The following is a 52410-nucleotide window of genomic DNA, read 5'->3' as shown; positions in this document are numbered from 1 at the left end:
CCTTGGCATGTGGGATCTTCCCAGACCAGGAATCAAACCGGCATACCCTTCATTGCAAGGCAAGTTCTTAACCACTGGACCACCAGGGAAGCCCCAAGTTGAGTGTCTCAAAAAATTAAATTAGGTCTTTGGATACTCAGTTTAACTGGTGATCAGTTTTGTAGTGTATTTCTTTAAGTTAGTGAAATATGAGACAAGATAACTAGGAATATTAAAATTTTTTATTAAAATGAGGTTTCAAAGCAGTTCTTGGGTTCATCCACTTCTGAAAATAATAATGTCCAGAGCAGGGGAAAAGTATGAGTTTACAAGTACTAAAATGACAAATTACTGTGACTGCCTTGCTGTTCCAATCTTGCCAAAGTTAAGTGTTTGTTTTTTTGTTTGTTTGTTTTAAATTTCTGAAAGGCAGGAGGAATAATAGAATAAGCAAACACCAAGTGCCTAACTCTCTGGGTCATCTTTGGCTCCAAAGGCAATAGAATCAAATCAGATTTAGAAGGAATAACTTTCATGCTCTTTTTTTAAGCTACATAGATCAGTTGTTTACAGTGTAAAGTGCAGGTTACAAAGGAAATACAGTGTATTTAGAAGTTTTAAGATTGACATTGAGTTGAAGTAAAAGATACTTGAAGATTCCTGCCAAAAGATGTGGCCAGGTGTCTTAATCCATCAGGGCTACTCTAACAAAATATCATCGTCTGGGTTGCTTATAAATAACAAAAATTTCTTTCTGACAAATCTGGAAGTGGGTGAGAGTCTGCTTCCTCGTTCTGTCTTCTTACTGTGTCCTCACATGGTGGAAGGTGTGAGGGAGCTCTAGGGGCTGCTTTTATGAGGGTGCTAGACCCCTTTATGAGGGCTATGCCGAGTCCTCACTTCCAAACACCATGATGCTGGGAACTAGGTTCAACGTATGAATTTTGAAAGGACACAAACATTCAGTCTGTATCGGTTCACTTCAGTTGCTCAGTCGTGTCTGACTCTGTGACCCCAAAGACTGCAGCATGCCAGGCCTCCTTGTCCATCACCAACTCCCAGAGTTTACTCCAACTCATGTCCATTGAGTCAGTGATGCCATCCAACCATGTCATCCTCTGTCATCTGCTTCTCCCACCTTCAGTCTTTCCCAGCATCAGGGTCTTTTCAAATGAGTCAGTTTTTTGCATCAGGTGACCAAAGTATTGGAGTTTTCAGCTTCAGCATTAGTCCTTCCAATGAATATTCAGGGCTGATTTCTTTTAGGATGGACTGGTTGGATGTCCTTGCAGTCCAAGGGACTCTCAATCTCCAACACCACAGTTCAAAAGCATCAGTTCGGCTCTCAGCTTTCTTTATAGTCCAACTCTCACATCCATACATGACCACTGGAAAAACCATAGCCTTGACTAGATGGACATTTGTCGGCAATGTCTCTGCTTTTTAATATGCTCTCTAGGTTGGTCATAAGTTTTCTTCCAGGATCAAGCATCTTTTAATTTCATGGCTGCTCACCATCTGCAGTAATTTTGGAGCCCAAAATATTAGTCTCTCACTGTTTCCAGTTTCCCCATCTATTTACCATGAAGTGATGGGACCAGATGCCATGATCTTCGTTTTTTGAATGTTGAGTTTTAAGCCAAGTTTTTCACTCTCCTCTTTCACTTTCATCAAGAGGCTTTTGAGTTCCTCTTCACTTTCTGCCATAAGGGTGGTGTCATCTGCATATCTGAGGTTATTGATATTTCTCCCGGCAATCTTGATTCCTGCTTGTGCTTCATCCAGCCCAGCGTTTCTCATGATGTTCTCTGCATATAAGTTAAAGAAGCAGGGTGACAATATACAGCCTTGATGTACTCCTTTCCCTATTTGGAACCAGTCTATTGTTCCATGTCCAGTTCTAACTGTTGCTTCCTGACCTGCATACAGATTTCTCATGAGGTGGGTAAGGTGGTCTGGTATTCCCATCCTTTGAAGAATTTTCCACAGTTTATTGTAATCCATACAGTGAAAGGATTTGACATAGTCAATAAAGCAGAAGTAGATGTTTTTTTAGAACTCACTAGCTTTTTTGATATCCAATGGATGTTGGCAATTTGATCTCTGGTTCCTCTGCCTTTTCTAAATCCAGCCTGAACATCTGGAAGTTCACAGTTCACGTACTGTTGAAGCCTGGCTTGGAGAATTTTGAGCATTACTTTATTAGCGTGTGCTGCTGCTGCTGCTAAGTCGCTTCAGTCATGTCCGACTCTGTGCGACTCCATAGACGGCAGCCCACCAGGCTCCTCCGTCCCTAGGATTCTCCAGGCAAGAACACGAGTGGGTTGCCATTTCCTTCTCCAATGCATGAAAGTGAAAAGTGAAAGGGAAGTCGCTCAGTTGTGTCCGACTCTTCGCAACCCCATGGACCACAGCCTACCAGGCTCCGCCATCCATGGGATTTTCCAGGCAAGAGTACTGGAGTGGGGTGCTCTTCTCCTACTAGCGTGTGAGATGAAGGCAATTGTGCGGTAGTTTGAGCATTCTTTGGTATTGCCTTTCTTTGAGTGAAAACTGACCTTTTCCAGTCCTGTGGCCACTGCTGAGTTTTCCAAATTTGCTGGCATATTGAGTGCAGCACTTTCACGGCATCATCTTTTTGGATTTGAAATAGCTCAATTGGAATTTCATCACCTCCATAAACTTTGTTTATAGTGATGCTTCCTAAGGCCCACTTGACTTTGCATTCCAGAATGTCTGGCTCTAGGTGAGTGATCACACCATCGTGATTATCTGGGTCATGAAGATCTTTTTTGTATAGTTCTGTGTATTCTTGCCACCCTTCTTAATATCTTCTGCTTTTAGGTCCATACCATTTCTATCCTTTATTGTGTCCATCTTTGCATGAGATGTTTCCTTGGTATCTCTAATTTTCTTGAAGCGATCTCTCAGTTCAGTTCAGTCGCTCAGTCATGTCCGACTCTTGGCAACCCCATGGACCACAGCACTCCAGGCCTCCCTGTCCATCACCAACTCCTAGAGTCTACTCATACTCATCTCCATTGAGTTGGTGATGCCATCCAGCCATCACATCCTCTATCATCCCCTTCTCTTCCTGCCTTCAGTCTTTCTCAGCATCAGGGTCTTTTCAAATGAGTCAGCTCTTTGCATCAGGTGGTCAAAGTATTGGAGTTTCAGCTTCACCATCAGTCCTTCCAATGAACACCCAGGACTGATCTCCTTTAAGATGGACTGTTTGGATCTCGTTGCAGTCCAAGGGACGCTCAAGGGTCTTCTCCAACACCACAGTTCAAAACCATCAATCCTTCGGCGCTCAGCTTTCTTTACAGTCCAACTCTCACATCCATACATGACTTCTGGAAAAGCCATAGCCTTGATGAGACGGACCTTTGTTGGTGAAGTAATGTCTCTGCTTTTTAATATGCTGTCTAGGTTGGTCATAACTTTCCATCCAAGGAGTAAGCGTCTTTTAATTTCATGGCTGCAATCACCATCTCCAGTTATTTTGGAGCCCAGAAAAATAAAGTCTGACACTGTTTCCACTGTTTCCCCATCTATTTCCCATTAAGTGATGGGACCGGATGCCATGATCTTAGTTTTTTGAATGTTGAGCTTTAAGCCAACTTTTTCACTCTCTGCTTTCACTTTCATCAAGAAGGCTCTTCAGTTCTTCACTTTCTGCCATGAGGGTGGTGCCATCTGCATATCTGAGGTTATTGATATTTCTCCCGGGTATCTTGATTCCAGCTTGTGCTTCATCTAGCCCAGCGTTTCTCATGATGGACTCTTCATATAAGTTAAATAAGCAGGGTGACAATATACAGCCTTGATGTACTGCTTTTCCTATTTGGAACCAGTCTGTTATTCCATGTCCAGTTCTAACTGTTGCTTCCTGACCTGCATACAGATTTCTCAAGAGGCAGAACAGGCAATCTTGATGGGAATCAGGTATTCCCATCTCTTTCAGAATTTTCCGCAGTTTATTGTGATCCACACAGTCAAAGGCTTTGGCATAGTCAATAAAGCAGAAATAGATGTTTTTCTGGAACTCTCTTGCTTTTTCGATAATCTGGCGGATACTGGCAATTTGATCTCTGGTTCCTTTGCCTTTTCTAAATCCAGCCTGAACATCTGGAAGTTCATGGTTCACATACAGTTGAAGCTTGCTTGGAGAATTTTGAGCATTATTTTACTAGCATGTGAGATGAATTCAGTTGTGCAGTAGTTTGAACATTCTTTGGCATTGCCTTTCTTTGAGATTGGAATGAAAACTGACCTTTCCCAGTCCTGTGGCCACTGCTGAGTTTTCCAAATTTGCTGGCATATTGAGTGCAGCACTTTCACGGCATCATCTTTTTGGATTTGAAATAGCTCAATTGGAATTTCATCACCTCCAGTAGCTTTTCATAGTGATGCTTCCTAAGGCCCACTTGACTTCACATTTCAGGATGTCTGGCTCTAGGTGAGTGATCACACCATCGTGATTCTCTGGGTCATGAAGCTCTTTTTTGTACAGTTTTTCTGTGTATTCTTGCCACCTCGTCTTAATATCTTCTGCTTCTGTTAGGTCCACACCGTTTTTGTTCTTTATTGAGCCCATCTTTGCATGAATGTCCCCTTGGTATCTCTAATTTTCTTGACGAGATCTCTAGTCTTTCCCATTCTGTTGTTTTCCTCTATTTCTTTGCACTGATCACTGAGGAAGGCTTTCTTATCGCTCCTTGCTATTCTTTGGAACTCTGCACTCAAATGGGTATATCTTTCCTTTTCTCCTTTGCCTTTAGCTTCTCTTCTTTTCACAGCTGTTCGTAAGGCCTCCTCAGACAACCATTTTGCTTTTTTGCATTTTTTTTCTTGGAGATGGTCTTGACCTCTGCCTCCTGTACAATGTCACTGAACCTCCATCTATAGTTCTTCAAACATTCTGTCTATCAGATCTAATCCCTTGAATGTATTTCTCACTTTAGCACATAGTGAAAAAAAGTCAGAAAACAAGGAACATATGTTGATGCAGGTTTCCCCCAAAACGCAATTCCTGTTATGGCCACTAGAGGGTTTCAAAGATCAGAATATTGGAAAACTAAGGAATTAGAAATCGTAGAACATACCTGGAAAATATGTTCACTCCCTTAAAAGTTGCGAATTGTAGGGACTTCCCTGGTGGTCCAGTCACCTTCCAATGCAGGAGACACGGGTTCGATTCCTTGTCGTGGGACTGAGATACCATATGCCACAGGGTAAATAAACCTATACCCTGCAACTAGTTGCAAATATAATCACCTGTATTGCTGCTCTTTGCTTTTATATTGCCAAACTCCTTGAATTAACCCTTGTTAGCTCCTTGCCATCAGACTTATTCCTACCTTACCCCTGAGTTCTGTCAGGAACTATTGGCTGCAAATGAATCATGTCTCAAGAATTTGTTTGTAGGTCAAATGTTCACAAACGAAAATTTGCATGTTTTCCCACAGAGGTAATAAGTGCTTATTGGTGCTGAGATTATCCCACGAAAACCTTACATGGAAGAACTGGGTATTAATTAAAACAAAAATGAATTTTTTAAAAGTAATGTCAATATAAGAAAACAGAATGAGAATTCTTTTTGTAAGTTTGAATGCTAACTTTTTTTTTTTTTAAGCAGACTTAAGTAATGGAAAAAGAAAATAATTTTAAGGAGATTCCTAAATGCTTTTGGTTATTTTTCTGCACTTTAGATACTGGTTCTGTGTTCCATACACATAAACTTATCTTCTCTTCCTCAATTAAATTATTACTATTCTCAAATTCTACCACAGTTGAGGTCACTGAGTGTTTATCAATGAAACAAAGAGAAGGAAAGAAAGGAGATTTTTCCTAAGATCACTAAGCAAAAACTGGATGCAGGAGGGAATGAGAAAAAGACCATTTCAGAGAAAAAGACATGAGATGGACAGAGAAAGAGAGAAAAGGGGAAGTGAAGCAAAGAGACCCTGGAATTGGACCGGAGCCATCACAATCAGGGTGCCATCTCGGGTTGGTTTTTTTGTTTTTTTTTTTGTTTTTTTTGAGCTGGGGAGGGATGGCACCCTTGGAAAAGGAAATCAGTGTGTAACCCAGAAATAGTTGCAAATGAGGCACTATGTGACTTGGGAATGCCTCCCCAATTCTCTTAGGAACTAAGTTCCCTTTAGAAGAAAATTCAGCTGCATTTTTGAAGTCTTAAAAGCTCTGGCAAAGCAGAGCTGTTCACATTCACATTCTCAGGCAAAATTACTTCTGGGCAGTTTGGTTTATTTGTTTATGTTCAGTTGAAACTAAACAGGTCAAATCCTAAAACTGTGATATCACCAGAGAGACATTTTTATTGTGTCCAGTCTGCTTTGCTTTTGTGTCCCTTGCCCTCTTCTTTCCAGCAGGGGTGAATAGTACCCTCTTAAGGAGTTTAGAATCCTGGGCTTGTCCCTCCTCTTCCAAGCCCACAGTCATATAATGGAGACAATTCAGGCATACTTATTGGTTGAAAAAAATACCTTTGGACAACAAAACTCAAGCATGCGTTGGCATTTAAACACTGGCAATGAAAGACTTGAGAATTTCGTGTTTGATAATATTGACCAGAGCAGAGAAGTGATTACCCTTAGACATAGAAGTGGGTGGGTGTGGGGGGGTGGGGAGTGCAAAATGAAAATAAGGAGTTCTTGTTCAAAAAATAAGAATTTCGAAGTGGTAATAGCAAAGCATTAAACCAAGTGTGTGGGGTCTTTACATGCTGGACCCTGTACACCTGCACAGGTTGTGCAGCCATGATGCCAGCCCTGCATAGAAGCTGTAAGAAACCGAATTCCCTCTGACCTAAAAGAAGTGACTTTACTTTGTTTCTGGACATCCCCCTCTTGCCTGGAGGAGAAAGAGGTGGTGGCTGACTCTAACAAGACTGCTGCAGAGGAAGGGAAGATTTTAGTTTAGATGAGTTTTGGGTTCACAGCAAAATTCAGGTTATCTTCCACCACAGTAGTACACTTATTACAATTGGTGAATGCCTTGACACATAATCACTCAAAGTCCATAATTTACATTAAGTTTCACTCTTGGTGTTGAACATTCTATGGGTTTGGTCACAGGTGCAATAACATGTATCCACCATTATAGAATCATACAGAACAGTTTCTCTGATTGGAAAATCCTCTGTGCTCCACCTATTCATCCCACTCTCTCCCTGGCAGCCACTGATCTTACTGTCTCCATAGTTTTGCCCTTTCCAGAATGTTATATAGTTGGAATCATACTGTATGCCGCCTTTTCAGACTGGCTTCTTGCACTTCATAATAATGCATTTAAGGTTTCTCCTTTTCCTTATGCCTGCCACCCCCACCCCACTTCCATGTATGTCTAGGAGGCTTTGGGGGATGTCTGATGTATGGTCAGTAAATGAATTCACTCTTATCAAGTGTTGCCACTGCCTCCACTTGCCCCATAAGTCTTCTGATGAGTGCTACCTTTGCTGAAGACCCCAACCCCTGCTGGCACCTGTTGCTGCTCCACCAGGCCCTGAGGTTGCTTTCAACATTTGTGCATATTTAGCATATCACAATCCTAAGATGCTAGAGCGTCATCATACTATACATAGTAACCCTGGTGAGATGGAGAATATCTCTCCTTTTTATATTATATTCTTTTGGGAGAGAGTTGTTAAAAACTGTCTGAGCCACCAGTGCTTCTGGGGTTCCAATGTAGTGCTGCATTCTTAGACTTTTAGACCTATTAACTTATTTTTGAATCGAGTTAGGCTGGCTTGGGGATGCAATCTGAGTGACAGTATTCCTAAGCTGGAGTTGGAACCATCTTTCCTCCAGAGACCTGTGCTCTGTTGCTGCCTGGGCTCTATGTTGTTTGGCTCATTCTCTCTCTCTCTCTTTTTTTAAATTTATTTATTTTTGGCTGTGCTGGGTCTTCCTTCCTGCACTAGTTTTTCTCTAGTTGCAGAGAGCGGGAGCTACTCTCTAGCTGTGGTGCTACGGCTTCTCACTGCAGTACCATCTCTTGTTGTGGAGCATGGGCTCTAGAGCACAGGCTCAGTAGTTGTGGCACATGGGCTTAGTTGCTGCACAGCATGTGGATCTTTCTGAATCAGGGATCAAACCTGTGTCTTCTGCATTGGCAGGCAGATTCTTCCACTGAGCAACCAGGGAAGCCCTGGTTCATTCTCTTGAAATGCTTTATTTCCCAGGATTCACTCCATGTCCCCCCCACCCCCACTTACAATCCACATGTGTTTACTTGCCAACCACACCCCACATGTCTGAGCCCTAGCAGTGAAAAATGAGATTTTCCATTAGCCTACTTTTGCACATCTTATTGTTTCCACTTGAAATATTTTTGTATCCTATAGCGATCCTCTTTTAAGAAGTCTTTCCTCAAGAACCCACAAGTCTAGTTATTCCTTGTGCCCTGTTCTTTTTAAAAATATTTATCTATTTGGCTGCATCGGGTCTTAGTTGCTGCACGTGAGATATTTTGTTGCAGCGCTTGGAATTAGTTGCCCTGTAGCATGTGGGATCTTAGTTCTCTGACCAGGAATCGAGTTTGTGTCCCCTACATTGCAAGGATGAAGATGAGATGGTTGGATAGCATCAGCGATTCAATGGACATGAACTTGGGCAAACTCTGGGAGATAGTGAGGGACAGGAAGGCCTGGCATGCTGCAGTCCATGGGGTCACAAAGAGTTGGACATGACTTAACAACTGAACAACAACAACATTGCAAGGGGGATTCTCAACCATTGAACCACCAGGGAAGTTCCCCTTGAGCCCTGTTTCTGTGCTTTGTCAAAGTGGTTTATAATGACTGTCTGCATCTTCATGTTGTATGTGACTTCCTACCTTTAGACACTTCTTTCTTCAGGCATGCACACGGTTACTACGTCAGTCTTCCTTTGGCAGCTTTGATAATGCTGCCAATCTTCAATAGCTCCCATTTTTTTATAGGAAAAAAAATTAAACTGCTTAGCCTGGCATTCAAGAACTTCCACAATCCCCCCCACCTACATTTCCATTCTGGTTTCCCATTCATCCCCTAATGAAGCCCTCTCCAGCACGGTAGTCATGCAACCACCCCGCTCCTGGCTTTTATTTACATTCTCTTTTCTTCCTCACTATTTAAAATCTTTACCATCCATGACATACACACATTCAAACATTATTTGCTGTGTCAGTAATGAATTAATAAATAAAAAATAATAAAGACCCAGGCACTCAATAGGTAGTAGTTGATATTATTTGTTCTCATTTTATTCTCACTGTTATTATTTCAAGAAGTCCATAGTTACCTGGACTACAAGGACTGATGACAGTTCTTGCCCTTGCCAATCTCGGCTAAAAACAGAAGAGTCTGACATAGTAATAACTGATTACAATGATGCATAATGACTAGGTAGGAGGTCAGAGCTGAGTGCCTCAGGGGCATAGTGCAGCAAGGGTTAAGGGCAAACGTCACTGAACAGTGAATTGGCCTTGAAGGGTAAATAGAAAGTTTTTTATTTTTCTTTGTAAAAGTTTTGCACATTTCATTTTAGATTTATTCTAGGAAGTATTTGTAAAAGATACCTCTTTAAAATTTTTGTTGCTGTTTAGTCGCTAAGTTGTGACCCTTTTGTGACCCCCATGGACTGTAGCCCAGCAGTATTCCCTGTCTATGTGATTTCCCAGGGAAGATTGCTGGAGTGCGTTGCTATTTCCTTTTCCAACGGGTCTTCTTGACCCAGGACTGAACTCACATCTCCTGCATTGGCTGGTGGATCCTTACCACTGAGCCACCAGGGAATTTTTTTTTTAATTACATTTTAAAATTGTTGATGAAAGATTGTGCCCTGCCCTCTTCCTGTCTCACTAAGATATATGACTTGTTTTAGTCAGAGTGAACTGAAGTAACTATTCAGAAATGTTTTCAGACTTTCACTACATTCTTAGAAAACAATTTTTGATCATGTGTTTCATTCAAACTGTTGGATATGAGAAACTGTTGTTCAGTCACTAGGTCGTGTCTGACTGTTTGCAACCCCTGAATTGAGGCACACCAGGCTTCCTTGTCCTTCACTATCTCCCAGAGTTTTTTCAAACTCATGTCCATTGAGTCAGTGATACCATCCAACCATCTCATCCTCTGTCACCTCCTTCTCCTCTTGCCCTCAATCTTTCCCAGCATCAGGGTCTTTTCCTGTGAGTTGGCTCTTTGCATCAGGTGGCCAAAGTATTAAAGCTTCATCTTCAACATCAGTCCTTCCAATGAATATTCAGGGCAGATTTCCTTTAGTGTTGACTGGTTTGATCTCCTTGCAGTCCAAGAGACTCTCAAGACTCTTTTCCAACACCACAGTTCAAAAGCTTCAATTCTTTGGCACTCAGCCTTCTTTATGGTCCAACTCTCACATCCATACATGTTCAGTTTAGTTCAGGCGCTCAGTCGTGTCCGACTCTTTGCAACCCCATGAACCACAGCACGCCAGGCCTCCCTGTCCATCACTAACTCCGGAGGTCCACCCAAACCCATGTCCATTGAGTCAGTGATGCCATCCAATCATCTCATCCTCTGTCATTCCCTTCTCCTCCTGCCCTCAATCTTTCCCAGCATCAGGGTCTTTTCAAATGAGTCAGCTCTTTGCATCAGGTGGTCAAAGTATTGGAGTTTCAGCTTCAACATCAGCCCCTCCAATGAACACCCAGGACTGAGCTCCTTTAGGATGGACTGGTTGGATCTCCTTGCAGTCCAAGGGACTCTCAAGAGTCTTCTCCAACACCACAGTTCAAAAGCATCAATCCTTCGGCGCTCAGCTTTCTTTATAGTCCAACTCTCACATCCATTCATGACTACTGGACAAACCATAGCCTTGACTAGACAGACCTTTGTTGGCAAAATAATGTCTCTGCTTTTTAATGTGCTGTCCTGGTTGGTTATAATTTTCCTGCCAAGGAGTAAGCATCTTTTAATTTCATGGCTGCAGTCACCATCCACAGTGATTTTGGAGCCCAGAAACATCCATACATGACTATTGGGAAAAACCATAGCTTGGATTATATGGACCTTTTTTAGGCAAAGTAATATCTCTGTTTTTTAATATGTCATCTAGGTTTGTCATAGCTTTCCTTCCAAGGAGCAGGAGTCTTCTAATTTCATGACTGCAGTCACCCATGGTGATTTTGGAGCCCAAGAAAAGAAAATCATTGTTTCCACTTTTTCCCCGTCTATTTGCCATAAAGTGGTGGGACCGGATGCCTTGATCTTAGTTTTTTTAATGTTGAGTTTTAAGGCAGCTTTTTCACTCTCACCCTTATCAAGAGGTTCTTTAGGTTCCTCTTTGCTTTCTGCCATTCAAGTGGTATAATTTGCCTATCTGAGATTGTTGGTTGGAAATCTTGATTCCAGCTTGTGAGTCATCTAGCCCCGCATTTTGCATTATGCACTCTGCATAGAAGTCAAATAAGCAGGATGATAATACATAGCCTTGACATACTCCTTTCTCAATTTTGAATCAGTCCATTGTTCCATGTCTGGTTCTAACTGTTGTTTCTTTTCCTGCATACTGGCTTCTCAGGAGACAGGTAAGGTGGCCTGGTATTCCCATCTCTTTAAGAATTTTCTGTACTCTATTGTGATCCACACAGTCAAAGGCTTTAGCATAGGTAATGAAGCAGATTTTTTTTGGAATTCCCTTGCTTTTTCTACAATCCAACAGATGTTGCCAATTTGATCTCTGGTTCCTCTGAGTTTTCTAAATCCAGCTTGGACATCTGACTCATGGGCATACACATTTATTGAGAACTAGAACTCATAGCTGATGCATTTCATTAATTATGATATCTGGGCTAAATGATTCAAAATTACTAAAATTTATTAATTCTGAGGCTTTATTTTTCAAAAATATGGCCAAATTTTCCATTGGCATTCCCAATACTCTTCTCCAAATCATCTGAAGTCTAGATACTATAATAATTTTCCTAAAACCCTCTTTCTGAGACTCTCCTTGATTTCCTGCAGTGTGTGCTGCATTGAATAATAAACTAAACTTTACAAATTCCTGGTGTAATCTTGACCTTAAGGTTTTCTCTGACGGGACCTAAAACAGATATCAACCAATGGGAATGGATTATTTTTTACTTTGCTTTTGATTTTAGTCCTTTTTGTGTCCCCAGTTTCTTGGTTGCAGAAAGTAGGCTTCATTTAGCCTCTTTGACATTCCCTGAGTTCCAAAGAGCAGATTCAAAAGGTTGCTGTCAGGGAAGTTAGAGAATGCAGAAACCAGAGAAGTGCAGTCAAGAAATGGTGCAGGGTGGTGGTCCAGTGGTTAAGAATCCACCTTGCAATGCAGAGAACTATGATCCCACATGCCTTAGGCCAGCTATACTAGAATGCCACAACTGCCGAGCTGTTGTGTGACGAGTCCTTGAGATGCATTGAAAGGTCCTACACGACGCAGTGAAGATCCCAAGTGCCAACACTAAGACCGGATGCAGCCAAGAAAAAAAACGAAAAGAATCTGTGCAGCCACAACAGTGTGCTCTTGGGAAATAGGCAGAGACTACAAGGCCCCTACTCAGGTGGAAGATGGTAATTTAAGGCTGAGCCCAAGATTCCTGGTACACCACCCTGTTACCTCACCACCAACCAATCAAAAGAAAGCCACCCATCCTGAGGCCTCACCCCAAATTTTGCCTATAAAACTATCCCTCCCCCCAACCATGGAAGATTTCAGGATTTTAGGCACAAAGCACTCATCCCCCTTGTATTGGCGCGTTTATAGTAAATGCTGCGTTTTCCTTCACTACAGTCCAATGTCAGTAGCTTGGAGTGAGCAGATCCATTTGGTTCAGTAACAATTTGAAAAATTAACAATAAAAATAAATACTAAGACAGGAGAAATTTAAACTGGATATTTTGGTGAAAGTGAAAGTGAAGTCGCTCAGTCGTGCCGACTCTTTGCGACCCTGTGGACGGTAGCCTACCAGGCTCCTCTGTTCAAGGGATTCTCCAGGCAAGAATACTGGAGTGGGTTGCCATTTCCTTCTCCAGGGGATCTTCCCGACCCAGAGATCGAACCCAGATCTCCTGCATTGCAGGCAGACGCTTTAACCTCTGAGCCACCAGGGAAGCTCTTGGGATATTTTGGTATTAAGCAATAATTCATTTTTTATGATGGGATAATGGTATCGTGATCAGTTCCCGCTCCCCTCTCCCCCAGCTGGTTATTTTTTAGATATACACCCTTAAAAATCTATAGATGAAGTTATTTGTCTCCTACTATCTTCCCTTTGGGAAAAGCAGTTAGAGCTGTACTACAGATAATTAAGATTGTCAAAATGCCAGTAATTGTTAATGGTCATTAATGAGTAAGGTAATTATTCTGTTCTTCTATATGATTTTGGAAATTCCCTGGTAGCTCACTTGGTAAAGAACCCCTGCTTGCAGGAGACCAGGGTTCAATCCCTGGATTGGGAAGATCCCCTGGAGAAGAAAATGGCAACCCACTGCAGTATTCTTGCCTAGGAAATCCCATGGACAGAGAAGCTTGTCGGGCTACAGTCTATGGGATCACAAGAGTGGGACACGACTTAGCAACTAAAACCACTATATGATTTAAGTTTTCCAAAGGTCTTTTTTTTTTTTTTTTTTTGAAAGATTCCTTTAGGAAAGAGCAATATTGCAAGGAAATTCAAACAAAAGGCCATAGCACGCGGCCAGAAAGAGTGAAGCATTCCTGTTCGGAAGGCAGCTGCTACTGCTAAGTTGCTTCAGTCGTGTCCGACTCTGTGCAACCCCACAGATGGAAGCCCACCAGGCTCCTCCGTCTACAGGATTCTCCAGGCAAGAATACTGGAGAGGGTTGCCATTTCCTTCTCCGTTCGGAAGGCAGGGGCTTTCTCTTTTAGCTCCCACACCTGAATCAAGACTGTTAAACACGTGTTCTTAAACGTCTCGGGGAGATAAATGTCTGAATTAAATTGTATGCAGAATTCAGATGTGTCACGAGCTTTCGTTAACAGGCTCCTCTGACGTCCCACCGGCAGTAGGTCCCTCCCTACTCCTCTCATTCCATCCCAGGGTCTCCCGCGCACACCCAACATGGTGGGTCAGGACAGTAAAATGGGTCAGCTCTCCCTCTCACAGCCTGCGCGGGCGCCGGGATGCGCATGCGCATTGCTGCTTCCCTCGTCGACCTTGGCGGATCGCGTTTGCGCGGTGGGGATCAGTTCCCAGCACCGGCTCGGCTTCGGGCTGCCTGCGGTCTCAGTGTGAGGGCGGTCGAAGTGGCTGGCTCGTTTAAGATGAGGCTTCTGCTACTTCTGCTGGTGGCGGCGTCGGCCGTGGTCCGGAGCGATGCCTCGGCCAACTTGGGCGGCGTGCCTGGCAAGAGATTAAAGATGCAGTACGCCACGGGGCCTCTGCTCAAGTTCCAGATTTGGTGAGTAGGAACGCCGGCTCCCGGCCGCACTTCTCCTCGGCCCCTCTGACTACGCGAGGCCCCGGATCCGCGGCCTATAGGGCTGAACCTTCCCCGGCCCGGAAGAACGGCGCCAGCAGCCTTCCGCCGCCTGTCTCCTCCGGGTCTCTTCCCGGGGATGGCCTGGCCGCCCTCCTTGCCTCCAAGCACAGCCGCTCACTTTGTTTTTATTTCTATTTTTTGTTCCTCGAATGAATGGAATGGAGATGGAGGGTCGGGGAATGGTAAATACTGAAAGGCGAAGGCTTGGGGACACTTGTCAGTTCGGAGAACCGGTCGGCGGCGTCACGCCACGGCCATCCGGCTGCCTTGCGGAGGTGGGTTATGTGTGAGTCGGCGCTGTGTCAGCACGGGAGCTCCAGCGTTTGTCATTGGGTTCACTTTTCCTCTCGCCTTTCGCGGGTTACGCCTGGCGGCCTCGCTGCCCGGCTAGACGAAGGTTAACTTGAGTCATTGGAGGGATCCCGCGAGGGACAGACGTCTTTTTCTCCAGGATCCGCCAAAGTGACTGTTGGATGAGGGAGTAGGGATTCTGATAGCTGATGGGCTTGGTTGGGGAAGCTGATCTCCGTTTGCAATTTCCGAAGTGTTTTTGAAAAGGAGCACGTTGCCCTTCTGTTCACTGTTCACCCCCAGACAACTGCATCTTCTTCTCCAATCCCCTTACTCCCTGGAGTTCCTTGCCCTGGCATCTCTCTCCACCTTTCAGATCTCTTGGGCCTTAACAGAAGTAGCAAAAACAATCCCTCATCCCCCCAAACCCGGCAGTTTTTGACAATTTTCTGTAAGTTTGTTGTTACCTAGTTAAGTGTTAGAAGCAGAATAGCAGTGCATGTGATAAGGTAAGTGGTGTTGGGAAACGTTTGAAAGGCTCCGATGAAAAACAAAAACCAAAATTGTAAAATTGTAGAAATTAGACTCCTGTATCTCAAAAGATGTTTTTTTTTTCCTTCCCTCAGAATAGGGTGGTCAGATTAGTAAATCTGAAGAATCCTGTTATTTTTGAGTACTGGTGTTGGCCTTAATACATTTAAAATCAGTTTTTTCAAGCTTTATGTATTAATATGTGTACTAAAATTTAGATTTTCTGCTTATCCAATTTGCTTTTTGCTCAATCTTAAAGACTAAGCAAATCTTTAAAATTAAATCAATTTAAGTGACATTTAAAGAAAGTCAGAAAATAAGATTTTTGAAGTGAAAACTAAAACCTTGCCTCCTCTTTCTGATTGAAAAAAAGCTTCCTGGAGTGTTTACTGTGTGCCTGGCATATATCATTGTATTTAATCTTTCATATGTGATACTGTAAATGGGAATTTTGGCTTGACTCCCCCTCCCCATCCTTTTTTTTTTTCATTTGAAAGTGGCAGTCTTCTTACTAACTTATAAATATCACTAAGGATTAGTGTGATATTTTTGGATTAAAGTAGTTAAAAAAAGAGTGCATTTTCCAAGTTAAGTAATTTTTCTATTTCTTATCTCTGGGTTTCATTTGTGCTTTTCAAAAATATTCTTTTACAGTTGCTTATATTGGTTTACTTGTCACAATAATTTAACAAATGTACCTTCCTCTTAGGTACACAGCAAAGTTTTGAAAATGTATAAATAAATGTAGGGAAAGACATTCAGTTCTTAAAATTAAGCTTCAAAAAAGTCATAAGTACTTCAGTTGAACTTCTTTTTAAAAGATTATTTATTTAATTATATTTGGCTGTGCTGGTTCTTAATTGCTGCACGGGCTTTTCCTTAGTTGTGATGAGTAGTGGCTACTGTCTACTTGCGGCGTACCGGTGTCTCATTGCGGTGGCTTTTCCTGTTGTGGAGCACAAGAGAAGAGCACCGGGCCTTCCATAGTTGCAGCTCCCAGGCTCTAGAGCACAGGCTCGGTAGTTGTGGCGGGCTTCATTGCTCCTTGGCCTGTGGGATCTTCCTGGATCAGGGATGGAACCAGTGTCTCCTGAATTGGGAAGCAGCTTCTTTACCACTAAGCCACCAGGAAAGCCCTCAGTTGAACTTTGTTACTTAGTTTTTGTTTCCTTTTGTTCTTTAAGTAGAGAAGTACAGACTTGTCTTAAATTCTTTTGCAGTGATGCTAAGCATGTTACATACAAAAATGCGTCACTCTAAAAAAATCTGTATATGGCAAAAAAAACCCTGTTAATATGCCCTGTGCCCTTTTGTGACCCAGCAATCCCACTGCTGGGCATACACACCGAGGAAACCAGAATTGAAAGAGACGTATATACCTCAATGTTCATTTCAGCATTGTTTACAATATCTAAGACACGGAAGCAACCTAGATGTCCATCGGCAGACAAATGAATAAGGAAGTTGTGGTACATATACACAATGGAATTACTCAGCTATTAAAAAAAAAAAAACAGAACACATTTGAGTCAGTTCTAATGAGGTGGATGAAACTGGAGCCTATTATACAGAGTGAAGTAAGTCAGAAAGAGAAGCACCAATAGTATATTAATGCATATACATGGAATTTAGAAAGACGGTAATGATGATCCTATATGCAGGACAGCAAAAGACACACAGATGTAAAGAGCAGACTTTTGGACTATGCGGGAGAAGGTGAGGGTGGGGTGATTTGAGAGAATAGCATTGAAACATGTATGTTACCATATGTGAAATAGAGGACCAGTGCAAGTTCGATGCATGAAGCAGGGCACTCAGGCCAGTGTACTGGGACAACCCAGAGGGGTGGGGTGGGAGAGAGGGGGAGGGGGCGGTTCAGGATGGGGGGACACATGCACCTGTGGCTGATTCATGGCGATGTATGGCAAAAACCACCACGATGTTGTAAAGTAATTACCCTCCAATTAAATAAATAAATTAAAAAAAATATGTCCTATGCCCTACCAAATACAGGTAAATTTAGCTTGTTTGTTACTTTTTCCCCCTGAGACTAATCTGTATATAGTAAAGTGAATCTTTGGTTTCTGATTTTGATAGAATCTCTTGGGCATTTATTTGCAAGTTTGGGAAAAGAAGGAAGCTAAGATGAGGATAAATCTGTGAAAATTCTTTTAATTCCATTTAAAATCAAAGTGCTGTAAAGTGCAACTTTTCATTAATTACCAGTTTTAACAGAGAACTCTTTTCCCAAACTTTAAACTTTTGTTTTTTCAAATTTTAAACTTTTATTTTGTATTGGTGTGTAGCCAATTAACAATGTTGTGGTAGTTTCAGGTGAACAGCAAAGGGACTCAGTCATGCATATACATGTATCCATTCTCCCCCAAACCGCCCAGGCTGGCACATAACATTGAGCAGAGTTCCATGGCTATACAGTAGGTCCTTGTTGGTTATCCATTTTAAATACAGCAGTGTGTACATGAGCTATTTTCCCCTTCCTTTCCATTTCTTTTGCCTTTTATTATTTTATATTCATTATGAGTACTCTTTCTTTAACTCAATATATCATCTGTTAATTGTGGCACTTTTGTAATTGCTAATAGAACAAAATAATGCATAATGGAATCGAAGAGAAAGAGATCAAGCATTCAGAGTAGCTTCAATTGTTGAAGCTTCCTTTTCTGTTTTCATGTATTTTCATGTATTTTTTCAGTAAATACTCATTCAAGACCCGCTTGTGCCAAAGGCTAAAGATAACTTGGTGAACAGGGCAGATGTGGCTCCTCTCAAAGCCTACTGAGAAGCACAATATAACTGAATGTTTGGTTTATTACATCAGTTGATCAAGCAGTTGAAGAAGATGCATATAAGGATGTTGCATATTTGGAGGAAAGTTTATACTGTTTACTTGGACGTTTAGGCATTAAGGATAGAAAAGGAAGTTTTGTGATCAAACCTTAAGATTCCCTTATCACATTTTTTTTTCCTGTGATTTTTGTGTAAATGTATTCTGACAGGTACTGTTTGGCATGTTTGTATGCATGCTTTTTTCCTCCCATATATGTGAATTAACATGTAATCATACTTACAACATAGTATCAGTTGCTGCAGTTTAAAGAGATTACTATCTGCAGCTCTTCATAGTTAATACTTAGTCAACATTTGACAATTGATTTTCTAAGAATAGTAGATTAAAGTTAAGATTTCAAAACATAAGCAGAATGCATCAGAATTTTCCAGTTTTTGTTAAAGAACGCACTGCTGTAATTTTAGGACAACCAATTTCTAAATGGAGTTTTAAGAAGTAAATGGAACAATTACTAGAAGACATTTTAATTGAAATTTATGCCAATTTTTAGCCTTTGCTTTCATAGTATAGAGGCAAGAAAATAAAGACCAAACACTGATTTGGATGTTAATATTGATCAAGATTAGTAAAATGCTGAATGGAAGAAATCTGAGAAATTTTGAGTTATAGTTTTTTAGACAAATATTTGTATGTTTAACAAATAGTTGAGCCCCAAGTCTATGCAGGTGCTTTGTTTGGTGCTGGGAGTTCAGTTCAGTGCTCTCATAGATGTTAAAGGCAAGAATAGAAGGCAGTCATTAATCCATGACAACACATAAAATTACCGTTGTGTTAATTGCAATCAGATCAGTTCAGTCGCTCAGTCGTGTCCAACTCTTTTTGACCCCATGAATCGCAGCACGCCAGGCCTCCCTGTCCATCACCAACTCCCGGAGTTCACTCAGACTCGTCCATCGAGTCAGTGATGCCATCCAGCCATCTCATCCTCTGTTGTCCCCTTCTGCTCTTGCCCCCAATCCCTCCCAGCATCAGAGTCTTTTCCAATGAGTCATGAGGTGGCCAAAGTACTGGAGTTTCAGCTGTAGCATCATTCCTTCCAAAGAAATCCCAGGGCTGATCTCCTTTAGAATGGACTGGTTGGATCTCCTTGCAGTCCAAGGGACTCGCAAGAGTCTTCTCCAACACCACAGTTCAAAAGCATCAATTCTTCGGCGCTCAGCTTTCTTCACAGTCCAACTCTCACATCCATACATGACCACTGGAAAAACCATAGCCTTGATGAGACGGACCTTTGTTGGCAAAGTAATGTCTCTGCTTTTTAATATGCTATCTAGGTTGGTCATAACTTTCCTTCCAAGGAGTAAGCGTCTTTTAATTTCATGGCTGCAGTCACCATCTGCAGTGATTTTGGAGCCCAGAAAAATAAAGTCTGACACTGTTTCCACTGTTTCCCCATCTCTTTGCCATGAAGTGATGGGACCAGATGCCATGATCTTCGTTTTCTGAATGTTGAGCTTTAAGCCAACTTTTTCACTCTCCACTTTCACTTTCATCAAGAGGCTTTTGAGTTCCTCTTCACTTTCTGCCATAAGGGTGGTGTCATCTGCATATCTGAGGTTATTGATATTTCTCCCGGCAATCTTGATTCCAGCTTGTGTTTCTTCCAGTCCAGCGTTTCTCATGATGTACTCTGCATATAAGTTAAAGAAGCAGGGTGACAATATACAGCCTTGACGTACTCCTTTTCCTATTTGGAACCAGTCTGTTGTTCCATGTCCAGTTCTAACTGTTGCTTCCTGACCTGCATACAGATTTCTCAAGAGGCAGATCAGGTGGTCTGGTATTCCCATCACTTTCAGAATTTTCCACAGTTTATTGTGGCATAGTCAATAAAGCAGAAATAGATGTTTTTCTGGAACTCTCTTGCTTTTTCCATGATCCAGCGGATGTTGGCAATTTGATCTCTGGTTCCTCTGCCTTTTCTAAAACCAACTTGAACATCAGGAAGTTCACGGAAGTTAATTGCAATAGGAAAGTAATATAGTATGAGAGAGACCTAGTCACAGGATAAGGGAAGGTTTCCATGAGAAAATGAACTTTGAACAGAGATTTGAAGGTTAAAATATATTTAGAGAGCACTTTTGAGCAATAACATGTTTGAAATAACATGTTCGGTGGCCTTATGATAGGAGAGAACACAATTTCTTGAGGCCAAGGCTCCTGACCTCAAAGACCAGATAGAAGATGACACAAGACCCTGGAAGGTCTGGAAGGCCATGTTAAGGAAAAATCAGTAGGTATCACTGTGGGGAAGACATTGTGTGTGTTAGTTGCTCAGTTGGATCTGACTCTTTGAGACCCCATGAACTGTAGCCCACAAGGCTACTCTGTCCAGGGATTCTCCAGGCAAGAATACTGGAGTGGGTTGCCATTTCCTTCTCCAGGGGATCTTCCTGACCCAGGAATCGAACCTGGGTCTCCTGCATTACAGGCGGACACTTTACCGTCTGAGCTACTAGGGAAGCCCCTTACAGGGGACAAAAAATAGATACAGGGAGACCATTTAGGGGGACTCTTGAAATTGCCCAGACAAGAGACAGTGGAGCTTGGAATAGAAAGGTGGTGGTAGAAGTAAAGGGACAGGTCTAAGAGATCTTTCTGAGATTAAGTTAGTTCCTAGTGATTACATATTTGAGGGGCTGGAGAGGTGGCATGGAATGAGAGGTGTCAAAGGTGGCTTCTCAGTTCTGGAGCAATGTCTAATGATAAATGGTAAAAGGAAATAATAGTTTTTTGCAGATTTGTGTGTGTGTAGTGGGAGAATGAAAGGGGAGGAATCCTGAATTTTTTTTTAACTGAAGTATTAGGTTACAATGTTGTGTTTAAAGTGTACAGTAAAGTGATATATATATATATATATTATATTTTCTTTTTCAGATTCTTCCCCATTATAGATTGTTATAAGATATTGAGTGTAGTTTCCTGTGCTATACCTGTTTTATATTTAGTAGTACATATATGTTAATCCTAAACTCTTAATTTACCACCTCCCCATCCCCTTTGGTAACCACAAGTTTGTTTTGTTTGTTCAGTTTTAAAACTAAAAACAGAGTCGTCAGGGCAAAATCCTACAAAGAAAGTTTCATTTCTCCCAAATAGTCACAGTAACTGAAACTAAAAACTTAAATAGCAGGGATTATATTTCTCCAAACCTAAGATATGATAGATTGTAAGATACACCATTATTTTATGTAGCACTCAGAAGGGAAAAAATATGGCCATTTAAACTGTGACACACTGATGATTATGAGATAAAGTTTGGTTTTTAGAAAGATGCTAAAAGGGAAGAACGAACTACTTGGAAACAATGAAATAAAGGAGTAATAGGAAGTTGATCCAGATAGTAGAGTAGTGGTAGAGTGCTACAGAGAGAAATAAAATGGTAGCGGTTGCCCCTGCCACTGTGGTATATGTTTAAAGTTATATAGAATTTAGTCATCATTTTGCTTTGACCATTTTGAAAATAAATAGCAGGAGCTAACTGAGTGCTGTGCGTATAATAGTTGTTTCTTCTTAATAATGAATGAAGTACTTTAGTTCAAAGCATTTAGATGTAAGTAAAATATGAATGGTTTTAAGATTTTATCTCCTCTTGCAGAAAATTAGAACATTGTTTCCTTACAGTTTGCCATTAAGGTAAGTGGTAGCCAAAATCAAATTTAATATATCATTTAGAAACCTCATAAATTTTGAATGGTGTAGTTACTGGGAAGCTGAGCATTTACTGGACCAGCAGTTTGGAGGTCTAAAAAGGTCTGCCTTTTTATCTTCTGAATCACTTAGGGGAAATTATATATCTCTTTAGCTCTCAACTTTTTCTTCTGTACAATAAGGATGTTGGTTGTATTCTAGTTACTTCTTTTTTATTTATTTATTTTTAAAAATTAATTTATTTTAATTGGAGGCTAATTACTTTACAATACTGTAGTGGTTTTTGTCATACATTGACATGAATCAGCCATGGGTGTACATGTGTCCTGAACACATCCTGAACCCCCTTCCCACCTCCCTCCCATCCCATCCCTCAGGGTCATCCCAGTGCACCAGCCCTGAGCACCCTGTCTCATGCATCGAACCTGGACTGGCGATCTATTTCACATGTGATAATATACATGTTTCAATGCTATTCTCTCAAATCATCCCACCCTCGCCTTCTCCCACAGAGTCCAAAAGTCTGTTCTTTACCTCTGTGCCTCTTTTGCTGTCTCGCATATAGGGTCATCATTACCATCTTTCTAAATTCCATATATATGCATTAATATACTGTATTGGTGTTTCTCTTTCTGACTTACTTCACTTTGTATAATAGGCTCCAGTTTCATCCACCACATTAGAACTGATTCAAATGCATTCTTTTTAGTAGCTGAGTAATACTCCATTGTGTATATGTACCACAATTTCCTTATCCATTCATCTGCTGATGGGCATTTATATGTACCACAACTTGCTTATCCATTCATCTGCCAATAGACATCTAGGTTGCTTCCATGTCCTGGCTATTGTAAGCAGTGCTGTGATGAACATTGGGGTACACGTGTCTCTTTCAATTCTGGTTTCCTTGGTGTGTATGCCCAGCAGTGGGATTGCTGGGTCGTATGGCAGTTCTATTTCCAGTTTTTTAAGTAATCTCTACACTGTTACTTCTAATATTCTATTAAGTACCGTTAAGAAACTTAAAGGAAAAAAGTGAAAGCATGTATGTATGTCTCCTTTACATCTTTGTCATGTAAGAGTGTCGTTGGAGTCCTCTAGTTCATCTCATTGATATTCCCTGCTTTCCAAAAAGGAAAATCATGTTTTCAAATACTTTATCTTGATTGAGATGCAGCCTGAAATTGATCAGAAATCGTGGCCACGTAGATTTTAGCAAGAACTGATAATCAATCCCTTAGTTTTTTTTTATTTGTTTTTTGATTGAAGGACAATTGCTTTACAGAATTTTGTTGTTTTCTGTCAAACCTCAACAAAGTCCTTGGTTTTTAATGCCCCCTTTTTCATACCACTTGTTTTCTCTTTCTGTTCAATTTTTAGGGAGACATGATTTTTTTTTTTAAACTGCAACATTTAAAAACCAGTTGTCTGGTAGGAGAGACAGACATATAAACAATATTACAGTCAAACATTCTGTTCTGAGTGTCCTAAAAGAAGTCTTAAAAACCCAGAGGGAAGAAAGATTACCTATTCAGGAGGTTGGAAGGCTTTGCAGAGAATGAAATGAAATCTTGAAGGGTATGCGGAACTCTATCATGAGATACAGAAGATGAGCTTTACTAGCTAAAGGAAGAACACATGCAAATGAAGCCTGACTCAGCATGCAGGCAGAGTACACAGGAAATAAGGAGAGCTGGAGTCAGATAATCTGTTAAAAACACCCAGCACAGTATATCTGCTACTGCCATTTATCAAGTGCCCATTATGTAATTTATTGTTTGTATTCTTGTTAATGTTATAATGGTAACTTCAGTAAATAAACCTTTGAAAGCTTTACTTACTGGCTTTCACCTTAAAAAAAATTAAGATAGATTACTGACAGTTGATGCTGAAAGCTTAGCTTCTCTGTACACTGCTGCTGAATTGAATCTCAAAGACAGAGTTTTGGGTGAAGTAGAAAAGGATCTGCCTACCAAATAGGAGATGTGGGTTCGATCCCTGGGTCAGGAAGACACCCTGGAGAAGGAAATGGCAACCTTCTCCAGTATTCTTGGTGGGAAATCCCATGGAAGAGGAGTCTGATGGGCTAGAGTGCATGGGGTCGAAAGAGAGTCAGACACAGCTTGGCAACTGAACACATCAGTTTTATTGGTTTGCCAGGCAAAGGAAGGCAGAGCAGACTCCTGCTTTGTGTCCCAACCCAGGGGGATTTGATGAGTTTTATACAGTAGTTCAGGATGGGGTTGCTGACAGGATTAGGGTGTGTGCAGGGCCCCAGGTGGTCTTGTTGAGCTTCTGTGGTCTCTTAAATCTCACCTCGGGTGGTTTCCTTTCCTTATAAGCAAGCACCAGAGTGCTTGCTTTGGAACTGGTGCCCTTTGGAACTCAGGGAGTGTCCTGGAGGTTGGAGTCTTGGCTACAAGGAACAAGGGACAAAAAGGCTTCTGTGCCCAGAAGCCCCACAGGTTCCTTCTCAGTTTCACTATGAAAATAACTTGTTTGTTGTAAAAATAATAAAAAAAAGAAAGTATACAGAAGAAAATGAAAAACGCTTGTAGCTCTTTGATAACATTTTGAAGAATCTTCCTTCAAGCTGACTCTTCACACAGACACATGCTATATTTTATATTAATGAGTTCATAGTTCATAGTTGTATGGTTTTATGAAATTTGCCTTCCCCTCCATCACTTTTCTGTTCATATCAGTAAATACTGTTCTGTATCAACAGGCATGCTATGCTATGCTATGCTATGCTAATTCGCTTCAGTCATGTCCGACTCTGTGTGACCCCATAGACGGCAACCACCAGGCTCCCCCGTCCCTGGGATTCTCCAGGCAAGAACACTGGAGTGGGTTGCCATTTCCTTCTCCAATGCATCAAAGTGAAAAGTGAAAGTGAAGTCACTCAGTCGTGTCCGACTCTTAGCGACCCCATGGACTGCAGCCTACCAGGCTCCTCCATCCACGGGATTTTCCAGGCAAGAGTATCAACAGGCATAGTATTCCATAAGATAGGTATTCTTTTTGTGTTACTGACTTAGTCTTGTCAGACTCTTTGTGACCCTATGGACTGTAGCTGGCCAGGCCGCTCCGTCCATGGAATTCTCCAGGCAAGAATACTGGAGTGGGTTGCCATTTCCTTCTCCAGGGGATCTTCCTGACCCAAGGATGAAACCTGGATCTCCTGCATTGCAGGCAGATTCTTTACCATCTGAGCTATAGGGAAGTCCACAGCTATTCTTTAATTTATTTAAGCTACTCAGTCTTTTGTTTAACATTTATGTTTGACCTAATTATTCTTTTTTTAGAATGTATTTATTTTTGGCTGCACTGGGTCTCCATTGCTGCCACAGGCTTTCTCTAGTTTCGGTGCGCAGGCTTCTGGTTGCAGTGGCTTCTCTTGTTGCGGAGCATGGGCTCTAGGGCACGTGGGCTTCAGTAGCTGTGGTGCCTGGGCTTATGGAATCTTCTTAGACCAGGAATTGAACCTGTGTCCCCTGCATTGGCAAGTGGATTCTTAACCACCGGTCCACCAGAGAAGTCCTATGTTGGTCCTAATTTTTCATAAAATTACTTTGTTAAGGTGACTGTCAGTTATCTAGTGTACTTGTCCAATTATTTCCATAAACTAAATCCATATAAGTAAAATATTATGATTACATTAATGGGTATCACATTTAAAATTTTGACATAGTTAAACTAGGTAATACTCTTACTAGAAGATCTTAAAGTGGGTTGGGTTTTTTAGAATTCTCTAGTTTATCTCTCTGTAATCAGAGAACATGACATTTGCTGTCATGTTTTATTCCACGGACATACTGAGGACTTAGCCCTTGGAGACAGCCTCTCATCAACAAGGGACTATTACGAAGAGGTAGGGGAGGAACCAGGAGTTTTTGCAGGAAAAAAAAAATTGGTTATCAGAGCGTCAGATTACTGGAAGAAATGAAAGAATGAACGAAAGAAAAACCTCTCAGGTTAATGAATTTAGCGCTTTTCTATATGTGGGAAGTTGCAAGAGTCTGGGCTTAACTGAAATTTCTTTGATATGTACTTTAACTGTCTAGGTCCAGTATCCTGTTTTTCTCCGTCCCTAATCCCCTCGGGGCGTGCAGCTGGGGGTGTCTGCAGTGGCTGATGGCTTAATGGTTGCAGCATGCTTTGCTTACTGAGATAGCTGATGACATTCTTCATCCACATACTTATTGGGCTTTCTTTGTGACCAATTGTGATCAATTGTTGTAAATATTCTGTGGTCTCTCAGGGTGTTTTCTATAGGAAAGAGACCTGGTTTATCAACAAACCCCCTCTATTGATGATACTACTCAGATCTGTAATTTTTGTGTATTATTCACCTATTACTGATTCAGTTTTTCACCCATCAATTTACTTCTTTTAGGGCCTCAAATATATATATATTTTTCTTCTGCTTTTTGGTTTCACGGTTTCTTATAGTCCTCCCTTATCTCTTTTATCATTCTTTTTTCTTCTTGCAGAATATTTTTGGGTGTAGGCTTTTATTTTGAATCTTTTTTTTTTTTTTTGCTGTTTCTACTCTGAATTTGTGACAGTTTTTGCATAGTCCCTCAGGTGTTTCATTTTTTTCATTCCTGTTTCTCAAGCAAGACAAGGAAAACAGCTTCAGATATTATCAATTGATGAATTGTATCCTCTCCATTAAACTGTTACCAGCTTACTCTCTTTTCTTCATTAGAATGTTGCCAGCATCACAGCAGCATAGATCTTTGTCTATTTTGCTTGCTGCTGAATATCTAGAACCTAAAACAGTACCTGCCATCAGGCAATATTTATCGAAAAAATGAATACAATCCCGTGGTAAGCCACTCTGGTCATGACATAATCTGTCTTCTCCCCGCCACCCCCATTTAAAAATTTCTAACTGGAATGTTGAACAGTGCTAATATTGTTCCTTTCAGGTGGATTTTTACCTGGTTGACCTCTACTTCAGTTTGGTAGCTTTTAGGCGTAGAATGTGATGCATGTAAAACATCAGTTTTGAATGTACTCCATACTCAGTAACCTTTTTTACCTGGCTGCCATCTTTATGGGTGGGCCTAACCTTCCAAAATTCATTGTGTTATTGTCCGTCATCTTTCTGCTGCTCTCATTTCTGAGATACCCCTACTACTTATCCTGTTGGTGGTTTTCTTTCTAAGGTTCCTGTTTGTGGTTTTCTTTCTAAGGTTCCTGGCCTTATGGTAAACAGATGGGGAAACAGTGGAAACAGTGTCAGACTTTATTTTTCTGGGCTCCAAAATCACTACGGATGGTGACTGCAGCCATGAAATTAAAAGACGCTTACTCCTTGGAAGGAAAGTTATGACCAACCTAGGTAGCATATTCAAAAGCAGAGACATTACTTTGCCAACAAAGGTTCGTCTAGTCAAGGCTATGGTTTTTTCCTGTGGTCATGTATGGATGTGAGAGTTGGACTATGAAGAAAGCTGAGCGCCGAAGAATTGATGCTTTTGAACTGTGGTGTTGGAGAAGACTCTTGAGAGTCCCTTGGACTGCAAGGAGATCCAACCAGTCCATTCTGAAGGAGATCAGCCCTGGGATTTCTTTGGAAGGAATGGTGCTAAAGCTGAAACTCCAGTACTTTGGCCACCTCATGCAAAGAGTTGACTCACTGGAAAAGACTCTGATGCTGGGAGGGATTGGGGGCAGGAGAAGGGGATGACAGAAGATGAGATGGCTGGATGGCATCACTGACTCAATGGACATGAGTCTGAGTGAACTCCGGGAGTTGGTGATGGACAGGGAGGCCTGGCGTGCTGCAATTCATGGGGTCGCAAAGAGTCGGACACGACTGAGCGACTGATCTGATCTGATCTGATCTGATTCTAATATCTGAAATCAGTCTACAGCATGCTGGTAAAAGCATAAGAGTAACAGGAAAGAAGTAAGGAGACATCTCTAGTTTGGCCAATGAATTAGCATAGAACACAGCGTTGTTTTTTTCCTAATCATTCTGACAACTTATAAAAATGCACTGAGGATGAACTTTATGGCATGTGAATTATACCTCAGTTTAAAACAATGTATTGAAAAGAATAAAAGCATGAAATTATGTGAAATATTTTAAGTTGAGACAAAAATTCTTGCAAAATGCAGGTGAGTTGCCATTTATTGAATGCTTTCATCTAATCCCTTTTACTGAATGGCTATATATCTTATAAATCTGTTGATGAGAAATGCTTTCCAGATTAAAGAGATAAAATCCCTTCCCCACAAAGAGCTGAGGAACTTATACAATTTATTAGTTCTTTATGGAATAGTCTGCAGCAAAAGATTTCCTGAAATGTTATGCCAAAGCTATAGGGAAACTAGAAACTAGTCACCTCAAGAATAAGACACAAAGACTAGAGAGAATAAAAACAGATCTTTTATTGAATTTTATGTTTGTCAAATCTTTGGAATAAACTCAAGAAACCTTGAATCTTAGAAGCTTTGTTAGGTGTATTTTGTAATCCTAGGTGTTTTTACTGTGGTGGCCATTGCAGTGTTCTGAGAATTAGGCAAGTGGAATGGATATCATTTGATTTCATATAATACCGTTCTTAAACCTGGTAAGCTCATACCTGTTTAAAAGTTTTGCAACTTTTAAAAATGCTGAGCAAATTCGGGTCTCTGTTTTGATCTTCAGTCAGAGTGTGTATGCACTCTTTTTTTTTTTAAATTGAAATAGAGTGTAGTTAATTTATAATATTTTGGGTGTACAGCATAGTGGTTCAATTTTTTTTTAGATTCTTTTCCATTAGAGGTATTACAAGATAATGAATATAATTCCCTGTACTATACAGTAAGTCCTTGTTCTTTTATCTGTTTTATACATAGTAGTGTATATCTGTTAATCTCAAATTCCTAATTTATCTCTCTCCTACCTTTTGTCTTTGGTAGCCATAGGTTTGTTTTCTATGTCTGTGAGTCTTACTTTTGTTTTTTGCATAAATTAATTTGCATCTTTTTTTAGATTCTACCTGTAAGTGGTATCATATACTTGTCTTTGTCTGAGTTAACTTCACTTAGTATGATAATTACTGGGTACATTCATATTGTTGCAAATGAAATAGTTTTATTCTTTTTCCTGGTTGAGTAATATTCCATTGTATACAGGTACTGCATTTTCTTTATCCATTCCGCTGTCAGTGGACATTTAGGTTGCTTTCATGTCTTCGCTATTATAAATAGTGCTGCTATGAACACTGTGTAAGCATTCTTGTTTGTAGTTTTTCTTAAAAAGCATTTATCAGGTTTGTCTATTCACCCCAAATATCTTGTTTCTTATATGGTTTATAGAACCCCTTGTTCAGATTTCATTGCTTAAAGCACTTAGAGCATAGCAGGGGATGCACTAGACAAATGTCTATTACTAGTTTGTCTACTAAACAGAACAAGGAGAAATAAAGATTACATCTAAAAATGCAGTTTTCAATGATCAGTGAACTGTTGGACTGGTCAGTGCTGTTGATAGTTATAAGACGTGGTATTTACCAAATACCTTCCTGATTTTCTGGGTTCAGCACAGGGGAAATATTAGTTGGAATTCTTAGAATGCAAGAAGAGAAACCTAATTTAAACTGGTTTAAACAACATATTTGGAAATCCACTTAAAATTACTAAAAGAACAGTACAGAATCCAAAGGCAGGAATGCAACTGTGCCTCAGGATGGACCTAAATATAAGACTGAACCATCTGAGAGGACTTTGTTCACTCTTTCCCTGGCTCACATTTGTACTTTTCTCAGTAAAAAATTTTATGTTTTTTCTCTTTGAAGATTGATTTATCTCCTCTCCCTAGTCCTTTTAAAAGATTACCCCTCTCTACCCACAACAGCTCTGATTAAATGTTTGCCTATCTGCAGAGAGTTCCCTTTTAAAAAACATTTTTTATTTATTTGGCTGTTTCAGGTCTTCAGTCTTCATTGGTGCATGTGAACTCTTAGCTAGTGGCATTTAGTTCCCTGAGCAGGGGTCAAACCTGGGCCCCCCTGCGTTGGGAGCACAGATTCTCAGCCACTGAACTACTAGGGAAGTCCTGATAGTTACTTTTTAAAATCCTGGTTCTTCATTTTTAAAGAGGGCACTCAGATCTTCCTGGGACAGGTTTGCATTTCTGGAACATCAGGTACTGGGAGGAAGTTGAGTTTTATTGTAGAAACAGGAGCCAATCCTATGTGTGGGTAGTTGATGACTGGAGGGGAGATTATTCTGAATAAAAGGGGGGAGGGTGGTAAGTTCAAGAGATGCAAGAAAGAGAAAGAACTCACAAGGTTTTATTTCATAACAACAAATAGCTGAGATTTTGCCCTGTTTTCCTTTAGTAAGGAAATAGGAGGGGTAGGTTTTGATGTAAGCAGACATTTGACTACAGTTACGGGCAGATGTTGGTATAGAAAAGGAAAAGTGGGATGGTTGGTACCATGAATTAAGACTGAAACACGATGGACTGAAAAAAGCACAGAATGTATTTGAAACAGCATGCTGCTGCTGCTGCTGCTGCTAAGTCGCTTCAGTTGTGTCTGACTCTGTGTGACCCCATAGACGGCAGCCCACCAGGCTCCCCCGTCCCTGGCACCCAACTCCAGTACTCTTGCCTGGAAAATCCCATGGACGGAGGAGCCTGGTATGCTGCAGTCCATGGGGTCGGGAACAGTCAGACATGACCCAGTGACTTCACTTTCACTTTTCACTTTCATGCATTGGAGAGGGAAATGGCAACCCACTCCAGTGTTTTTGCCTGGAGCATGACCATTCCTAAATTTGCTTTCTGTTCATTACAGAAGGATCATCTAGTTTGTATGCAGGTTCTTTCTTTTACAAAATTAATCTTTGAGAAGTACTATGTGAAATATTTTAAATTTAGCAGTTGCAAAAGTTGCTTCTTACTGTAAGGTATTTTTGTATCACAAGGAAGAGATTTCAAAGTGATTATATGTTTAGTTGCTAAGTCATGTCCAACTCTTTTGCGACCCCATGGATTGTAGGCTTCCAGGCTCCTCTGTCCATGGGATTTTCCAGGCAAGAATACTGGAGTGGGTTGTCATTTCCTTCTCCAGGGGATCTTCCCAACCTAGGAATCAAACCCATGTCTCCTGTGCTTCCTGCACTGCAGGTGGATTAATTTACTTCTTAAGAACTTTGGTTCAGGGGCAGAAGGAATAGGCAGCATCTACAACATGTTTTTAGTATGTTCACATACTTATTTTGTTGAAGGTATTCTATGAGTTATATAGTTTACTCACTGACCCAGAAAGAGTGGAAAAGTTGAAAGAGCTGGGTGTAGTGGTAGATGTGAAATGATTACTGATTCCTTACCACGTGTGCCTTTAATTTAACATCTTTCATACCTCGATAAACACTAGATATGTTTTATTTTGGAAAACATCTGTCAGCAATAATGATTGCTATTTCAAAACAATTTTAACATTTTGGGGAAATCATTATATAGGAAAAAAGTTACTTGTTTTTTCTTGACACATCTGAAGGCAAATATAGGGAGGAATGTTTACTTATGTTTGAGTAAACTTGTCTAAGAATATGTTGTCAGTCTTGTAAATTGCTTCATTTTTCAGAAATAAATATACAGTTGTTTGTTTTGAGATATAACAGTTTCAGGTGTACAGTGTAGTGACTTGATATTTGTATATATTACAAAATAATCACACAATAAGTCCAGTTAACATCTGTCATTATGCACATAGTTACACTGTTGGGTTTTTTTCCGTGATGAAAACTTGATTTCAAGAGCTACATTCATATATGAAATACAGTATTATTAGTTTATAGTCACCATGTCATATATTATACATCCCCTTGACTTATTCATTTTATAACTGGAAATTTGAAGAAAGGTACAGATTTAAAGTCCTTTTTAGATGTCAAGATTATGGGTTGAATCAAGATTATGGTGTGGAGTTCGATATAAAGATCTGAGACTTAACTGAGGGGTTGGGACCAGGAGAACCAAGGATAGACTTAGGTTTCTGAGCACAGTAGCCAGGGAGGAATCTAACCTGTGTGTTGCCTGTACTTAGACATTCCTCTCTAGCTGGGCCTCTTGGGGCTTCCCTTGAAGAAGGGTTGGAACTCCTAGAGCAAACACGAGGATTGTGGGACCCACAGGCTTAGTTCTCCCAGAGGGAGAATCTGTATCTTCATCAGAAGAACCTCAAGAGTTCTCTGCTACTTTATGGATACTTGATTATAGCCTTAAAGTAGCAGAGATTTGTGGACACAGGAAAAGTTAGCTCTTACATCATCTAACTGTCTTGTTGAGGTTTAATGGAAAGGGCCTAGGATCTGAAATCATAAAGTCTGTGTTCCAGTCTCAGCCCTGACTAAGGGGGACCATATCTGAAGTCACTTGATCTCTCTGGGATTCAGTTTTTTCCTCTTTGTCTATAAAAAAGGAAATTTCAGCTCAAGTCTCCAGCTCTCAAATACTGCATTAAAAGTTACATATTATCATTTTAGATCATCAACTCCATTGTAAATACTGATGCAAACTTAGGCATTGAAATTATGTGGCATTTCTTGGTTTAAGCTAGTTAGGTGTGTAAGTTGTTGCTGTTCAGTCACTCAGTCATGTCTGATTCTTTGTGATCAGGTTTCTCTGTCCTTCACTATCTCCTGGAGTTTGCTCAGATTAATGTCCGTTGAGTTGGTAATGCTATCTAACCATCTCATCTGCTGCCCTCTTTGCCTTTTGCCTTCAATCTTTCCCAGCATCATGGTTTTTTCCAGTGATTAGGCTCTTCACATCAGGTGACCAAGTATTGGAGCTTCAGCTTTCGCATCACTTCTTCCAATGAATACTCAGGGTTGATTTTCTTTAGGATTGTCTGGTTTGATTCCCACATTGACTGGTTTGAACCCCATGCGCAGTATAAAAAGGTAATGTAAAGCACATAAGTGCTTTACATTATTTTTGTAATATCTTCAAAACAAAAGCAACATTAAAATTCTCTTATATAGAAAGCAGTTGTGGCAAAAAGACCAATACTTGATGAATCTAACAATAGTAATAATAAAATGTTGGATAAAGTAAATGTTTATTAGTAAAGATAAAGTATCTGGAGATTCTTAAGTTCTTTTGTTTAGTTAATAGAGACTTGTCTCCTTTTGCAAAAATTTCGTACTTTTGTGAAATTTTCATTCTCAGTGTAGAAGAAGTATTATTTGTAAAGAAAGAGTGGTGAATTTCTCTCTCTTTTTTTTTAGCGAGTTTTCTTACATTGAGATCTACTAACATTTGGACTTATTCTCCCTGTCAGATATAAATTTGATGCTGTTAGTTTGGGCTGGTGTGGAGAAGGCAATGGCAACCCACTCCAGTACTCTTGCCTGGAAAATCCCTTGGATGGAGGAGCCTGGTAGGCTACAGTCCATGGGGTCACAGAGTCAGACATGACTGAGCGACTTCACTTTCACTTTTCACTTTCATGCATTGGAGAAGGAAATGGCAACCCACTCCAGTGTTCTTGCCTGGAGAATCCCAGGGACAGGGGAGCCTGGTGGGCTGCCATCTATGGGGTCGCACAGAGTCGGACACAACTGAAGCAACTTAGCAGCAGCAGCAGTTTGGGCTGGTGATGGTGGTGGTTGATATTTTTTTTTTCCTGGATGATTGTATGATTGACAAAGCTGGCATCTCAGGTTTCGTCCTGCTATCAATTACTGATCCTGTTTCTTCCTACCAAGTGGAACCTTCATTGCTTTATATTGTATTTTTGATGATAGACATCCTAACAGGTATGAGGTGATAACCCATTGTGGTTTTGATTTGCATTTCCCTGTTGATTAATGATGTTGAGCATTTTTTCAAGTGTTTGTGGGCCATATTTATGTCTTTTTTGGAAAAATGTCTATTCAGGTTCCTTTGCCCATGTTTTCTTCTTTTTTTGGCCACATTGCAGCTTGTAGGATCTTAGTTCCTGGACCAGGGATTGAACCCAGTCTCCCACGGTGAAATCACTGAGTTCTAACCACTGGATCACTAGAGAATTCCCCTGTTGCCCATTTTTGAAGTGGATTATTGATTTTTTGGCTATTGAATTATATGAATTTCTTATATATTTTGGATATTAACCCCTTCAGATCAGATCAGATCAGTCACTCAGTCGTGTCCGACTCTTTGCGACCCCATGAATCGCAGCACGCCAGGCCTCCCTGTCCATCACCAACTCCTGGAGTTCACTCAGACTCATGTCCATCGAGTCAGTGATGCCATCCAGCCATCTCATCCTCTGTCGTCCCCTTCTCCTCCCGCCGCCAATCCCTCCCAGCATCAGAGTCTTTTCCAATGAGTCAACTCTTCGCGTGAGGTGGCCAAAGTACTGGAGTTTCAGCTTTAGCACCATTCCTTCCAAAGAAATCCCAGGGCTGATCTCCTTTAGAATGGACTGGTTGGATCTCCTTGCAGTCCAAGGGACTCTCAAGAGTCTTCTCCAACACCACAGTTCAAAAGCATCAATTCTTTGGCGCTCAGCCTTCTTCACAGTCCAACTCTCACCTCCATACATGACCACAGGAAAAAGAACCACAGCCTTGACTAGACGAAGCTTTGTTGGCAAAGTAATGTCTCTGCTTTTGAATATGCTGTCTAGGTTGGTCATAACTTTCCTTCCAAGGAGTAAGCGTCTTTTAATTTCATGGCTGCAGTCACCATCTGTAGTGATTTTGGAGCCCAGAAAAATAAAGTCTGACACTATTTCCATTGTTTCCTCATCTATTTCCCATGAAGTGGTGGGACCGGATGCCATGATCTTCGTTTTCTGAATGTTGAGCTTTAAGCCAACTTTTTCACTCTCCACTTTCACTTTCATCAAGAGGCCTTTGAGTTCCTCTTCAATTTCTGCCATAAGGGTGGTATCATCTACATATCTGAGGTTATTGATATTTCTCCCGGCAATCTTGATTCCAGCTTGTGTTTCTTCCAGTCCAGCGTTTCTCATGATGTACTCTGCATATAAGTTAAATAAACAGGGTGACAATATACAGCCTTGACGAACTCCTTTTCCTATTTGGAACCAGTCTGTTGTTCCATGTCCAGCTCTAACTGTTGCATACTGACCTGCATACAAATTTCTCAAGAGGCAGATCAGGTGGTCTGGTATTCCTATCTCTTGAAGAATTTTCCACAGTTTATTGTGATCCACACAGTCAAAGGCTTTGGCATAGTCAATAAAGCAGAAATAGATGTTTTTCTGGAACTCTCTTGCTTTTTCCATGATCCAGCGGATGTTGGCAATTTGATCTCTGGTTCCTCTGCCTTTTCTAAAACCAGCTTGAACATCAGGAAGTTCACGGTTCACATATTGCTGAAGCCTGGCTTGGAGAATTTTGAGCATTACTTTACTAGCGTGTGCTATGCTATGCTATGCTAAGTCACTTCAGTCGTGTCCGACTCTGTGCGACCCCATAGACGGAGATGAGTGCAATTGTGTGGTAGTTTGAGCATTCTTTGGCATTGCCTTTCTTTGGGATTGGAATGAAAACTGACCTTTTCCAGTCCTGTGGCCACTGCTGAGTTTTCCAAATTTGCTGGCATATTGAGTGCAGCACTTTCACAGCATCATTGGAGGTTATATATGCAAGTATTTTGTCCCATTCTGTAGATTGCCCTTTCATTTTGTTTGTTGATGGTTCTCTTTGCTGTGCAGACGCTTTTTACTTTGTTGTAGCTCCACTTACTTATTTTTGCTTTTGATGTCAAGTTCAAAAAATTCATCGTGAAGACCAATGTCAAGGAGCTTAGCCCTGTGTTTTGTAGGAGTTTAATGGTTTCAGATCTTCTGTTCAACTTCTGTTTTGAGCTGATTTTTGTGTATAATGTAAGACAGTGGTCTCCTTCCCTTCTTTGCATGTCCACTTTTCCCAACACTATTTATTAAAGAGACTATTCTTTTCTCATTGTATATTCTTGGCTCCTGTGTTATAAATTACTTGAGCATATATATGTGTGGGTTTATTTCTGGATTATGTCTCACTGATCTCTGTGCCTTTATACACCTGCCATACATACTGTAGCTTTGTAACATAGTTTGAAGTAAGGAAGCATGGTGCCTCCAGCTTTATTCTTCTTTCTAAAGATTTCTTTGGCTACTTGGGGTCTTTTCTGGTTTTATACAAATACTAGAATTGTTTGTTCTATTTCTGTGAAAAATGTCATTGGAGTTTTGTTAGGCATTGCATTAAATCTATAAATTGCTTTGGAAAGTATGGACATTTTAACAATATAAATTTTTCTAATCCATGGACACGAAATGTTTTCATTTATTTGTGTCTTCAGTTTATTTAGTCAGTGTCTTACTAGTAAGTTTTCAGTGCACTTTTCCCCCCCTGTATATGCATTCTGGTGGCATATCTTCCTTTTCTTCCTGGAGCAACATATAGATCTACAGTTTAGTTATTCAGAGATTTAATGGAGATGATTGGAGGCTGTTGACTTAATTTCTGGAGTAATGACATGGATTACTGTCATTGCTGAAAAGTATCTTCTCAGTCTGTTTTTATTTGTAAAGTAGAGAGTCAGAAGGGATCTAAGAAATTTTAAAGTTTCTTTTACTGTGATTGAGCAGGCAGTTAAGGGTAGAGTTGGAATAAGAAACAATATGTTGTGTCTAATGCCTTAGCATTTTTTTAAGATTCCTGTGCCCAGACTTTTTTTAAAAATTATATTTATTTGTTATTGGCTTCACTGGGTCTTCATTTCTATGCACATGCTTTCTCTAGTTATGGCACAGGAGGACTACTGTTCGTTGCTGTTCATGGGCCTCTCGTTGTGGTAGCTTCTCTTCTTGCAGGGCATGGGCTCTAGAGCTCCATAGGTGCGGTGCATGGACTTACTTGCTCTGTGGTACGTGGAATCTTCCTGGACTAAGGATCAGACCCATGTCCCCTGTATTGGCAGCGGATTCTTAACCACTGGACCACCAGGAAAGTCCCCTGTGTCCAGATTTTGAATGTCTCTAATTCAGATAAATGAATTGTTTCATTTCATTGTTTATACAGTTGTTGATAAACAAAAAAAAAACAGAAAAACGGTATTTGGAAGTTGAGGATATGGTGATTTCTGTAAATAGGCATTTGCTTCTTCCAACAATAACCCACATCTATAAAGATTAATGTTCTAATAGAAGGATTTACTTAAAGGTAAGGTAACTCATTTGTGAGAAAAGTCCATTTATACACCATCAGTCATTACTAATATATGACTGTTTTGAGAAAGATTTTTGATCTTGGTAATAATTTTTAGGTTTTATATAATTACAAAATGTTGTTGTTTAGTCAGTAAGTCATATCTGACTCTTTTGCCATCCCATGGACTGTAGCCTGCCAGGCTCCTCTGTCCATGGGATTTTCCAGGCAAGAATTCTGGAGTGGATTGCCATTTGCTTCTCCAGGGGATCTTCCTGACCCAGGGATCGAATCTGTGTCTCCTGCATTGGCAGGCAGATTTTTTTTTTTTTTTTACCACTAAGTCACCAAGGAAGTCCTATAACTACAAAATAAATCTAGTCATATTCTAAACCACTTAATGAAAACACTTTTATTTTTTGCAGTGTTTCCTGAGGTTACAGGCGGGTGTTTGAGGAGTACATGCGGGTTATTAGCCAGCGGTACCCTGACATCCGCATAGAAGGAGAGAATTACCTCCCTCAACCAATATATAGGTAAGTAAATGTTGGCTTATTAAGGAGTTTTTAAATGAATTTTTTTCTCATTTGTCAATAAACTTTTATGAATTGGTTGAATTAACTATCCTTTGTTATTATAATTTCTTAGTTGGTTATACTTTACAGAGAACAGTTTTGTAAATAGCAAGTTTATTTGAGCCAAATACCAAAGAATTTTTCTGTAAGAAGGAAAAGAAGAAGATCATTTCAGAGATGGCAACCCTTCTAAAGATGTGTTTTCTTAATTTTTATTGTGGCAATAAATCAAGTCAATGGTACAAAGTTGTGTACTGTTAAAATAATAGTATCTTTAGAGATCAGTGCTATATATAATTTTATAAATTAATTTTTGATTGATTCCAGGATCTTAAACATTTTTGTTTTATGCTGCACACTAAAATTTAGTTACGGGAGTTTGGGATGGACAGGTACACACTGCTATATTTAAAATGGATAAACAACAAGGATTACTGAAGAGAAAAAAATTAGTTACTAGCTTTTTCCTGGTATATTTAGCAATTTTTAGATTTAGTGTTGTCTATACACATAGACTTGAGTTATGAAATTTTAATTGCAGCTTCTGATTAATTTATTTCTTTTCTTTTGATAGACACATAGCATCTTTCCTGTCAGTCTTCAAGCTAGTATTAATAGGCTTAATAATTGTTGGCAAGGATCCTTTTGCTTTCTTTGGCATGCAAGCTCCTAGCATCTGGCAGTGGGGCCAAGAAAATAAGGTATGTATATAATAGGTTTGATACCTTTAGGTTTTTAGGTTGTCAATGAAATAGTCTAGTGGGTTTTTCTTTTTTTTAAGTACTTTTTGCCATTTACATGTGCTATTTCAACTTAAACCAGTTTTTTTTTTTTTCCCTCTTGGCAAAGCACTTAACTTCCTTTGGCTGTAGTCTCCATATTTATATATTAAGAATGATTAGGTCTTATGTTTTAGTGTTTGAAAGATAGAGTGTTACTTTAGTAGAACCTGGGCACAAAATAATTTCATACCTAATTTTGATTGTATAACTTGGGCCAGGTCATACAGCAAAACAGTGTATACACAATGTAGGCCTTTTATCAACGGCGACCCACTCCAGTACTCTTGCCTGGAAAATCCCATGGACAGAGGAGCCTGGTGGGCTGCAGTCCATGGGTCGCTAAGAGTCGGACACGACTGAGCGATTTCACTTTCACTTTTCACTTTCATGCATTGGAAAAGGAAATGGCAACCCACTCCAGTGTTCTTGCCTGGAGAATCCCAGGGACGGGGAGGCTGGTGGGCTGCCATCTGTGGGGTCACACAGAGTCGGACACGACTGAAGTGACTTAGCAGCAGCAGAGCACCAAAGAATTGATGCTTTTGAACTGTGGTGTTGGAGAAGACTCTTGAGATTCCCTTGGACTGCAAGGAGATCCAACCAGTCCATTGTGAAGGAGATTAGTCTGTGGTAATAAAGGTCAGGAAGGTGGTTACCTTTGGGAGCAGCAGTCAGGAGGGGTACAGAGAGTTGTGGGGTGCTAGCAATATTAATGGCACCCCACTCCAGTACTCTTGCCTGGAAAATCCCATGGACGGAGGGGCCTGGTAGGCAGCAGTCCATGGGGTAGCTAGGAGTCGGACATGACTGAGCGACTTCACTTTCACTTTTCACTTTCATGCATTGGAGAAGGAAATGGCAACCCACTCCAGTGTTCTTGCCTGGAGAATCCCAGGGACAGAGGGGCCTGGTGGGCTGCTGTCTATGGGGGTCTCACAGAGTCGGACACAACTGAAGCGACTTAGCAGTAGCAGCAATGAGTATTAATAGGTTTATTCACATTAAAAATGAGATTTCCACCAATTTACTCTTATCCAACTCTCTGTTTTTATTATTTTTTCTTTGACGTTTCTGTCCATGAGGAATCTAAAGCAAATTAACTGGAAAAAATCAGTATAAATATACGTAAGGATCTTGTGCTGTTTTCTTCTTCGTAGGGTCTTGTTGCAGCGTACTGTTTTCTAGAGCTCTCATCTGTTTTACTTAAAATCATTTTTCTGCAGGGTCTACCTTTCTTCTATGAGAAATAGGACTAATTTTTGTTTCTCTCTTGAATGATATTGTTTAGATTTCCTTCTAAGAATTACTGTCTTTTGGAGTTCTCTGTCTTATCCATTAGTTCTGTGCTGAGACAACCTTTAGCCAGCTCATAACAAAGCTGTTCTTTTTCTTACGGAATGACTTAATTTCCAGTAGCAGGCAAGACTTCTTAACAGAAACATCCTCAGGTACTACCTCTAATTGAGATGTGTATCTACTCTTATTAACAAAATGTTTATTTACGTAGGATTAAGAATACTTACGACAATGTTTTGTGCCATATTTGTTAATTCTGTTGATTCTACATTATCTTTAGTGCAGTTTACTTGTATAGACTTAACACATTGTTGATCTACTGTGGAAGAGGATACCTGAAAGCTGTAGCTTTCGTGACACTTCCTTGTGTATTGTTCTCATGAAAGCAAACTTTGTCCCTAAATACCAGGATAACTTCTATGAAATCAGAGCCCACCTAGCTCAAGTGGGACTAGGGGAAAGCTCCTTCTCATCTGCTGTAGGCATTTTAATTTATTTTTCTGAAGCAGCTTGCTGTGAATTGATATCCTTACTACATCCTACTTTTGATTGGGTGATTTTGTTAAATTAAAACCTTTCTGTCCAGCAGGAGCTTTTAATTTCTTGGGAGGGTATGGATTTGCCTTTAGAAAGTGAATGAATGTAACTTAATATGCTAGTGCTTTCTAACCTACTTTTTTCCAGTTTGACTTCACATGACTTATTTGGAACATGGACGGGTTGTATTGAATACATGGAATTGCTGATGATTGCATCACTAGTCTCCTGGGAATTCATACATTAGATCATAAAAATGCTAAAATGAATCCATCTTAAGCTGGTGTTCTTATGTTTAACTTATTAAGGCTATTATGAGATTTTTAGAAATTTTATCTTTTTTTTTTTTTTTCCAATTTTTTGGCCACATGTGGAATCTTAGTTCCCCAACCAGGGATCAAACCCATGCCCCCTGAAGTGGGAGTGTGGAGTCTTAACCACTGGACCACCAGGGAAGTCCCCAGAAATTTTACCTTTACATTAGGAATAACATATATAAATTCTTCAGAATATATAGAGCTACAAATTAGTATTGCAGTTTGCTGTGTACATTATCTGAATATATGGAAAGGGAGTAATTGTATATAATCTTCAGGTAGATTTAAAAAGAACAGTTACCAAATAAAAATGAGACTGGGTATTTAAAAGATTACTTGTCATGTTGTTTTGATTTGAGACTGACTTAACCTGTTGTATTTTATTGTATTTTCTTTTAGGTCTATGCATGTATGATGGTATTCTTCTTGAGCAACATGATTGAAAACCAGTGTATGTCAACAGGTGCATTTGAGATAACTTTGAATGGTAGGTTCTGAATAGTTTGCATTTTGTAATAAATTTTAAATGATTTATACTAAGCATCAGGCTTTTCTGTTTTTCATAATATGCTAAATTATATCCTTGTATGGTCCTCAGCTACTCCCATGGCTTTAGAATAACATCTGTGTGATGACCCTTGAATGTATAGTCTGGAGAGTTCTAGACCTCTCTTCTATGTTCTGTATGTAGCCAGGAATCCTAAACATTGCTTACTCCCAAATGGTTGATTGCCTCAGCTTCCTGCAGTTCTTTTATACTCCATTTGCTCCTTTCCTGGCATTTCTCACTTATTTAATGGCATCATTATCATTCTACCCAGTTGCTCATGTCAGAAACCTAGGATAACATCACTTGCTCTCCATATCTAATGGATTACCAATTTTTCTCAATTCTACTTTTTACAATTTTCAAAGATCAGCTTCTGTTTATCTTCTTTGCTAGCCACCCTAATCCAAGCCACATTTATCTTGTTACCCTTTAACATATTGTCTGAACCAGAGGTTGGCAAGTATAGTATGGCCTATGAGCTAACAATGGCTTTTACAGTTTTAAAATTTATTTACTTATTTATTTTTATTAAAAGTTTTTTTTTTTATTGAAGTATAGTTGATTTACGATGGCATGTAGTTTTCAAATATACAGTACAGTGATTCCTCTCTCTCTCTCTCTCTCTCTCTATATATATATATATATATATTCTTTTTTGGATTCTTTTCCCTTCTGGGTTATTAATATTGAGTACATTTTCCTGTGCTATACAGTAGGTCCTTATTTATTTATTTTATGGGAAGCAACATACATATGTGAATCCCAGCCTCCTAAGTTATCCTTCTCCCTAATCCTTTTCCTCTTTCGTAGCCGTAAGTTTGTTTTCTGTGTCTGTGAGTCTTTCTGTTTTGTGAATAAGCTCATTTGTGTCTTCTTTTTTTTTTTTTTAAGATTCCACATATAAGTGATATCATATGATATTTGTCTTTGTCTGTCTGGCTTGCTTCACTTAGTTTGATAATCTCTAGGTCCATCCATTGTTGATAGGTGGTGCTTAACGTTTTGTTGGGTTTTTTTGGCTTGATTTTTTTTTTATGTGGTTTTGTTGGGGTTTTGGGGGCTTGTTTTTTTTTTTATGTGATTTTGTTGGTTTTTTTATGTGGTTTGCAGGGTCTTAGTTTCCCGACCAGGGATTGAATCCAGGCCCTTGCAGTGAAAATGCTAAGCCTAACCACTGTACCACTAGAGAATTCCTTTTTACATTTTTTAATGGATAAATAATCAAAAGAATATTTTGTGACATAGAAATTATATGAAATTCAAATTTCAGTACTCATACCTAGAGTCTTGTGTTTCATCAATGAAAAATTTATATAAGTACCTATATAATATCCTTGATTTTGCCTCTTGGTTTGTAAAGTCTAAAATATTTACTGTCTGGCTTTATACAGAAAAAGTTGCTGACACCTGCTCCAAACAGTTGAGTTATTTAAAAGAAGATTTTTTTAAATGCACCTTTCATCTTGTTGCTTCACTGCCTCAAATTTATTAAATGGCTTTATTTTGTTCTCAAGATAAAGACCAGAACATTTAACATGGACAAAAGGCCGTGCATGATGTAACGTAGGCACGGACAAACCATGGCCCTGTGTACCATATCTTCTGCTTCCTGCTTTGTAAATAAAGTTTTATTGGAACACAGCCATGCCCATTCATTTATCTGTTGCCTGTTACTGCTTTGGGGCCATAATAGATCTTAAGTAGCTGGGACAGACTATCTTCTTGAACTAAACATACTTGCTCTCTCACCCTTTATAGTTTTTTGATCCCTCATGTAATCCCTGCTTACCTCTCCAGCCTCCTTTGTACCATTCTTCTATATTTTAGCTTTTATGTTTAATAATAATATCTCTCAATTTTAATAGTATCTCTGTTTTAATAACAGTAAGTACAAAGGCTCCTTCCCAGCCTCATATATCTCTCTTGTAGCATCTTCTGGTTTTAATTTTTAGTGTACAAGGGTAACTTTGTAGCTATTTGTATAGTTCTTTTTATATTTCCTCTACTAGAATGTAAACTTCATAAAAGCAAAAAGCTTAATTCTGTCTCCAGCTGTGTGCATAGAGTACAGTACATATTTGTAGAATGAATGTCTATTATAGAATCATCTTTAATTTGGAGAGGGCGGTACCATTTATTTTTGTAGATGTACCTGTGTGGTCTAAGTTGGAATCTGGTCACCTTCCATCCATGCAACAGCTGGTTCAAATTCTTGACAATGAAATGAAGCTCAACGTGCATATGGATTCAATCCCACACCATCGATCATAGCCCCAACTATCAGCACTGAAAACTCTTTTGTAAGTAGTTTAAAAATGCAATAACTATAGGTATCAGTTAATTATCATGAATCAGTAAGATATTACATATATATTATATTACTATACTAGATATACATATATAATAATAGATACTACATTTATTGTCAGTTGAGTTGCCAACTTAAGATTTAACAAATGAATGTCTTTTTCATTAAAACTTATAAGTGTCCAAGAGAGTTTGGGCCATAAAGTAAGGTTGTGCTATTAGTTTTATGTTTAAGGCTTAATAACTGGGCCGGGTAATAGCATTTTTTTGACTATGAATTCCTAATGACTAGAATTCATGTACTATACCTGTATTGTACATATAAACCCTCTCTTTACCTTCAAATAACTAGTTCTTAGGACTATGCAATTTCTTTTCACATGATCACGATAGAAAATTTAGAAGCAAATGTGCATGAACATGGAGGGGTGAAAGTTAATTTTGTTTAGCAGAGCTGTTCTCAGTTCTTTTCTGATCAGCAAGTTAATTTTATAAGAGTGAATTTTTAAAATAAAATTCTCTTTTTGTTTTCTTTGTATCTTTCAGACATTAAGGGATTTTTGCAAGAGCAGCGTGACTGACATTATGAAGGCCTGTACTGAAGACAGCAAGCTGTTAGTACAGACCAGATGCTTTCTTGGCAGGCTCGTTGTACCTCTTGGAAAACCTCAATGCAAGGCAGTTTTTCAGTGCTGGCACATTTTGGAATTCTGCACATTCGTGGAGTGCAATAATACTGTATAGCTTTTTTTCTTCCCCAGATCCACTCAGTTAATAGTTTTAAAAAATGCAGACATACTCCTTGTACTTTTTTTTTCTTGGTCATATTTTCAAAAGTAGAAAATTGCGTTACAATTTTATTTTTTTTTTTTCAAAGATTTCTGTTAAATCTGTTGTGATTTTATATAAATTTTCCTTTTTTATAGTTTAAAATTGATCTTTTGGGGACTAGAGCTGAAGTTCCCAAATACTTTATAAGAGTTTATCAGACATCTCTAATTTGGTCATGTCCAATTTATATAGTTTTCAAAATACTGCAGATTGTGAACAGCATATTATATAAGATTATGGGGGGGAAATCCTATATCCAGAGTACTCTACCAATTGTGTATGTGTGTGTGTGTGTGCGTGTGTGATTACCAGAGAACTACTAAAAGACCAACTGCTTTTTAAATCCTGTTATGTAGTTCAAGTGTTCTGCCTTGACCAATTTAATGAGTTGATTAACTGGGCCTTTATACTTAACTCAATAAAAAACTAAACAGATGTAAGTTAAATAAAAAGTTCAAGTTCATTGCCCAGCGTACCTATTAACATTATATTTAACAATTGTCTACCTAAATTTTTGTTCTTTGACTCACTGATAATTTCCTAGGTGACACACTTTAGATTCACACATTAGTAATAGGTCACTCACCATTGTTAGGATAATTGAAACTTACTTCACTAAAGAAAGTTTAGTTAAACCTCTTTACAACATTAATGTTAGGTACATGGAGATCACTTGTCTAATAATTTAACTTGACATCATATATCAGAATTGTATTATATTTGAAGAACAAAATTGAAGTTTTTTTATTTGGTGAATTTAATGTCTTTCCAGAGTTCTAAAAAGATAGGTGTTTGTTTTTTTTTTTTTTAATTTAAATTGATAAAGACTATAATTTAGCAGAAATAGGGCCATAAAGTAGAAAAATAGTCATATAGCTACAGTCATAACATACTTCAGCTTCCATGTAGGAATAGAAGTGGTAGGTCCAGTTTTGTTAGTGGAAGAAAAGGGATTTATGGAAGAGTTATGAGATGTCTCAATATTGAGTCCACCTAACACTTTGCACAATGTTATACTTCATCTGTCAGTGAATATCTGTTAAAATGTATGTCTGGTTGTCATGATTGTGACAGCCTCAAGGTAGAACACACTGCAGTCCCTAGCTGAACAGAAGTTAGCCTAATGATTCATGACAGAAAATTGATTAAATGCCTTATCCTTTTAATTAAGGCTGCAGAACTGTTAACCTAAGATCACACTGTGGCAAGAGTCAATATAATTTAAGCTAGAGGTTACTTGGTTATTACTCAGGTGTAATAACATTTCACTGTCTTTGACTAGGGTTTAAAGCCCTGTTAACTTGGTTTGTACCAGCCCAGACTTTTCCCCTCTTACAAGTTGAACACACTGTTGAGTTTGTGCAGGGTCTTTCTTCAGCACCAGACATTCCACTAGTGATGGTTAGCCTTTTGACATTTAGAACTTCCAAACTTGAATCTTAGATAGTCCCGTGTGTCTGACAGGCCAGCCATGAAGAATTTAAGATTTAATTCTAACTTTTTCCATGTTTGCCTTGGGTGAATGACTCGTCTTCTGAAGAATAGCTTTAAGTGACTTGGTCACTGATAAAACTCACCTATTTTGTTGACACCCTTCAATATTATTTTATGTTTGGCCATACTTAAATTTAAGATTTAATAGAGTCTAGTGAAGAAATTAGTGGAATGTGTGAATATAAAAAAATACAAAAAAAGAGAAAGCTATTTAAAATGTGGCTTTATTATATTCCTAACAGTTCAAAATTTATTACATAGTTGCTTATAAATTGCTGTGGCTGTATAGTTTATAAATGTTTATGTACTGTGTTAATTAGAAGACCATAGAACGTGACACCAGTTTGGTTAATGTTATTGGGGTGTTTACGTAGTTGCTTTGTGGAAGAGATTATATATTAGATTAATAAAAAAAAAGTTGGTAAAACCTGGCTTTATACCTCAGCAACAAAATGTACAAAAAACGTAGGCTTTCAGGATATATGTGCATTATTAACTCATGGCACTGAGATTAATGGTAGCAGTTGATCAAACATGACTATCAAAATATAACAGGATCCTAATCATTCTTATTTTGAATTTTATTAGTTTGGGACTTTGATTGGTTGGCATTTTATCATTGTCACAATTTTAATTAATTTTGATTTTTAAAAATAGCCTACAGAACCTTAAAGCATGATTTGATATTTAATACTAAGACTTAAAATCTTTTTTTGAGAGAAACATGAGGAATTGTAAAGTTCAGGGGCTTACCTATATAGCATTGTGAAAATAAACTTTTATTAAGCTGATGTGAAAGGAATCCCTCCTTTCTGAAGCTGAATCTGTGGTTAGAACACTTGATAACTGTATTTAGGAAATTTTACGTTGTTGTAAAAGCTGTTATCAAGTAATGTTTTCTAATGGCTTCCTAACCCACCCAGTGCTAACACACCCCCGTTCCCACCCAACACCCCCACCCCCAGTTTGGCACTCTAGTCTTCATACTCTTGGACCTTAAACTGCTTCCTGAACCTGATGGTCCAGTTGTGTGTACTTCAGTGTGTACTTTTCAACAGCTCTGTGGTATGTTCTGTGCTGAGGTGGAGCAAAGAGCAGCAGTTTAGATTGTTGTCCTTCACCCCTAACTTCCAGAATCCCTGTGAAAGTCATGCTAACATCCCCAAATCTGGAGAGAAATGAAATGAGGGTTTCTGTCTTGACTGATACAGACCGTTTAACAGTTTCAGAAGAGAAAGCAAAGTTGTTTTTCCTTAAATCCAGCTGAGCCTTTTCCTTCAAAGTCCCTGGCTCCTTTCCTCTAGGCTTAAAAACAAATAGAAGCAGACACAGATCTGAACTGAAGAAAAATAGAAGCTGGTCTCAGGAACAGTGGGAAGAGTGTTAAATCACCCATTCTCTGTCCAGGCTTGTGGAATGTCTTTTGTTGCCTTTGTTAAGCATGAGCAAAATAAAAGGAAACATGATATCTAGGCAAACGTGTAACAGCAGTGGTTTTACAACTTGAGAGGATAATTAAGGCAAATTCCTGGATCCTGTCCCTAGGGATCTGATTCATTTGGTCTGAGAGAGGTTCTAGTAATTTGTACTTTAGCCCAGCTTCCAGATAATGCTGATGCCGTCAGTTTGAGGTCCACACTGAAGAGCACAGTCCCAGAGGTAGCAGAGGTCAGAGTGCGAAGAGCTCAGGACAGATGTAGCTTGCGGAACAGAAGATTTTCCACATTCACTTCACATTTGTAGAATGACTTACTAAGAACAAGACAGTCAGTAAAATGAGAACCTCGAAGAAGAAACGGAATGAGATGAGATTGTTTTAAAGAAAATAAATTGAGGGTTTAATTGTCCCAATTAATCTGTTTTATCAATGCAGTGTATTTGTTATCCTTTAGGTTAATATATTAAGACTTTTGGGGGTGGGTATTTTAAAAGGAAATGTTAAATCTTTGGGTATAAAATAACGCATTTGAATTGCCAGATTTTCTCAAGGCAGAGTATTTAAATTTTTACCATTCTAAGTAGGCAAAATGTATACTCTTAGTTTTATTGTAGTAACCACAGTAGAGTTCTTAAATCACTAGAGAAACCCACTCTAAACTTAAGCCTCCCAAAAGGAAAAGATTAACTTTCATGTAATAGAAAAATCCAATGTAAAGTTAGTCTCATTTTCTATGTGCCTCCACCGTAATTGGGGAGATTTTGTGGGGGCCTGGGGAGAATGGGAAAGGAATATGAAATGTTGATAAAGTCTCAAATCACTTTGTTGAAACTTGAGTTACATTCTTTGGATGTTTTTTCTCAAATAATATCCACTCTAATAATTCTGACATGTTAAGTCTACTTTTCTCTAATTATTGACTTTATTCCCTGCACACAACCTCCTTCCTATTCAGGATCATAACTGTGTAAGACAGGTTTATTTTGTGGTTATAAGCTGCTGAGATCAAGTGCTTAGGTACCTGGGAATTAGCTGGACTATATGGAGCCAGTGTTGGGTCGCTTGGCTTGGCTAGTAAAGTGTTAGAAACTGGCTGGCAGGTTGCTGCCAGTATTCCCTGGGGCCACTGGCTATACTCATTTACTTTGTGTACTAGCAACTCTTACTAGAGAAAAAAACAATTAACACTCTTGTTTATCCCTACTTTTGAGTTGCTAAGAACAGGTCTGTTTGCAGGGAAGTATGCTGATGACATTTCCCCCTAAATACTTTTTTAATGTATTAGAAAATGCTACTGCATTTCATCTCTTAATAGTCTAAATGATCTAGAGATGTGACACTTTTTAAGGTATTAATACATATAGTGTATTTAAATAATACATGAACCGTGAACTTCCGGATGTTCAAGCTGATTTTAGAAAAGGCAGAGGAACCAGATCAAATTGCCAACATCCGCTGGATCATGGAAAAAGCAAGAGAGTTCCAGAAAAACATCTATTTCTGCTTTATTTACTATGCCAAAGCCTTTGACTGTGTGGATCACAATAAACTGTGGAAAATTCAGAAAGAGATGGGAATACCAGACCACTTGACCTGCCTCTTGAGAAACCTGTATGCAGGTCAGGAAGCAACCGTTAGAACAGGACATGGAAAATCAGACTGGTTCCAAATAGGAAAAGGAGTACGTCAAGGCTGTATATTGTCACCCTGCTTATTTAACTTCTATGCAGAGTACATCATGAGAAATGCTGGGCTGGAGGAAGCACAAGCTGGAAGCAAGATTGCCAGGAGAAGTATCAACAACCTCAGATAGCAGATGACACCACCCTTACAGCAGAAAATGAAGAACTAAAGAGCCTCTTGAAAGTGAAAGAGGACAGTGAAAAAGTTGGCTTAAAGCTCAACATTCAGAAAACTAAGATCATGGCATCCAGTCCTATCACTTCATGGCAAGTAGATGGGAAAACTGTGGCTGACTTTATATTTTTGGGCTCCAAAATCACTGCAGATGGTGATTGCAGCCATGAAATTAAAAGATGCTTACTACTTGGCAGGAAAGTTATGACCAACCTAGACAGCATATTAAAAAGCAGAGACATTACTTTGTCAACAAAGGTCCATCTAGTCAAGGCTATGGTTTTTTGAGTAGTCATGTATGGATGTGAGAGTTTGACTATAAGGAAGGCTGAGCACCGAAGAATTGATGCTTTTAAACTATGGTGTTGGAGAAGACTCTTGAGAGTCCCTTGGACTGCAAGGAGATCCAACCAGTCCATCCTAAAGGAGATCAGTCCTGGGTGTTCATTGGAAGGACTGATGTTGAAGTTGAAACTCCAATATTTTGGCCACCTGATGCGAAGAGCTGACTCATTTGAAAAGACCCTGATGTTGGGAAAGATTGAAGTCAAGAGGAGAAGGGGACAACAGAGGATGAGATGGTTGGATGGCATCACCGACTCAATGGACATGAGTTTGGGTAAACTCCGGGAGTTGGTGATGGACAGGGAGGCCTGGTGTTCATGGGGTCACAAAGAGTTGGACACGACTGAGCGACTGAGTCCGAACTGAAATAATAGGTTGGTTATTAGTGTGATTGTGCCAATAAAATTTATAATAAACATGGAAATTTGGTGATATGAAAGATTTTGAGATTTGCTTCAGAATTCTGGAGAAGAGACTAAGAGTTAAGTATCTTGCCCTGATTGTTTAGCTTGTGGGAATGCTAAACTGAAAGGAAAACAAAACCATATACACTTGGTGAGGCTTGAGGAAGGAGGAGAAAAGTAAAGAGAACAAATAAGGAATTACCGCTTGTGGGAAGAGAAGAGACCACTAACAAAGCCAACTTAAAAATTTAATCTCAGTTTTACTTCATAACTGTTTATTTGCTTTAGCTATGATGTGGAATTTTTCAACTTAACTGAAAAGGCAGGATATGCCAGAAGAGAAGGCAAGTTTACATGACAGTTTTCTTGTCCTGACATAACTGAAGTCAGGCTACAAAATGGACTCAGACCTGGGAGGACCCTTCCCCCAGAAGGGATTTAGGAATCACAGTTTTCCTGACCACTTTTCCTCCTCACTTTACATGATGAGAATTGTGAAAGAAGGAGGGTACCAGTTCTAGGGAAGGCAAAGCTCATCTGTAAGATGGATTTGAAAATACTGCACCTGTGTCTGAACTGGAGTTTGGATCATAGGTTTTCTTGAAGTTCTTGTAATTTTAATTCAAAGAAGGTCCTCCAACCCATTAAAGTAGGGCCTCTCAACCTTTGTGCTGAAGTGCATGTCTGCCTGGGATTGGCTTGATGTGACTTTGCAAAACAATTTTGCCAAAGACCTATTTCAAAATCCGTGCAAGAAATGCACTCCAAATTGTTCATGTTGCTTTTAACAAAACTTTTTTATTGTTCTTAATAACTCCCTAAGTCTTAAAATTTGCATTCTGGGAAGCCATTTCTCCTGAGACGTGTGTAACCCCTGCTGCACTGCTTATTTTTCTTGGGGTGGGATGTGTGTGCACCTGTTAGTACCCATTATCTTAGGAAACATGGAGTCATTTGCTTTAAAATATACATAATGTACACATTATAGTCACTTGCTTTAAATGTACATAAAGTTTATGCATAATCTGCACTACAGCATTATACTTAAAGATTATTACAGTAACTGAAGAGGATGTGTTCCAGGAAATTTGCATCCAGAAGAGGCATGTGAAAGATAATGTGAGAAGCATAGCTGTGAGTTTTAAAATGTTAAAGAGAGCTGCAATGCCAAGAAACCAATTAAATACTGTCCAGAGTAAAGTAATGATAAACATGCTGGAAACCTAAGCCTCTGAAAGTCTTGAGGAAGGCTAAAATGCTGGTTTTATAAATGTTGCCTGTGAATGAATGGCTGGATGGAGGAATGGATTTGGTTAAGGCAGTGGTTCTCAGCTGGAGGTTTTGTCCAGGAGACACTGGTGATGAGACATTTTTGATTGTCACTCCTGGGAGGGTGCGGTGTGTAACTCCTGGTGTATAGCTGGTAGAGCCAGAAATGTTATGAAACATCCTACAGTGGCCAAGACACATTCCCACAACAAAGAATAATCTTGGATCAAAATGTTAGTAGGGCAGCTGTTAGGAGTGTTGGAGGAGGGTGCTGGGAAAGGCGAAGAAAAAGATTGAGAGACAGAGACCAGTGGACCAGCATGTGCTTGCTTAGAGGATACTGGAATGGATCCTGGGAACCATATCCTTTACCTGGGACCTGGGGTTGGTGGTGGGGTGGAGTGAGGAGGGCAGTTCTTTTCTAGCCAAGACTGAAAGGATTTCCTATTAAGGAGGCCTGGTATAGTTTCAAGAGTCTCCTTTGCTTCCCTGTAGTTTTTGCATATTTAAAATTGCTTCGACAGAGGAAGACTTTCATTCCAAAAATAAAGAGCTAAATTGAAGGTGACAAACATTTTTGTGGGAAAAGACTGTCAAGCCAACAAAGAGAAATGGCTGTTAGTAAATAATGTCTGGTTTTGATTAGGAACAGAGGAGACGGACTCTGAGGGCTTGAGGTTGGTAGTGGGCCACTGCAGAGCACAGAAGGGGACACAGAAAGAGACTTCACATTGTTTCCTGGGGAAGTCCCTATTTCCTTGGAACTTGTGTGAGCAAGTGAACCATGATCAGAAGCAGCTTTGAGGTAAGTAAGTTTAAAAATAGCCTAGCATTGGTGTAGGAATATTTTTTCCCCTGGAGAGATTTGTATTTATGAGTTGGATGGTAAAAGATGATTAATATTTCAGATTAATAGAGTCCAGAAATGTCTTCTAACAATTAAAATAACTTGTGTTTAAATCCTCCAGGTTTCCACCTTTTCTTAGGCTGACTGAGAGTGTGGTGGGGAATAGCTCTGGAGTCTGTAGGAAGGACAAGCAAATCCACACTTCAAAGGCAACTGTGTTCTTTTAATATTCCAACTTCAGAACAATGTTTATGTTTAGCTTCTTAAAGCATGTTTTGAGGTTTCTTTGTGCCAGGAAATGTGGAGGCTAACAATTGTGAAGATGTATAGTGCAGTTCCTGCATTCAGGGAGCTTATAGTTCCAGTTAAACACAGCACAAAATAGTAAGTCCTGGTGAAAGAAGCCTAACAAAGGGGGCTACAGAAGTAGAGGGTGGGGCGTTGGCTCTAAACCCTTGAATATAGAATTTTTGGTAAATGGGGGAGGGAGATTGGGGAGACAAGAGGAACAAGGATTTTGGAGATGGGAAAGCGCAGAGGAATAGAATCTCTGATAATTCCTGCA

At 39.5% G+C, this 52410-nt stretch overlaps 1 protein-coding gene across 4 annotated transcripts; it reads left to right on the top strand.

Moving 5' to 3' along the window:
- The first annotated feature begins 13653 nt into the window (after window positions 1-13653).
- Window positions 13654-44643, top strand: SELENOT (selenoprotein T). 4 transcript variants are annotated; one of them, XM_055569365.1, is made up of 6 exons: window positions 13679-14411; window positions 37422-37532; window positions 38146-38272; window positions 40903-40990; window positions 43200-43353; window positions 43907-44643. In XM_055569365.1, the coding sequence occupies exons 1-5, from the start codon at window positions 14134-14136 to the stop codon at window positions 43322-43324; spliced, it is 729 nt and encodes a 242-aa protein (XP_055425340.1). In that variant the 5' UTR covers window positions 13679-14133; the 3' UTR covers window positions 43325-43353; window positions 43907-44643. The 4 variants fall into 4 exon arrangements, with proteins under 4 accessions (XP_055425342.1, XP_055425343.1, XP_055425340.1 ...); XM_055569366.1 differs by having other exon boundaries at window positions 13681-14411; window positions 40903-40966; XM_055569367.1 differs by lacking the exons at window positions 43200-43353; window positions 43907-44643 and adding an exon at window positions 42445-42762 and having other exon boundaries at window positions 13654-14411.
- Window positions 44644-52410: the final 7767 nt, after the last annotated feature.

This window comes from Bubalus kerabau, chromosome 2, assembly GCF_029407905.1.
Source record: "Bubalus kerabau isolate K-KA32 ecotype Philippines breed swamp buffalo chromosome 2, PCC_UOA_SB_1v2, whole genome shotgun sequence".
Classification (NCBI taxonomy): Eukaryota; Metazoa; Chordata; class Mammalia; order Artiodactyla; family Bovidae; genus Bubalus; species Bubalus kerabau.
This window is presented reverse-complemented; position numbering and strand designations above follow the sequence as displayed.